The following is a 72,089-nucleotide window of genomic DNA, read 5'->3' on the forward strand; positions in this document are numbered from 1 at the left end:
TAAGCACTCTTTTAGCATTTTTTTTTCCATGGATGATTAACTGGATAATGTATAAACTTTAGTGGAGAATTAATATCTGACTTACATTAGCTCCAATGCTCTAAAACTAATGAATATGACCTATGCCGTAGATTTTTGAATTAAGTGATTTTGAAGTAAAGTTGAATCTACTTGCCTCGTGATCACTTTATTTGCTAGAGACTAGCAAAAAGCTAGCTGGGGGTGTGATAAAGTGTTAGGAATGCATAAGTAGTTTAAGTGAGTGATTTATTTCATCAATGAAGAGTTGGGCACTTAATTATGCATCAAATTTTAGTACTGGATGCCAAATTAATTGATGTCAATACTTTGTACATAAAACATACAGAAGTTCCATCTTTGCCCTTAAAATAATAAACACTTGCATTACATTTATATTTTGCTGGTCATTTTTGGAAGAGAAAAGAAAAGCCTCAACATAAAGGAATATTGTGTTGAGTTAAAGACTATGGGGGGCAGCTCTTGGACGTGAAGCAGGAGGGAGAAAATTAGTTAGGGGCAGAGGAGTATAAAGAAGCAAATGGTGTGATGGAGAGCATCATCATCATCATCATTGAGAAGGAAAAAGTTGTCTAGAGAGGACTAGAAGCAGCAGAGAAATTCCATTCTCTCCCATTTTTTACTTCAGTTTTTCTCATTTTTAATTTGGAGATTCTATGATGTTTACTCATAGTTTTGTTTTGAATATGTTAGGCTAAATTTCTGAGCCTATGTTTGAGGGAGTAACCCAAATTTGGATTGGAGTTGATTTCTCTTTTTCCTATTGATTTCTTTTTATAATCTTATTGTATTTTGAGGCATGCTATATTTGTGAAAGTTTGGAGTTCTGCTTTCTTATCTTGATTTGTTGTTGACGTAAGGCACAACTGATGCTTGATTGTGATATAAGGCTCCGTAGTTTTTCATCTTGCATTGACTAAGCTTGCTCTGCAATTTAGTTGGAGTTTTGGATAAACTATAAATTGAGTTTGAATTGTTTTATTTTCCTGTCATCATCTCTTTGAATGAGTAAATGATTTAGTAAAGAGGAATTTGAGAATTATTCAACAACCATGCATGGATGAAACTTGAAGTTTAGGTGTTTGATATATTGTCCCTTGGACTTTTTTTTCACATTTTGCACAGTATTTTTGTTGGAGTGTCTTCGAATCTAGCCATTTTTAATTTCTTTGTTCTTTTTTTTTTTCAAGTTTCACAGCTAGAAATGGAATATAGTGTAAAGCAACCAACTAACGTCGAGCTGTCTAACATCAATAACTCCATGATTACAGACTCCACGATTGACGTCTCCACAATCACTGATGCGGATTGACTCTATTCTAGGAATTGTTCTGTACATACCTCTTTTGTTCTAAGCATTGTATGTAAAGTTTCCTTGTGTATATCCTGACATAAATGTAATTAGTCTATATATAATAAAATCCAAATGCTATGACAAATTGTCAAAGCACGTCTACTTTCATTAACAGTGGCGCTAATTAGCGTGTGATTGGGGATCTCTCCAATCTTCTCTTGGCTGAACCATACAATGGAGGTGATAACGTAGCTGTGGGAAATGGTAATGATTTACATATTTTACATACTGGTAAATTCACACTACATGCACCCGGCTCAAACCTTCACCGTAAAAGTGTTCTACACTATCCACAGGCTTCTGTCAACCTCTTGTCCATTAATAAATTTTGTCTTGACAATGCTTGCTACTCTGTACTCACTAGTTCTCATTTTTATGTGAAGGACATCCTCACGGGCCAAACGCTGCTAACAAGACGGAGTGAAGGAGGACCATATCCCATCCAACTTGATCGTCATTCCATCAATAAATTTCGTACTCATGTTGCTCTCCTAGATGTTCGCACAACTTTAGATATTTGGCATGCAAGGCTCGGACATCCTTCCTTGCTAGCCACTCGAAGTATCATAAAAACTAATGTCTTTCCTACTTCAGGACCATCTAAATTAGATCATGTGTGTGAACCTTGCCTTATGGGAAAGGCAAAGCAATTACCATTTGATGAATCCTCTAGAGTCTCTTCTTCTCCTTTAGATCTTGTGCATTCAGATGTATGGGTGTCACCAATAACATCAAATGAAGGTCATCACTATTTTGTGCTTTTCATAGATGACTTTCGAGATTTACTTGGCTGTATCCTAATCTCTCGTGCCCCTACACGTCACAACAGAACGATATAGCCGAGAGAAAACATAGACATGTCATGGAAGTAGGACATTTTTTGTTAGCACAGTCGCATTTACCTACGAAATTCTGGATTGATGCCTTCATAACGGCTATACATCTCATAAACTGAACTACCACACCAACCTTGTCACAAAAATCTCCCTTTTCAAAATTGTTTGATCAAACACCTAATTACTCTTTCCTAAGAACTTTCAGTTGTGCATGTTACCCCTTGGTAAGGTCTTATACATCACACAAACTAGCCTTTCGTAGCAAGCAATGTGTGTTCCTAGGCTATTCCTCTAACCATCATGGTTTTCGTTGCTATGATCTTATCTCAAAGAAAACCTACATCTCTCGAAATGTGGTTTTCGTTGAGCATCTATTCCCAGCAGAAACTTGACACTCCAACACTCTTCCTGCAGCATCAAACAGCTCCATGATAGGTATGATCTCTGATCTCACACCCTTTTTTCCCCAAGTGCCTAATGAGTTACTCCCTAGACCAACTCTTGATAATGAGCCCCATATAAATATCAATATCAACCTGCCATCTGTGTCACCTGATATAGACTTGCCGCCCATGTCACCTGAAACAAGAGAGACTTCTCCTTCGGATATCCTTCCATCCAATGTTGCCAACACCGAACATATCCCACAAGAAAATCCTCATCAACGTCACTTGGTCACTCGATCCCAAACTGGCTCCACTCGACCCAAACAGTTTCCCAATTTCAAAATGTTTTATACCTCCAAACATCCTCTATGTGCATTTACCAGTACGCTTAATATTGTTACGCCTGTTACCTTTTCACAAGCTGCGCTGTTTCCGGAATGGCAGCAAGCTATGCAACAGGAATATGATGCACTTCTTGCAAATGCAATATGGGACTTGGTTCCACGACCATCTGACCACAATATTATTCAGACCAAGTGGGTGTACAGAGTCAAACAAAAACCAGATGTGAGTCTTGATCTATACAAAGCTGGCCTCGTAGCGAAAGGGTTCGAACAAATTGATGGAGTCGATTTTGCAGAAACTTTCAGTCCTACCATTAAACCAGAAACTATCCGAATTGTACTTGCTCTTTCGGTTCAATATAGTTGGTCAATCCTACAATATGAAGTCTCAAATGCGTTCTTGCATGGCAGTCTTGAAGAACACGTCTTTATCGAACAACCTATAGGCTTTGTGGATCCCCACTTTCCGCAACATGTTTGCAAGCTGAAAAAGGCTCTCTATGGCCTCAAGCAAGGGCCGCGAGCATGGTTTCTTCGACTCTCCACCAGTCTACTTGACTTTGGTTTCGTTGGCTCATCTGTTGATACTTCATTATTTACATATCATAATGAAGATATTCATGTTTTTGTACTTGTTTACGTTGATGATCTTATCATTACAGGATTTTGTTTATCATTCATTCAGACACTCACTTCTCATCTGCAGCAAGAATTTGCTCTTAAGTGTCTCGGCAACCTTGGTTACTTCTTGGGGATAGAAACTTCCCGTGATGATCATGGACTTCACCTACGGCATAGTAAACACATTATGGATGTGCTTCACCGTTTTCGTATGGTTGGAGATAAACCATATCCTGCCCTGTGTGTCTCTGGCCAAAAGCTTTTAGCTAGCCATGGGGAACCTGCTGAAGACGTGACTTCCTACATGCAAGTTGTGGGCGCCCTACAATACCACACGTTGACCCGACCAAAAATTGCATATTCGGTCAATCAACTTTGCCACAAATTGGGCTAGAGACTCCACAGATCGACAATCAACTACATGGTACAATATATTTTTTGGTCAGTGCCTTGTGTCTTGATGTGCTAAGAAACAAAGTGTAGTCTCTCAGTCTAGTACTAAGTTTGAATAACGGGCACTTGCAATGGTGGTGATTGAATTATACTGGATACGGATGTTACTAAAAGACCTTCACGTTCCATTGCTTTCTCCTTCCACTGTATGGTGTGATAACCAGAGTGCTCTTGCTCTTGCAACTAATCCCGTCTATCATGTTCGTACAAAGCATATAGAGGTTGATTTTCATTTTATCCGTGAAAAAGTTAGTAATGGCAATGTGAAACTCTACTATATTTCCACCTTGGATCAGATTGATGAGCTTTTCACCAAAAGATTGTCGTTTGCTCGATTCCAAATGTTGCGTGACAAGCTCATGGTGTGTGATCTCCCCATTCACTTGCGCGGCGCGGGGGAGGGGTGGGGGGTGTAAAGCAACCAACTAACGTCGAGTTGTCTAACGTCAATAACTCCATAATTACAGGCTCCACGATTGACATCTCCACAATAGCAGATGCGGATTGACTATTCTAAGAATTGTTCTGTACATACCTTATTTGTTCTAAGCCTTGTGTATAAAGTTTCCTTATATATATCTTGACATAAATGTAATGTATCTATATATAATAAAATTCAAATGCTATGACAAATTGTCAAAGCAGGTTTACTTTCATATAGTTTCACAAAAACCAACCCAGATTTTTTTATTCTCATCCATTTAGCCTTTCAAATGTAAATAGATATTTTCCATTCAATCCAACATTGCTGAAAATTCATCATCACATATACAACAGTTATAACATTTTTTTTACTTCAGTTTTCTGATTGCTCTCTTACAAATGAAATCTAATATTTACATGAACCACATTGTCCATGTCAAATCAATCTTCGAACTCATCCATGTACTACTTTGATAGCTTCTGCACTCGAAAGACAGATTCAGCAGCTCATCAACATACATCCTCTAGGTCTAGAAGCATACATCCTCCTCAACATAGATCCTTCTAGGTCTGGGAACTAACCTGAAAAATTCGATTGAGAATCCATCAAGGAATGAATTTTCTTCTTTCATTTACCACTCCTGTTGTTCACCACCAACGCTGAAAAATTAACAAGAATGATAATCTTAGGAACTAACCATAATCAGGATATGATTGTATAATCTTAGGAACTAAGTATATAACATAAAAATTGAAAAGAAAAATGCATGCTAATGCACAATGTAGCACTTCTCACATTTTTTTATGTTTTAAAGCACAATTTTGTCCACCATGAAGATGACGAGGAGTGTGGAATTTCTGTGGGTGCCATATCGAATTCCCGATCTAAGATGTTCTTCAACATCGGGTCTGCATCTTTTCGACACTGCTCTGTAAGTAGTTGGCATCCTCGAATACACAAATGACGTAATTCGGGTGAAAGACCGTCCTCTGGGAAGGCCTGGAGCTCAGGGCAGTTCTCAACGTAAAGATCATGGAGAGATGTCAGATTCTTAAGTGCGTCCTTTGGGCCAAATGACTTGAGCCTTGCACACGAGGCGATACTCAAATATCCAAGAGTATTGGGGAGCCCTTCAGCAGGCAATGTTTCAAGCTTGGGACAATTCCGAAGGGACAGTAGTTTGAGAGAGGTGAAACTCTGGAACAAGGTGTTTTCTTGATTGGACAGCCATTCAAGATCCTCGCAGTCACGGATGTAGAGTGCTTTAAGGTGTGGAAGACTGGGCCATTTGGTAAGAGAGTTCATGTTTGAGATGTTTGAAATGACCAATGATTCTAAACATATGGAGCTAGATATCATTCCCAACAATGTCTCGTCATGGCATCGATCCAATGCTAGATTCAAAACTTTCAGGCCTTGCAGGACAGTCAACGACCTGCACCCAATTATCTCCAATCTCCGTAAATAGAGATTCGTTGGCAGCTCTCGCAGCTCAGGGCAATTGACAATTTTAAAGAACCAGACCACGCTGCGCATTGAAGAAGCGCTGAACTCTGAAGAAGCAGGGATTGTCCACAAGTGTAGAACAGGATTGTCCACAAGTGTAATAATTTGCAGTTGGGCTAATGGAATAGCATCCAATGATTCACATTTTTTTATCTTCAAAACACTTAGGTTACGGAAGAAGCAGGGCAACTTCCTGAGCTTGGGACAGCCACTGATGTTAAGCTTTTCGAGGGATGGATAACTCTCCCCAGACCATTCCTCCAATTCCTGCATATTCTTGAGGCGGAGTTCTGCAAGTTTGGGTAGCTTGTCGAGAGAAAGGATTTTTGTTCTTGTGCAATAACTCAAGGAAATAGAAACCAAGTTCTTGAGTAGCCCATTTCTCATCCAAGTTGGAAATTCGTTGCCCCTATAGTGACAAATTACGAGCTCTTTGACATTTAAGTGAGGTTGCAGGTCTTCAAGAAGTGCGTCTCTGTCCCCCGCTTCATCTACATTTGAGCCATTGCTCCACACACATTCCAGCTTCTGAACCATTTTTTTTTCATTCAAGTTAGCCTCTCTTGGATTCACAGCATTCTCGAGCTTTGTGATGCGCAGCGTTCCTGTAAGATACACCATATTCTTCAGTTCCTCGATTCGGTGTCCAGGATTGCGGCCAACCTCAAAGGTGTGCAAATTGTGCAGACTGGTCAATTGCCCCATTTTTGGTGGAAATATGGAGATCTTGTTCCAGAACATTTCGTCCAGCTCCAGATGCCTCAAGTTAACTAGAGCTCCAAGCATGCTGGGCAATCTGAAAAGCCAAGGGCAACCTAAGAGTTTCAGTGTCTGCAAATTGATGAGTTTGCATATCGATTCTGGAAGCTCTCTGATATCAGTTTTTGAAAGGTCGAGGTAGCGCAACTCCTTCAAATTTTCAATTGATTTTGGCAATGCCAGAATTGTGCTTGAACTGAGGTCAAGAACTCGCAAATATCTCAGTGAACTCGATATTTTGTCAAGGACCTGATCAAAAGTTTTCGGGTGTTCAACTGGAAATAGAAGCGTACGTAGACTCTTCGATCTTTCAATTATCTCCAAAGCAGGCTGCTCGACATCTTTACATAAGATAGATACATGACGAGATTCTTTAGGCACATGGCTTGGTTTCTCATCCTTCACGTGGAAACATAGGGGCTTGGAGACTGATATTGCCAAGTCATGAATAAGATCATGCATCCTAAATTTTGTCTTGTCTTCACTTGAGCATTCAAAGAAGAACATGTTTAGCAAATTGTTAAAGTATCTGCTTCCTATTTCCTCTTTCTCGATTTCATTACGCTCAATGAAGTCTTCCGCCATCCATAATTTGATCAGGTCATTCTTATCAAATACATAGGCCTTCGGAAATAAGGAACAGTATTCGAAGCACCGCTTCAGATTGGAAGAAAGACGATCATAAGACACTTTGAGAACAGGCAGAATATTGTTGTCTTTATCTAGTTCCTTCGAGATCCTGATCCATTCTTGAACATCAACATTTCTACGTAAAAGACCTCCTATATGTCGGACAGCCAAAGGCAAACCTTTGCAGTTTTTTACAATTTCTTTTCCATATGCTTCTAGATCTTCACGTGCGTCGGCCGTTGAACTACCTACATGAAATACAAGTTTTTCAAACAACGACCAAGATTCATCTTCATTGAAACATGGTAGATTATAGGGGGCTTTTGCACCCATCAACCTGGAAACAGTTGAGAGTCGGCTAGTTACCAGAACCCTACTTCCCTTGCCCCCTCGACTTAAGACGTTTTCCAGCTTCTGCCATTCTGTATCCTCCACAATCCAGATATCATCTAGAACAAGTAAAAATGTCTTATCAGCCAAGATATCTGCAACTTGGAGTTGCAGTTGGGCCAAGGAGAAGCCGATATCGTGACCGTTACTCTGGGATAATACGATCTCTTTGAGAATTCCGGATACGTCTAAACTACCCGAGACAGAAACCCAAGTTTTAATTGTGAAATATTTAGATATCCTGTCGTCCACATAGACAAGTTGAGCAAGAGTAGTTTTACCCAGACCACCCATTGCCTCAATGGGAATGACAACAAAGTTTTCCCCTGCACTGGTTTCTCCAGTAGCAGGTACCAGCAATTTTACTATCTCCTCTTTTTCTTTCTCCCTACCAACAACTAAATTGTTTGGAAGAGGACCAGTTTGCTGCTGGGGATTTTCAGGCACAGCTAGCCTTCCAGCAGGATGGCACTCGTAATTCTCTTTGGAAATCTTATCTAGCCTTGCCACAATATCTTTTAGCTCACGCGATACACGGCAGTTAAATAACTTATTTGCAATACAAGGAGGAAGGAGTTTATATACCTGCTTCTTTCCCGACCGCAGGTTATATTCTGTCATCCAAGAGTCCAACAAACCTTGTGCATCAGTAACCGCTACTTTAACATTATCAAGCCAATTCCTCATCGAGTGGGAGGTCGAAGAACCCGGTGGATTTTCTTCCACATCTTTAAGCGAGGCTAGAATTTTTCTCAGTAAATTGTCCATAGTTTCTATCTCTTGTTTGACACCATAGACTTCGAGATACTTATCCGTGAGAAAAGAAGACAACTTCACTAGAACGATCGTGACCATAGGACTGACAAGGAGTGAAACAGGGTCGGCCATGTAGCTAATTTGCTCTAAGCTAGAAAATCCGGGACCCAAATTATAGAAGATCAGATAAAAATGGTTTCAGAAGGAAAGAAAACAGAATTGAATACGATTCAAGAAAGGTATGATAGACCTGATGGTTTTCTGATCAAAGAGGAAGGACTGGTAATGAAACAAGATCTAGTTTGCTCCTTTTAAGTTCACGTATATAGGCGAGATGCAAGAGATTATAGATGTCTTCTGCAGAGAAGTTTCTGATCTGCTGATTTTCTTTTCTTCGTTTTCTCTAATCTAATTATTATAATTTTTTTAAAATTTTATATAAAATAAAATAAATAATTTTATTTTATTAAATTTTAAAATAAAAATAATATTAAAATATATATATTATAATAATTTTTTATTTAATTTTTTAATTTTAATCTTAATTCTTTTAATCTTATCTACAAAAATATACAAGATTTTAAGAATAAATTTGAATAGACAGTTTAGATGAAATAAAATAAAATTTTTTAATAAAATTTTTTAAATTAAAAATAAAATAAAATAATTTATAAAAATATATATTTAAATAATAAGATATTTTTAAAATTTAAACGTTGAAATATTATATTTAGATAACAAAAAACTACTGATCAGTATAATTTCATATGAGATATTTTGATCTGAACTGACTATCAAAATTAAAGACGTAGCGGTAGTCCCACTGCTATTTGAATTTTGAGGGCTCCCAAGCTTAGAAAGGGTCAGATACTTTGTACGTGGTCAGCAACTGTTCTTAATTTCACATGGCTACAGATGATGCATTGCACGACCAATTACTATGTAGGACCGAGGCAGGACCATGTATTGTTTGGTATGTCTCTGTTTTAGGTTTATAAATTGGATAGCTATAGGATTACGATTCTCTTATTATTTATTTATTATTTATAGCATATTTAAAGTTTTTTTTATTATTTTTAAGTATTTTTTTAAACATTTTTAATCATTAAAAAAATTAAAAAATATATAATTTAATTAAATATTAAAAATTAAAAAAATCAAATATAAAAAAATAGTAAAAAATTAGTAAGTAAATAATAATCTATCATTATTCTTATAAATTTATTTCCACCTAATTACTTGATTGATTAGATATTTCACCGTTGCAAAGACTTACAAAATGCGGTCTTTCTTAGAGTTCGTTTAAGATCTTATGATACACAAAATTTTCATTTGAAATCATTTTATCACATTATATCTTATTTTTAATATAATTTAAATACAAAATTTTTAAATTAATTATTATAATTTTTTCAAACTAATCATTACAACTTTCAAACTTTTCAATAAAACAATTTCAACCTTTTCAAATTCTCAAATAAAAATAATATTATAAAATTATATTTTTATAATATTTCAACTTTATAATATTTCTTATTCAATTTTTTTTTCACTTCTTTTCCAAAAACCAATTAATACTCAACTCAAATTATCTCACTACTATTCACTATCTTATTAAGATTAAAATTTTTATTTCATCTCACTCCCCAAACCAATCCTTACCACCCTCATAATGATATAAGTGCGTGAGACCTAGTCAGAAATTTTGGATTTGAGATAACTTGTGAATAATAATGAAATAGTTTATAAATCGTAGTAAAATAGTTTGAGTTAAAATGTTTTATTGAGTTTTAAAAAATGAGATAAGAAAATTTGAATAAAGATATTATAAGTTAAAATATTGCTAAAAAATATATCTTTTAATGTATTTTTTTTTAATGAAATTTAAAAAAGTTGAATTACTTTTTAGAAATGTTAGTATGCCGCCTGAGTTTGTCCTTTCAATTTGACCGTTGGTGTATTTTATTCTATTTTTAATTTATTTTACTTAATAATTAAGAAAATGACTTTAAGTGTATTGGTGTATTTTTTTTTATATTTAAATATGTTTAAAAAAATATGAAAATAAAAAAAAGGAAAAAATAAAAAGACAAATTTGTGCAACCTGCATGCCTAGCAGTCATTTCTAGGCAGCAGCCTAGCACTGCTCATTGTTTTTATCTTTTATTTAAAAGTTTAAAAAAAATTATAATGATAAGGTAATAATTAAATAAAAAATTGAAGATTTGAAATTAAAAATTCTTTAAATTTAATAAATATTTAAAAAATAATTGATATAAAATGATTTGTGTTCCAAATAAAGTCTAAGTTTTGCAAATGGTGACTTATGTAATCAATCACATCAAGTAAACATGTGGAAATAAATTTACGTTTGGGTAGCGAAGGTATCTCAACACTTTTCAAGTATTCTCGTACCGATAAAAATACTCCACATGCCAAGCATAGTGAACCATCTTCGTACCAAGGTCTCTCCAAAGTCTCTTAACTATAATATATATCACTATTATATATAAATAAAATCATCATTAAAAAAAATCAATTATTGATGGGCCCCACACCTTTTTCAATTATCTATTAAAAAGTCAACAACTCAACATACTTCATACATCCAAACAACTCAAAATACTCTCAATGAGACCCACAAACTCACTTCAATCTCTACTTATAACTATTCACAAATATTCTCAACACTTCTCAGGTATTCTTACTACCCAAACGTAGACGAATGATGCTACTGGAGATGTCCAACCCAATACTCCCAACCGATAACTGCAATTAAAGATTTTTTTATTCAAATATTTTTTTTTGAAAAAAATATACATAAATTTAATAATATTCAGTTTCTTAATCATTAAAAAAATAAAAATAAAAATAATCTATCAAAAGTATTGGTCCTTCATCTATTCAAAATAAATTTACTATAAATTTATAAGAGTCATGCTAGGGTGCCGCTTAGCAGTGATCGCTGGTCGTACCTTTATGCCAAATTCTCATTTTCATCTTTTTTTCTTATTCATATTTTTAATATTTAAAAAAAAAAAAAAAATCAATACACTAATAGTCACTACTTTAATTAGTAATTAAAGAAAAAATGTAAAATAAAATAAAATAAAATAAATGCATGAGCAGTCAAAATGAGGGCCAAAATGGGCGGCATAATAGCATTATTCAATTTATAAACTTAAAGCGGAGACCTACCAAACAATATGGTCCTGCCTCGGTCCTACATAGTAATTGGTCGTGTAGTGCATCTTCTGTAATCATGTGAAATTAAGAATAACTGCTCCCGAATAATGCTAGATATAGTTATAAGGTGTGTAAATTTCATGCACTCCACTTGAAATGTAGAAAATAAAGAGAGTTGAACATACAGATTTACGTGGTTCGGCACTAAGCCTACGTCCATGGGGGTTTGGGGAGGGAAGATTCCATTGTAATAAGCTTGTTTACAATCTCTCATAGCCTCTCATTTCTCATTGTACAATGGAAGTTGTAGAGCTATTTGCTGGAGAAGAAGTTTTCTCTGGAGCCGATGGAAACAATTGAGAGTCGGCTAGTTACTAGAACCCTACTTCCCTTGCCCCCTCCACTTAAGAGGTTTTCCAGCTCTTGCCATTATGGATCACCATTAATCTAGATATCATCTAGAACTAATACAAATTTCTTACGAGCCAAGATATCTACAACTCGGGTTTGTAGTAGGTCCAAGGAGAAAGCCGACATCGCGATCGTTATTATGGGATAGTACAATCTATTTCAAAATTTGGTTCGAGTCAAAATTATTCCCGGCAAAAACCCAAATCTTAATTTTGAAATAACTAGATATCCTGTTGTCTGTGTAGACAAGTCGAGCAAGAGTAGTTTTACCCACACTAACAATTTTTTTTAAGAAGAGAACGGTACTCCAATTTTATTCATAACCCTCACTTATGGCAGAGGAATACCGTGGTTACAACCATAATATCGGGGGTTACATATAATCATAAAATCCAAACCCAGATATAAAAAAAATTATTATAATCACTCTAATTATTACACAAAGAGTGACATCAATGTTTTCCTCTGCACTGGTTTCTCCAATTTCAAATACCAACAATTTTACCATGTCCTTTGTTTCTTTCTCCCTACCAACAACTAAATTTGTTGAATACATGTTTCCTGACACTCTCGATCTCCTGCAACCAAAGGGTAAGAAGGCTTGGGGGTGGAGAAGGGGAACCTCCGATACCTAAGTTAGCAAAGGAAGGAGTAATCTCAAAACCAATTAATGTTCTACTTTGTTTACGTACCTGGTCCCATTAAATAGACATTTTGCCTTCTTCTCATCCTTCGGATTTAACCACCTTATCTGTCATTTGAAGCTTGAATTCCTGTCTCTCAGAGTTATCTATTTGTTTTGAGTGGATAGATACCCTTAACCGTGCTAGGATAGTTGGCGGGAACTCTCTTTATCAATTTAGCTTCAACCACATCGGGTTAGATAGATATCTCGACCTCATGTGTCTTGCTAGGCCGTGGAGGGCCAGGCCCAAGTAAACAACCTATAGGCCTTTGGGAGTATTGGAGCCCTTCCAGTTACCTCACGAAGTCTCATGGCATATTGTGCAATGAGACTTTAATATTAGGTGTTCTAAGGTTCTCGATGGATTTACCTTATTCTCTTTAGGTTATCGTGTCGTGCGGTTATCTCTTTGAGTCACAAGAACGGTGTTGGTTTTATAATTGCTGCTATTTATGAGGTTAAGCTTTGGGCCTCAAGATTTGAGCCCAACGTCTCGTGTACTTTCTTCAGCTACCCCGCGAGTCTTCTCCAAGCACGAAGAGCTTTTAAGGTGACATCGGTGAATTTTAGAATTATGCGTCATGATTCCCCATGATTTTTGTCAGAAACCGATACGCTTCCCTTTGTCTTTTGCTTGTAAGCAGCTACCCTTGTTTCAGCATTTTCCCTTTTTCATTCGAGAAGATCTAGATGCTCTTCCAACTTCCTTTCGTTCTCATGATCGTCGAAATGGAGCCTTCTGTGACGTAGTACCCCCCACTTTTACTGGTATCATGACTTCGGTTCTATATGCTAAGGCAAAAGGAGTTTCACCTGTCGATGTCTTGAATGTTTTCCTGTATGCCCAGAGTATCATGGGGAGCCCATCTGCCCATGTCCCTTTCCTTTCGCCAACCTTCTTCTTCAGTAGTCCAACTATAGTTTTAGTGGTTGCTTTGACTTGCCCGTTCACCTGCAAGTGTCCATGAGATGAATGCTTGACTTTAATCCCCAACTCTGCACACCACCTGCGATAATGCTCCGAATCGAATTGCTTGCCATTGTCAGAGAAAATGCTTTGTGGAATCCCGAATCTGCCCACGATCGCCTTCCAGATGAACTTCGTCACGTCTTGAGCTGTCACTGTCACCATTGCTCAGCTTCAATACTCCCAATACGTTAAAGGGCTCCAATACTCTCAAAGGCCCATAGGGTGTTTAACTTGGCCTGGCCCTTCGGGGCCTAGCAAGACACCTGGGGCCTAGCAAGACTCCTGAGGCCTAGATACCGATCTAACCCGATAGTGTTCAAGCTAAATTGATAAAGAGAGTTCCTGCCAACTATCCTGGCACAATTAAGGGTATCTATTCACTCAAAAGAGATATATAACTCTGAGAGACGGAAATTAATGTTTCAAACGATAGATAAGGTGGTTAAACTTGAAGGATCAGAAGAAGGCAAAATGTCTATTTAAATGGATCAGGTATGTAAACAAAGCAGAACATTAATTGGTTTTAAGATTCCTCCTTCCATTGCTAATTTAGATATCGGAGGTTCCCCTTCTCCACCCCTAAGCCTTCTTACCCTTTGATTGCAGGAGATCGAGAGTCAGGCAGTGAAACACGTTCTTAATAGTTGGCGTCGTCTGTGGGATCTTTATGTCTCACAATCAGCGTGCTTTTCACATGCCCACCAATACTCGGGCTCAGGCAACTAGAGATCAGGAGGAGACTTAACGAAACACGAAGGGAAGACTTGAAGAAATGGAAGAAATTGTGAAGAAACTTACCACGGTGGTAGACTCGCTGCGAAAGGAGAACGAGATCCTCAAGGCGTGGAATAGACTGTCGAGAGAGGATGCAACACCCAGTTAGGCTAACAGGGTGGAAGTGGAGGCAAATAGCGTGGACGCTGGTAAAGGCCACCAGGAGGATGAGGATAGGAAGAAGTGCACCATGACTTGCATAGCTTGATGGATAAATATGAAGAAATGGCAAAAAAGATAGGGACATCGTCGTCGGTTGACCAATTGTTAAACAACACCAACTTACCCTACACATCAGAGATCATGGTGGTACCACTTCCACCAATATTGAAAGTCCCATCAATAGACATGTACGACGGCTCCAAGGATCCGGTGGAACATTTAGAGACTTTCAAGGCCCATATGACTCTTGATGGGTTCTTGGGAGAGACTGCGTGCAGAGCTTTTCCTTTGACACTAAAGGGAGCAGCTAGAGGATGGTTCGGGGCACTGCGGTTAGGATCCATTGAGAATTTTGAAGAATTTGGCAGGCAGTTCATCACCCAATTTATGGCCAGTTAGTGGAGGAGGCGATCAACGGCATACTTGTTGACAGTGAAGCAGATGGAAGAGGAGAGCCTGAAGGCATACTTGGCGTGGTTCAATAAGGAAAGAATGACGGCTGATGGCCAGGATGAAAATATCATGTCGGCTACATTGCTCGGGGGAATATGGCCGAGGTGCCCTTTCATGACTGAATTGGTAAGGAAGACCCCATCCACTTTACAAGAGTTTATGGATCGGGCAGACGAATTTGTGAATGTTGAAGATACGCTGATTGCCCTCACCAACAAATCGAGGCGAAAAGAGGAGAATGTGTAGAGGGAGGGCCCTAAGAAGACTCAAGAAAGTAGCCAAAGACTAAGGAAGAGCCAATACTAGAAAAAGCGAGAAACATGGAGGTATAATAGTGGTCACGTGCACTATTCCAGTGTACTAGACCAGGGTGAAACAAAAGAGAGTAGGCGTGATGAAGACCGCAGGTGGCGGCAACAAAGGTATTATGCGTACCACAACGCTAATGGCCATCGAGCAGAGGATAGACGGTTAGAACGCATCGTGACCGAGAACACATATCCGCTGCAGAGCTGGAATGACAAGAAGTGAGAGCACAAGGATAGACAGAGTGAGAGCCCTAGGAGGAGATCGCCTAAAAGGGAGAGAAGGTCGCAAGAACCAAGTGGCTAGCGGCTTAGGCAAGAGGCCGATAGATAGAGGCCACCTCTGGGAGAAACTCATACCATAACTGGTGGATATGTGTGAGGTGGACCAACCTCGTCGGGGAGAAAGGCTTATGCAAGATGGGCGAGATACAAATAAGTTTACAATGTAGAGAGGCCTGTTAAGTAGGCACGGATGTAGAACTCGCCCCCAATCTTCTTTAGTGAGGATGATTCTAGGGGGTGGTGTACCCCCATGATGATGCGATAGTGTTGACAATGATGGTCGCGAATTATACGACAAGAAAGATATTGATAGATAACGCGAGCTCGACATACATCCTGTTCTGAGATGCTTTCATGAGTATGGGTTTAAATGCTAGCCAACTTCGCCTAGCACCAACCACACTGAAGCGATTCACGGGAGACACAGTCCAACCCATGGGGTCCATCACACTGCCGATGTCAGTGGGAACTGACCCTTGCATCGCCACCAACATGATTGAGTTCTTGGTGGCCAGAACTCAATCGTCATACAATGCCATCATAGGCCGGCCAACATTGAATTCTTTGAAAACAATCACATCAACTTTTCATTTGAAGGTGAAGTTTCCAACGCCGTCGAGAGTTAGCGAGCTACATGGAGAACAGGTACTCACCCAAGAGTGTTATGTGTAGGAGTTAAAAAGAGGAGAGCGAGACGTAAAATTAGTAAAGTCGCGAGAACATGGCAAGAGAGTCTGCCTACCACCTCCACCAACAGTTTTCATGACGGAAGTAGAAACGAGGGACAAGGAAGCATTGAGACAAGGAGAAGCCGATGAACCGTTGGAACTTGTGTCTTTCAATCCAGCCCAGCGGGGCAGCCCTGTAAGGATCGGGACAACGATGGCAAAGGAGGAAAGAGATCGCTTGATGCAGCTTCTTTTCTAGCACAAAGACGTTTTCACATGGAATCACCAAGATATGCCGGGAATCAATAAAGAAGTGATGGATCATCAGCTGAATGTTAATCCAGACATGAGGCCTGTGAAGTAAAAGAAGAGAAATTTCAGTGCAAAAAATTATAAGGCTATGGCAGAAGAAGTGGATCGTCTGAAAGCGGTGTTCATCGGGAAGACTTAGTATCCAGAATGGCTATCAAATGTTGTCCTAGCGAAGAAATCTAACGGCAAATGGTGAATGTGCGTCGATTTCACGGACCTAAACAAAGCATGACCAAAAGATAGTTTTCCACTCCCCAGGATAGATTTGATAGTCGACACCACGGCTAGTCACAAGATGTTGAGTTTCATGGATGCCTATTCTGGGTATAACCAAATCAAAATGAGCCTTGCAGATCAGGATAAAATGACCTTGATAACCGACCGGGGCCTATACTGTTATACGGTTATACCGTTTGGGTTGCCAATAAAATGTTTAAAGAACAGATAGGCCAGAACATGGAGGTGTATGTGGATGGCCTACTGGTAAAAAGTATGAAGTTCGAGCAGCATGTGGAAGATTTAAGGGAAGCTTTCAGCATTTTACGGCAGTACAGGATGAAGCTCAACTTGACTAAATGTGCATTCGGGGTCCAGTCGGGTAAGTTCCTGGGCTTTATAGTGTCTGAAAGGGGCATTGAGGTGAACCTCAAGAAGCTCAGGGAGATCATCATGATGAAGCCACCCATGACTCTCAACGAGTCCAAAAACTGGCGAGAATAATAGCAGCTCTCAATAGGTTTGTATCCCATTCAACCGACAGGTGCATGCCTTTTTTTCAAGTGCTCAAGAAGGTGCATGAGTGGGATGAGCGATGTGAAGAGGCATTTGCACAACTGAAGGAATACCTCACCCACCAAGTCAGACTAAGCAAGGGGAGCCCTGGTCATTTGATCTGGTTGCCACTCTAGAAGTGGTATCTGCAGCCTTAGTTAGGGATGAAGGGATGGATCAAAGGCCTGTATATTATGTAAGCAGAACTTTGAGAGGAGTAGAGAAGAGATACTTGAAGATCGAGCTAATTGCCCTCGCCCTAGTAAAGTTAGCACGGCGGTTGCGCCCATATTTCCAAGCCCACCCTATAAGGGCCATCACTTCCACGCCCTTGCAAAAGGTGCGGCAAAGACCCAACACTTCGGGGCGCTTGGTGAAATGGTTTGTGGAGTTAAGTGAGTATGACATCAATTATGTTCGAGAACCGTTGTCAAAGGGCTGATTTTGGCTGATTTCATTGCAGAATTAACAAACTTTCTCAAGGAGGCACCGAAGGCACCTGAGATGAAGCCATGGCTCGTGCATGTCGATGGCTCATCTTGCCGAGCAGGAGGGGGCGTGGCCGTCCACATGGCAACAGAAGTTGACGTGGAGTCTTTTCATGCCATCCGACTGAACTTCAAAGTGACAAATAATGAAGCGGAGTACAAAGCAGTGCTCATGGGGTTGGCCATAGCTGAAGCATGAGGAGGAGATGTGATAGTGATTAAGGCATACTCACAGGTGGTGGTTGGCCAAATCACGGGGGAGTATTCAACGAAGGGACCGAAACTAGTGAAATACCTTCATCATGTTCAAGTCCAGGCAATGATATACTCACTATCAAATTCTTGAGAGAAAATGAGCCAAAATCCGACCCATAATGAGAACATTAAGGACTTTGATGATGTCTCGCATCACTTGGAGCTTGAGGCTGAGCGCCTAGAGGCTGTTAAGCTTAAACATTCGACTTATATGGCTGAGTCTGGTTCGCGCAAAGCATCTCAGCCTAAGCGTAATAAGTCCAAGATATGGGTAACTGTTGGACAAGTGAAGAAAAGGTCAGGAACATCTCAACGTAGTAAGAGAGGCAAGCATGGGAAGAACAAATCAAAGTTAGAGTGCTTCAACTACGGAAAAAAGACCACTTTGCTCGTGATTGCACTAAACCAAAGAATGTACTCTCTGACTATTCTCGCATTATTTTTGTAAAAAGGCATGTGATGGTTGCTCATTTCTATCCTATGTGGATTATTGATTCAGGAGCTACCGAGCACATACCGTGAGATCGAGTTGGTTTTGTGGAATATCGTCGGATTAAAGTTGGGAGTCTTGATATCATGGTAGGGATGGAGCTAGCATGGAGGTCCTAGGACTTGGTACCTACAAGTTGGACTTGCGGGGCAAGCGCACTCTATTTCTCCACGATGTGCTATACGTTCCCGAGATCAAACGAAATTTACTTTCTGTAGTTACTTTAGTAAGACTTGATTATCGGATTGTGTTTGAATATAATGGGGTTTCCTTATATTTGGGCAATTTTTTTATGGTTTTGCTTTTCTATCAGATGATTTTATGATAATGAATTTGGATTATTAAAGTATGAATGAGTTTATTGTTTTTCTTTCTGCATCTGATAATTTGAATTCATATAAATGGCATGTTAGGCTTGGCCATATAGGGCAAGAACGAATAACTAGGTTAGCTAGAGAAGGCCTAATAGGCAACCTTGCTAAGGTCACATTGCCCATATTTGAACATTGTCTTATGGGAAAAGTTAAGAGAAAATCGTTTGGAAAAGCCACTGAGGCATCTTTTCAATTGCAATTAGTCCACTCAGACATTTGTGGTCCAATTAGTGTGAGGGCAAGACACGGAGGTGTCTACTTCATCACATTTATAGATGATTTTTCACGTTATGGTTATGTCTACTTAATCTCCCAAAAGTCTGAAGCATTGGAGTGCTTTAGGCGATATCTTAGAATAGTTGAGAATCAGCTTGACGAGAGATTAAAAACTCTGAGGACTGATCGCGGACGTGAATATCTCTCTGATCAATTTAAAAGGCTTTGTGATGACAAATGAATCAAAAGACAGTTGACGATGCCAAGTATGCCACAACAAAATGGTGTGGCAAAAAGGAAAAATCAAACTCTGCTTGAAATGGCTAGTTCAATGATGGTGCAAGAAAACCTACAAATTTCATTTTGGGGGGATGCACTTTTGACTGCTACCTACAAATGAAACTCTGCTTGTAATCTGATAGCTTGTCTTATTCTAGTTTCCATCCCTATAAAATCAGTCTTGAGTTTCATTTCATTTGTATCAACTCTTCTTTGCTTTCTGAAATCCATCTGCATTCTCACTCTCTATGCTTTTTCTTTAATGGCTCAGTAATCTTCTTCCAACAATCCCCTTGTTCATTATATGGGGTATTTTGCATCTCGGCCACCAATTATTTCTACATCCACCATAGGTGCCATAATTTAGCATGAGAATGATCTGACTAACAAGTTAGATGATGACGCCATTTATGAACCGATGAGTCTCGGTACTCGATACTCATCATCCATTGTTGCATTTTTCTGGCGATTGCAGTCTAGAACTCATGAGGTTGAAAAGTTTAACAAAAAGATTTATGAATTTCAACAACTCGTTCACAAGTCGAACAAAAACATAGGAGACTTAAAGCAAGAGAATAAGGATTTAAAATCCTTACTTTAGTAGAACTCTGAAGCTTGTAGTAATACTTAAGCTCCCCTTAAGAATGTGCGTTAGTTTTTCAAGCAATAGATAAACATAATTCTAAACATATATAAACAAGTTTAATAAATAAAGCATTGGAAAGAACATGTTAATGTTCTAGTCTAAAACTTTTCCCCCTTTTGGCATCATTAAAAAGGAACCACAGTAAGCAATGCCAATAGACTAAAAACACGGTGCGTTTGAAGAAACTGTGGAGAGTTGAATAATTGGAGCCGCTCGGGTCCTAACAAGTGCCTCAAAACTTGGAGCTGCTTGGATCTCGACACGTGCCACAAATCACGGAGCCACCTAGGTTCCTGATGCGTGCCACAAAACACGGAGCCGCCTGAGTCCCTGACGCAAGTTACAAGGCCTAGAGCCCCGCTCGGCTCTCACCTAGATGAACTCTAACACCTTTTGCATAGATTCGAATGCTTTGGGATTTTATAAAAAGACCATTTTCACCCTTCGTTTACCCACAAAACAAATTCTCACATTGCCTATTGACCTAGTTTCTTGTCTATCCAGAATGATAGTTTGACCGAGCAACATTCTTCCAATAATGTTCTAGATTTGAATCAGGGACCATTTGCGCCTCAACCACTAATTTTCTCTCTTGAGGCCGTCAACACCATGATAGGAGCAGAGATGCATTTTTCTAGTAGGACTGATGTTGAGGTTGTTGCAGGATCAAGAATGCTCAGTGCTCAATATGCTGCCGCTATTACAATCATGTCTCGGAAGTTATTGACACGGGTAAGTGAGATTGATCAGCTTAAAAATCCAATATCTGAGTTGTAACAAAGGCATACCAATAAAAGGAGAAAGAATAAAATATTAAAACAAGAAAACAAGGAAACAAGTAGTTGAAGAAATTTGTCGACAGGTATGCTCATGACTTGCAACCACGCATAGAGAAGCTGGAACAAGAGGGGGTACAAATACAAAGTAAACAACAGAGGTTCAACCCTTACGAGAAATATAGGGAATGTTGCAATTAATCTCACTGGCTTAGCTAAATAAAATATGCATGCAGCATATCTTGTAATCTGATAGCTTGTGTTGTTCTAGTTTCCATCCCTATAAAATCAGTCTTGAGTTTTATTTCAATTGTATCAACTCTTCTTTTCTTTCTGAAATCCATCTGCATTCTCACTCTCTATGCTTTTTCTTTAATGGCTCAGCAATCTTCTTCCAACAATCCCCTTGTTCATTATATGGGGTATTATGCATCTCGGCCACCAATTATTTCTACATTCACCATAGGTGCCATGATTCAGCATGAGAATGATCTGACTAACAAGTTAGATGATGACACCATTTATGAACCGGTGAGTCTCGATACTCGATACTCATCATCCATTGTTGCATTTTTCTGGCGATTGCAGTCTAGAACTCGTGAGGTTGAAAAGTTTAACAAGAAGATTTATGAATTTCAACAACTCGTTCACAAGTCTAACAAAAACATAGGAGACTTAAAGCAAGAGAATAAGGATTTAAAATCCTTACTTGTCTCTTCATTTCGTCTACCTAATCCTTTAGATAATGATAACATGTTAATATATGAAGAACAATAGCGCTTGAAAAATGAGGCTAAAAGTTTCAAGTTTTTGTAAGTTGTTCGAGATAGTAAAATAAAAATGTTTAACAGATATTGATAGCATACATCATTCATATTTCTCTTCTAAGCATAGTCGATCATCTGGCAGAGATTTTGTGAAAATGTCAGCCAACTGGTCATGTGTGCTTGTAAATTCTAGTACAATATCGTCCTTCTGCACATAATCTTGAAGAAAATGATATCTAATATGCATCTGAGTAGCTAATTAGATCGAAAGAAGTGTGCTTAGTAGGGGTGCTACCTGCATGGTGTGGGGCGGGGGCACTCCCTCCCGCCCCGCACCATGCGGGTGGAGGGGTTTCATACCCCACCCCCCGCCCTCGGGAGGCAGGGGCGGGGCCCCCCGCTCTACTATCGGGGAGTGGGGTAGAAACAGCACCTCGCCCCGCCCCCCGCTCAACCCGTTGTCCAAAAATGTTTGTCTAAAAATATTCTTTAGACTCAAATTATAATATAATTTAAGGTATAAATTGAAATTTATACATTAAAAAAAATACAAACTCATTAGAGTTATATTTTTTTAGTCTCACATTGCTTAAATATCACTATTGTATTGCCTTGTAGGAGGTCAAAGCAATCCATTAACTTGAAGTTGAATTCAAGTTTTTAACAAATTGTATATTTTTATATAAATTACTTATATAAATATTAAAAATTAAAAATTAAAAATTTTTACATTAAAAATAGGAGGAGTGCGGAGCAGGGGGTGGGGCCCCGCTGGGGTCAATCCGCCCTTCGCCCCCGCATGGGGTATTCCATGCGGGGGTGGGGCGAGCGGGGGGAGGGTAGCGGGTGGCGGGACCCTGCTGCCCACCCGTAGTGCTTAGGATACCAAAACCTAGGTCAATTGTACCAGCAAGACATCTAAGAATGCGCTTAACTGCAATCAAATGAAGTTCTTTTGGAGATGATTGAAAAAAGTGCACGTAAGCATACACTGAACTTAATATCTAGTCTACTTGCTGTCAAATATAATAGACCTACCAATCATACCTCGATATACTTTCGCGTCAACTGGCTTACCGCCTTCATCCTTGTCAAGTTTGGTGGACGGGCTCATTGGTGTTAGAATTTCCTTCGTACTAGATTTGCAATCCAAGTAAGAAGTTAAGTTCTCTTATCATGCTCATTTCAAATTTTTCCTACATACTCTTAACAAAAACTTAACACATATTTTCATTAGTAGCACCAAATATTATATCATCCACATAAATATGAATCAAAAGAATATCATCCTTTTCATGTTTAATGAAAATGGTTGTATCGATTTTTGGGTCAAGGAACAATAATCCAAACATCATTTCTTTCAAATTGATTTAGCTCTATTTTCATAGCTAGAATCCAAGATTCATCAAGAAGTGTTTTATCAATATTTTTGGATTCAACCTGAAATAGAAAAGCAGTATGATTGCAAATATTTCTAAACTTTTAATGATCAAATATGTCATGCACATGTGAAAAATGCAATTTGATGTTTTATGAGAAAATATTATTTTTGAGCCTTAATCCAATATAAATTTTATGAAGAGATTTACAAAACTACTCTAAGAGCTTTATTTGTAAGCTTGTTCCATTTTTTGCTCATGATTGATTTGTTGATGTGTTTGGCTCTATTGTGTAGACAACTTGATCTTGAGACTCTTTTATGCTTGAATTCATTTGTTATCATCAAATTTATATGTAGATATATAATTATATGAAACTTGAAACCTTGGGTTAGACATTTGCCAAGGAAGACTTCCTCTCAAGAAGTACACAAGGACAGATCCAAGGGATTCTAAATCATCCCTCCATCTTTGTTCTATACCTAGGTGAGTTTTTATATTTGCATATCTATCTACGAGTCCACCTTCCTGCATACTTTTCTTTTGCACATACTATCCACTTCCCCAGTTCTGCTAAATTAGATTTCATATATTCTCCATTTGAAAACGTGCCACATTCATGTCGTGGGATGGGAGATGGTATTGAAAAGTGAGAGATTGATGAAAGGATCTACCTGGATAATTAGCTTACAGACAGAAAATGAAGATTCATGATTACAATGTAATCGACTCATAAGAGAATCCAAAGATTTGATGATATTATCCCACTGGCTGCTAGGTAGTTGCAGAGGACCACCTCTAGGTGATCTAAATGATTTTCTAACATGTACTCTTGCTTTGGGTGGAAATAATTATTTTCCCAAATTGTCACAAATCAGACAAGAAAGCTTCTCCACACAAGTAGTCAACTGTTGTTTGAATAGTATAGCAGGATATCTTGCTTTCAAATGTGACATGCCATCCTCAAATCCACCATTAAATTCAAGAGGAGATTTCAGACCATGCCCCACCCTACAAATTAACCAAGAAGACCCAACAGAATGCTGAGTAACAGTGTTCAAAAAACCCTTAGATTTTAAATTACACTACAGGAGGCATAAAAGTGTTGAGGCATTGGACGGCCCATATGGAAATGTAACATTCTCATCCCTGACCTTCAGGGCTTCATTAATTCCCTCTATTATGAAGTCAAACATTTGAGTCAACTCAAACTCAAGGGCATGCCAATGAAGAAGGCATTTATAATTGATGCATGTTGCCAGTGGTTTACCACCTTTAAAACCCAAGTCTTCATTAATACACCTTGAAAGGATTTCTTGATTCTCCTGACCCATATTGAGCACACTTCTCTTATAAATCAACAACAAGAACGATGGTGCAAACAAGTTAATCCTAGTAAAGCACATCACTGGATAAAAGGTCCAGAAACAACCCACACTCTTATCCGGCATTCATGATTCTCCTAACCCATATTGAGCACACTTCTCTTATAAATCAACAACAAGAATGATGGTGCAAACAAGTTAATCCTAGTAAAGCACATCACTGGATAAAAGGTCCAGAAACAACCCACACTCTTATCTGGCATTACATCAAACAGCTTACGTGTTGCACTCAACTTTTTAACAACTTTTGCACCAACCATCTCGTTCTGCTCATCAAACCCACTCACCATACTGATTCCACTCAACGACTCCAAAAGGCCCAATTCCACAAGCACCATCCCTTAAAGATTGTTGTTGTCAAGACCTAAGTAATATAAATTCCTCATATGCACACCCATATTTAGATTAAACTTTTAAAGAAAATCGGAAGAGGAGAGGCGTAAACCAACTCCATACCTATCAACCACATGTATAGGTATTTTTTTATCATGTGAATCACAAGCCGAGGCAAGAAATAGATCACCAACTCCTACTTCTTTGGACTTAAAGCCATGAGCTGTACCACGAAACCACACCCAAGGGATAATATGAGAAACTACTTGAGAAGCTTTGCATCCCCGAAGAATGAGCATCATGTAGTCTGGGTGTTTCTCTCTGATCTTGGAAATCAAAAGGGTATCCGTTCCAGATCCAATTCCTCTTCCTAAAGAGCGGCACACCTGAAATCCATGCAAACAATCATCGTTCTTAGCCTCTTTACAGACCACCATGAGCACAAAATCAATGAGCTCTACACACTCCATTTCCCAAAACTTGGCTTTGATCTAGTTCCCAATAACATCACCCCTAGGGTCAAACTCCCAAATTTAAGAATCTAAGCAAGAAACTTAAGGCTAGAGCAGTAGTGGTGCTCTATTCCAGCTCTGGGAGATTTTCAAAACTGCACGACATCTCATTTTTCTCTCTAGCCATTCTCTATTTATGAATAGCGTGTAGTTGTTAGGGACGATTGACATATATGAAGGAAAGAGGAAATAATTTTTAAGAGGAAAGAAAGAAAACGAGAGTCAAAGAGGGAGTTCTAAGAATTGAGAAATCGATTTCCAATTTCTAAAAGGATTTCTAGGAATACAAGAAAGAGTCATCTTGTCGAGATAACACTTAACTTGTTCTTCATTTTCTTGCAACACATAAAGCTCTTACTCCAGATGGTTAAATTTTTCTTCAAAATCCTTCTTGCCATTGATAGCACATAAATTTCTTGTAATCTCTCCATTGACTCCCTGATTTTGTCGAGGGAAACAATGGTTTCTTCCATGATAGCACAGAGATTGGTGTCTCTCTGATACCACTTTGTAACACACCACAAAGGGTTTAAAGGATAATCTCACTTCGAGGGTGAGTACCTTCGAAAGAAGAAGAAGATAGAAATGAAAAAGAAACCACTCATTACATATAGTTGTCTTCCTTAACAAATTCACCCACATAATTGGCTTAGCTAACTGTAACAAGCCTAATTAACTTGGACTCAACTCAAGCCCATGGGCCACCTTTACCTTTTACTCAACTTCTTTTGACCTGTGTTTTGGCTTTAGACCATTGTATGGGGCCTTTGGGATTTTCAAAACTGCACGACATCTCATTTTTCTCTCTAGCCCTTCTCTATTTATGGTTAGCGTGTAGTTGTTGCTAGGGACGACCGACAGATATGAAGGAAAGAGGAAATAATTTTTAAGAGGAAAGGAAGAAAACGAGAGTCAAAGAGGGAGTTCTGAGAATTGAGAAATCGATTTCCAATTTCTAATAGGATTTCTAGGAATACAAGAAAGAGTCATCTTGTCGAGATAACACTTAACTTGTTCTTCATTTTCTTGCAACACACAAAGCTCTTACTCCAGATGGTTAAATTTTTCTTCAAAATCCTTCTTGCCATTGATAGCACATAAATTTCTTGTAATCTCTCTATTGACTCCCTGATTTTGTCGAGGGAAACAATGGTTTCTTCCATGATAGCACAGAGATTGGTATCTCTCTGATACCACTTTGTAACACACCCCAAAAGGTTTAAAGGATAATCTCACTTCGAGGGTGAGTACCTTCGAAAAGAAGAAGAAGATAGAAATGAAAAGGAAACCACTCATTACATATAGTTGTCTTCCTTAACAAATTCACCCACGTAATTGGCTTAGCTAACTGTAACAAGCCTAATTAACTTGGACTCATCTCAAGTCCATGGGCCACCTTTACCTTTTACTCAACTTCTTTTGACTTGTGTTTTGCTTTAGACCATTGTATGGGGCCTTTGGGTTGTAACAGGTAGTGGCTTAGGCCTGTAGCATTAACTAGTTTGCAGATTTTAGTTTTATTATCTTGTTGTTACTTTTTAGCCTAGGCTCAATTTGTGGGTTACACTAAGGATTTTTTGCAGTCTAGTTAGTTGGGCTAGGCCTTGGGGCCAGTGGAGCATTGGGAAAATTAAGCTGTAGTTGAGGTTGGTTTAGGCCTTGGGCCAGAAACGGAAGATGGGAAAATGCGTGTAGTTGTGAATGTGAATTGTGAAACTAGATGATTGAGATTGATGTGGTTGTATGTGTCTGTTGAGTGATCTGCCATGTCATCTAATATTCTACTTATCATGCATTTGTGCATTTTATGTTATTGTTATCCAAGCTGTTCATATAACTGTGTTGTGTTATGTCATGTTGTGTAAACTTGAATTTGGGTCTGATGTGCTGATTATAAAAATTGGGTGTGTGCATATTACGACCCCAAGCCAAGATGGGGCACTATCTCGGTGGAGCTCCTCTGGTCACTCAGGAGCGTAAGAAATTGATGTGACTTCTCCTGGACTGTCGTTGGGCCACAGTGGGGTCAGTCAAGACAATAACGCTCTTGGCATGACCCGTGGCCCCTCGCTGGTGGGGGCTAGAGGATGCTTGGTCACGGTACGTACTGGGCGCAGAGCTGGGCATCGTTCATTATGAAGTCACATGTACGGTCGTTACCAATGGTGTGTGTGCGGATGGTCCCTAGGGGAGACCATGGTGCATGCATAACTAAAATGATTGAATGGACTTTATGTGGATCACGACCCCAAGCCAAGATAGGACATTATCTTAGTAGAGCTCCTCTAGTCACCCAGGAGTGTAATAAACTGATGTGACGTCCCCTGGACTGTCGCCAGGCGACAGTGGGATCAGTCGAAACTGTAATGCTCTTGGCACAACCTGTGGCCCCTAGCTGTTGGGGGATAGAGGATGCCTGATCACGGTATGCATCGGGTGTGGAGCTATGTATCACTCGTTACAAAGTGACATGTACAGTCATTACCTATGGTGTGACAAAGAGAGCTTGGATGTGCGGATGGTCCTGAGGGGGGACCATGGTATACACGTTAATAAATGGTTTGTGTTGTGGGCCAAAATGGGGTTTTTGGCATGTGTGGGTAAATGTGTCCTATTTGGGAAAATGGTAGATTTGTTCTTGCATGTTCTACTTTGTGGCTATGGATGTGTTGGTTGCATTAATATGTTTTAATCTCTTAAATATTGTTTGGTTGCTTACTTGCTGAGATTTCATAACCTCACTGTGGTGCTTTTACCTACGGTTCCGTCTTATGGAACCGTAGTCTTTGATGTAGAGGGAGAGTTTGAGCCAGAAGGATCGGCTCCGCCGGATGAACGATTGTTGGAGCTTCTTTCTCCCATTTTTGTCGTAGGATTTATTATCGCTTTATTTATGTTTTCAGTTGGATGACTGTATTAACCTCTTGGAGGATATAAATTTTGGGTTGTAAGGTTTAAAACTTTCTGGTACTTAGTTTTGACTGTTTTTTATTTTTCTACTGCGATTATTTATGTTGCATACATATTGCATGTTGCACACACTAGCACATGGCAATGGGGTGCATGATCCATGTGGTCATCATCTCGGTGTCACGACTTCCACCAAATCACACGTGGGGGTGGAGGGCACCACAGATGGTATCAGAGCAGTTCGGCTCTGGGTAAATCAACAAGTCACTTAGGTATTGTACCAAAGTTTTTTTTGGCTTCAATCTTAGAATTATAGGCTTGAATATGAGGAGTTAGACTTGGATTTTAGCAACGTTGGCTTGAATTTCAGCTTGATAGGTATGAATATTAAGTGTAGTAGGCTTGAACTCTTAGCAATTTCATTTGTTTTTATAATATCGAGGCTTGAAGGGAACGACACAGTCTAGGCAATCTCTTTGGAGTAGGAACTGAAGTCACAACTGAGGAGGGTAGTAGCTTTAAATCTCTTTGGATAATTAAGGCTTAGATTTCGTGGAGTTATGGAATGAGGTTATTGAATAGGAGGTTGTCAGTTCAAACTTCAAGGAATGAATTAGGATTTAATTCCATTTAAATTTTGAGATTTTGCAGACTATAGAAATGATTTGATATCATTTAAGGTTTTAGATTTTGAAAGCTTCGTGAGGCGATTGTTCTTATTATTGGATCTAAGGTCGTCGATCTTGGTGACTTCGGAGAATGATCCGTAGATGATTTAAAGTTTTAGAATGGTAAACTTGAAGGGCTGATTTATAATAAGATTTGAGTTTTTAGTTCCGTAGACTTGCTATGCTAGCTTGATATATTCTGGTGTTAACTAGTCTGTAACCCTTTAAATAGGGTTGATCATAGTTAAGTTATTGATATGGAGATTTTCAAGAAGCGTATTTCTCTATGAGGTTTGAAGGTATTGATTTGGTTTGAAAAATGATTGCAGACCCTAATGGTGAGACGGTGGAAGGTGACTTTGACATCTCCAGACCCGATTTTGAAATTGGCATTTCCAAAATTAGGGATAGAGTTAGAGAAGGGTGAGAGAGGAAAATGAGATGTGGTACTATTTTGGGGATTTCTCAAAGCTGGAATACAGCATCACTACTACTCCAGCCTCAAATTTCACACTCAAATTCTCAGATTTGGGAGTTTGACCCGGGTGGTATGAATTTTCAGTGTCTCTATTCCTCACCCTCCTCTCTCCCATGAGCGCCAGCAGCAACCTAGACCTCATCTTTCAACATGCAGTCAAAGTGCTCCACGAGGAGCTCCACAAGCTCAAGATCCTCATCGGTGGCCCTGAGCTCTACCCGGACCTCGTCAGTCTCAACGCCATTCCCTGCCACTCGTCTTTTCCTCACCCTCCTCATTCACACAGATAGCACTCTCGGCTCACCCTCTCCAACTCCGAATTCTTTCAAAATGACCAAAAACCTTGGGGAATTTCTGTTGCCGGTTTTGGCCATTTCAAATCTGCGAGGCTATGTCGATCTTTCAACCAATCTCATATTCCCACCGATCTGCAACCTTGGAGCTCTTCACGCCCACTGATGAATCTTTTGGAAGCTTAGGAATCTTTTCGACTACAAATGGTTTATTCCACGCTCTAAAAGCTAACCGCATATTGGAGTGTAACATTGTTGAGGAAATCTTCCAGGGCAACACTTCAAGACTTAAAGTTGTTGTGAATGATGGAAATTCATTGCTTGACTTCTACTATACTCAATAGGAAGCTTGGCTTTGAGTCAGAGTTGCAAGGTGAAGGACCAGGAGTGGCGCAAACAGCAAGAGGAGAAAGCCAAGAATGGTGAGGATTTTCCTCATTCTCCAACACATGCAAAGGAAACTCATGCCCAAAAGCTCTCTTACAATAAGGTTCTAGCTCAATACTCTCACTCAATACCTACTCCCAAATACGTTTATTTTGTGGAAATGGTTGAATTTTTGAACGTGTAATTTGAGGGAGGGAGGTGTTGTTGAAATTTTGGGGCATTTAGGAGATAGTCACCATATCTCCCTCGGCTGGTTTGTGAAAATGTCAATGAAGAACATATATATTGAAGTTTTGGGAAATTTAGGAGATAAGAACTTTGCTCCTCAATTGCTTAATCTTTTGCCAACTAAAGGGATTTTTGAGCCCTTTGATAAAGGAAGAGAACATATCCATGGTTACACATTCGACCTGGTTATCAGTGACGTGAATATACCAGACATGGAGGGTTGTAAGCTCCTGGAATTTGTGAGGCTGGAAACGAACCTCCCAATCCCTAGGTTGTCAGGCCATACTGATACTAAGCATGTGATGAAAAGGGTTACCTATGATGCATGTGACTATTTGTTGAAACCATGTGTTTTGAAGAGGGAAATTTGACTCCGAGGTGCAAAACAAGTCCCTAGATGAAGACAAAGCTTGCCATGGGCAGATAACATCTCTATCTAAAAATCCTTAAATTGAGAATGGTTCTTGGAGCTCCATGATTGCAGGATATGCAACTTACAACTTCTGTCAGCGGCCTTTAAGATGTTCATACAATGAAGCAAGTAAATGAAAAGCCAAACTTAGTCACTTTGATAAGCTTTGAGAGAGAGTTAATAGAAAATATGAAAAGGACGGAGATTTTGAGGATGGCCAATAACAGAGAGACATGTAGCTTACGTTGGAGTGCTTCATTCTTCATCCTAACGATAGAAGATGTTGTGAGAGCTGTTGGGGTTGCCGCTACTAGTCATTTCCAATGTCCATCTGCGATATTTTCATCTAAAGAGGATAACAGCGATAGCCCAATTATAAAAATGCAGTGTGAAGTTGCTAGAGTGCTAAAAGGATTCTTGCAAACTCCTAAAGTCAAAAGTGCAAGTTACAATCCAGAAATTCTGACTAGCCAAAAGCGTCAATGGGCAAGTTTAGTCACAATACTTGGGTCATAAGTCTTTAATGGAACCAAGTAATGGCCTTTTGCAGGGAATGATTTCTATGGGGAAGCTACTGTTGGTGATGTACCTCACTGCTGCATTTGTGTTTTCTTGGGCAACAAGGCTCAACAGCTTAATCCTTGGAGCTTGTAGCTATGAAATGGATGGATGTGTAAACAATGTTGTTGAGGTGCTCTCAACCTTGAGGACAAGGTTCTTTAAAGGGGACGGCAATGTAACAAGCCTAATTAACTTGGACTCAGCCCAAGCCCATGGGCCACCTTTACCTTTGACTCTACTTCTTTTTGCCCATGTTTTGGCTTTAGACCATTGTATGGGGTCTTCGGGTTGTAACAGGTAGTCGGCTTAGGCCCGTAGCATTAACTAGTTTGCAGATTTTAGTTTTATTATCTTGTTGTCTTTTTTAGCCCAGATCCAATTTCTGGGTTATATGTACTGAGCAACTTGCCTCTGAAGAATCATCCAAACAGTATCAAAAAGTTCAATTTTCCTTCTATCTTCTTCTTCTACCCAGAGGTCCTCACCTTCAAAGTGAAATTATTCTTTCTAACTGTTTGTGGTGTGTTACACTAACCAAAGCAGATAAATCACAATTTCTAAGGTAAACTAAGACTACGGCCTAAGCCCATTAACTGTTACAACCAAAGGTCCAATAAAATAGTCTAAGGCCACACAAGGGTAAAAGAAGTACAAGTAAAAAGGGATAAATGTGGTCCATGGTTTGGATGGGGCACAAGTTAATTGGCTTGTTACACCTTACCAATGTCGACGTGTGGAACCGGCACGGTGGTGTCGGCAACAAAGCTCACGAATAGTGGCAATGTACTGGGTTATCAACCAAAATCAATTCTCGAGTGTGGGGGAATAAACACACATAGAGAGAGAGAGAGAGAGAGAGAGAGAGAGAGAGACATCGAGGCTTACCGGTGTGATGAGGGGTGATCTTCGACGGTTCCTTGACCAATGGTGGTGCAAGACGTCAACAGGTGGAAATGCTCTGCAAGAGAGAGGAATCGTGATGGGAAAGGTGGGTCATGGAGATATAGAGCACAAAGTGAGTGAGAGGAGTGGGGGAAGGACTTACCGGTATCGATTCTCAGTGGCAGCGTGCTAGAGGTACAAGTCTTGGTGCAACGACAATTATTGTGTTACGAACCAAATAATTAATAGAAAGTTTTTACTAGCAATTCAAGGAGCAAGCAGACCTCCAACTTCTCACACAGAATATTTGGGCTAAAGATATCTTTCATTGAATTCACACTTTACAATAAATAGATAAACAAAAGCAACAGTTTTCCTAAACGCAAGAAATCGTACAAACCCACTACCAACACTTTAACAAAATAACCCACAACTAAACCCACTAAACACTAGGGGTGTCAAATCGTGTTAACGGGTCGTGTTCGGGTCGTATCAGAGTATGTACATTACAGTTAATGGGTCAACACAAACACAACCCGTTAAGGATTTCGTGTCAAAATTACAAACACGAACACGACACGATTTGATAACCGGTTGACACAACACGACCCGTTATGACACATTAAGAAATGAATTGACACGACATGACCTGTTCCAACCCGTTTACGTTAATGGGTTGAACAAACACGATACGACATTACATGACACGACCCGACCCGTTTGACCTGATTATAAATTATAAATATAAATAATATCTACAAAAAAAATTAACTATAAGTCTAAAATTACAATCCAAACAAAATATCCACACACATTGTAATAATATATTAAAATTACATCCAAAATATAATAAACAAAACACACATAGTAAATATATTAAATGTTACAATCCCAAATATAATAAAAATTGAAAAAACAAATCTAGAACTTGAAGAATGAGGTGGAGCGTCCTCCAAGTCCTTGCCCTTGTTGTTCTCCAACTACATTACATCTTCTGTTAACTCATCCAATTTAACTTCTTCATGTGTTTCTATTAAAAAAGAGACATCAATAAAGTTTATATTGTTGAAAAATTATAGACATTTATTCAATAAAATGAAAATAATATTACCTTGCTCCTTGCCATATAACCAATCTCTAGTGCAAACTAATGTTTCAACAATACTTGCTTTTCGTGCACTCCCAAACTGATCAATGATATGCCCACCAACACTAAAAGTAGATTCAGATGCAACTGTAGAAACTAGAACATTCAAAATGTCACGAGCCATACGAGCAAGATCAGGATAACGAAATTCATTTCCTTTCCAAAAGGAAAGAATATCAATCTTTGCATTTCTTTTGGCCCTAAGGTTTTTTTTTTTAAGTCATAAGGGTATAAGGGTAATTTTAATGGGTCATAACACGAATCCGTTTTAACTCAAACCCGTTAACACTCAACCCTAACCCGCTTTTATCGTGTCGTGCTCTTATTGGATTAACGGGTCGTGTCATATATTGCCACCCCTACTAAACACATTAGTCCAAGACCCAGTCAACATAAGCTAATAACCCAACTGCAACAATTAAAATAAAAAGTACAAAACTACCCTTAACAAATAAGAAAATGCCCCCATCTGACGTAATCCAGGTGATGACACTCCCTCTTCGAGACCTAAGCTCATGACAGATTGATGGAGATGAGCGGTGCCAACTGAACAACCACAAGGGGCGAGAGATAGGGGTGAAAATCGAAGGTATTGGTGCGGTTTTGATCCAAAACCGAAACCGCACCGATCCCTTAAAATGAAGAAAATCTCAACTGAAACCGGCCGGTGAAGGGGGAGAAAACAGTCGATATCGGTCTCGGCATAACTACAGTCGGTTCGTCGGCGTCTTCAGTTGTGACGGAAGTGACCCTGCCACTGCGTGCGAACTACGAAGCCTCGATGTGCGATGTGTGTGTGTGTGTGAGAGAGAGAGAGAGAGAGAGAGAGAGAGAGAGAGATGCTGTGAGGTGCCTGAAGTGAGAGAGAGAGAGAGAGAGAGAAGACGCCGCGAGGTGCGTGAAGTGAGAGAGCGATGACACCGCAGTGCGCCGTGAGAGAGAGAGAGAGTGATGCGCAGAGAGAGGGAGCACGATGCGCAGAGAGAGAAAGCACGATGCGCAGAGAGAAAGGAGGGGGCGGCGTGAAATGAAGAAGAAGGAGAAACGGGGAAGAAATGGCGCCGTTTGCTTTATATTTTTTTTAAAACACTGAGTCCTAAAACGACGCCGATTCACTTAATGTATAATTAAAGAAAAAAAAAATTATTAGTTCGATCGGTTAAGCGGTCTGGCCCATGATCAAATCGGGACTGAACTGCTCGCCCGCCAGAGGGACGACGGGCAGGTTGTCACAGTTGCATATCTCGATCATGAAGCCATCAGGGTCGTGAAAAAATCAACGTGAATCCTGCCTTCCAGATAGAAACCCATGTTTAGTGGCTCATGGCCAAGGCCCTAGCCATGTGGGGACAAGGCTAGAGAACCCCAAAATAGCTTTAGGGGCATGCCATGGGGCCTGCCTTGACATGCCCAGGGTGCCCAAAGGGGCTGGTGACCAAACCAGCCCATTCAGCCATGCCAACTTGCCCACGCACAGACCAGCCCAGGGCCCTGCCAGCCAGATCCCATCAGCCATCCTAGCCCATTCATGGGCTCATGCATGCCTGGGTCAACTTGACCCATGTCAACTATGTAATTTTTTTATTTTTTATTTTTATTTAATTATTTATTTTCCAAGGGACCTATTGGGGGTTTCCAACTTGTAACTCTTATAAATAGGACCCTTAGGCTTTGCTTTCATATCTTTTGAACCTTTGGCAAATTCCCTAAGTGGATAGACTAGTTCTTGAGATCACCCATCGGTGCTAGGCACTTGGGCTTTTTGGGTGCAATTCGTGAATCCCAAAGAGAGGATCACACCTTGCAATTCGTGAATATGTGTGATTCAATCTATCTATCTTGTTCATTTATCTTTAGGGTGCAATTCGTGAATCCCTAAAGAATAATTAATCTTATGAGTATTTTCCATTCCATCTCTTATCTTCCATTTTCTATCTTTGATTTTATTATTTTATGTGCATTGTTCTTGAGTTGTTCTTGAGTGTTCTTCATTTGTTCTTGGTGTTCATCTTAATTTTGGCTCTTCCAATCCATCCAAACCATCAAATTCGACCAACCTAGTGTTTGCCCTACTTTCCATAAGTTAGTCCACTTTCCATAAATTACATTGCCTCCATCATTTCCATAAAACCCTAGCACACATCTTCCACTTATCATATTCGGCTACCCCATCACTTCCCCAAACCCTAGGCGCCAACTCCATCATCTTACCCATTGACTAGCCGCCCATCATCTTTTCCCAACACCAAACCCTAAACACAAGTGGTGCCAACCCTAGTGTCTCATCTTACCATTTTTGTCACCTTCCATAAATAACCTCATCATCCACATAAGCCCTAGCCACCCACCTCAAGGCTCCATAAGGAAACCCATTCCTTTTAGAAGTCTTGCCTCCATCATCCATTGACCTAGCCATCCATCAAGTCCATCTTGAGTCAACTTCCTTAATTTTAGGAAACTTGATTCACTCCAATCATATCCCAAAATTATCTCCATCCTCTTACCATATTCCAATTCAAAATTCAAATTTGAATTTGAATTCAAATTGAATTCAGATCCCAATTCAAATTCAAACTTCCCTCTTCACTCAAAGATTCCTTCCATCTTACAAACTTTCCATAACCATTCCAAAGCCAACCAAACCCTAGCCTCACTCTTCCAACTCATTCTCAAACCCTAGCATCATCCTAAACTCCAACTCTAAGTCAATCTCGGAATCCATCCTAGCCACCTCACAAAACCCTAGCTAGACTTCACCTTTCTTACCCTATCCACCATCCAAGTGACCCAAACATCAAGGGTAACCCTTAAGCCATTCCCATTGCATCAAACACTCATAATCCTAAGCCAATCTGCCAAGACCACACCAACCCTAATTCCACCATAGCCCATGAACCCTAACCTCATCTCATTCATTCAACCCTAGCCTCCATCATCTTGGCACTTCACTCAAGAACAAGTCTAGTCACCCACATTGATTTGCCTTAGCCTAAACACTTAGCCTACCCAAATACACCATCATCCCATCACTCAAACACCATCCTTTTGTGGAAAGGTCAAGCAAGTGGCACGAACACTCAGTCACCATCATCACCAAGACTAGCCCTAGACCCGTAGTGTTAGGGACAAGACTGGGGTCCCTAACATTAATTGGTGCTTTCATTGAGAGTGTCATCTTGCTTGGATTTCATTGAAGAATATCATTGAGAGCTCTTTGTGAAACCTATCTTGCTTGGAGATTCAAGAGAGCCCTAACCTTAATTGGTGCGCCATCAAGTTATTTCATTGAAAGGGCTACCTTGCTTGGAATTTTATTTTTAGAAGTTCTCACTTCTCTTAAGAGGAAACAACGCGATAACCCAAATTTTGTGAATTGGTTGGGGGAGACCCTCGTTGGATCCCATTATTTTTGTGAATTGTGAAATTGAAGTTTGGGGGTTGAGGAGGAGAAAGGAGTTGTTTCCCTTGTAGGGGTCGACCACACAAGTTGGTGGAAGACCCAAGGTTGGACCTTTTTGTGCAAAGAAGGGGTCGACCACCCTTGAAGGTGGGGGACCCAAGGTTGGACTTGTGAACCAAATTGTTAGCCATAAGCCGTGAGAGGCCATAGAAAGACAAGGCTTAAAGCTTGACCATCTTTTTGACGAGATCAAGACTACCTTGGCCGAACTTACAATGTCCTTGAATGCTACCAACCGTGTGGTTGAGGAGAGTAGAAGGGACATAGAGACCCATAAAAGGGAGACCAATGCAAGCCTTGAGAGACTTGAGAGGAGAATGGTGGAAACTAATGGTCAAAGGCCCCCACATAGTCCTAATAGGCAAGGGCATGAAGTCTTTGTGGATGGGGCTGAGACAAGTGACACGGGGTCCATACGTGAGCTACCACAAAATGAGTTGAGAAGGGGGGGTAGAGTTGAAAACAATAGAGTGATTGTTGAGAGGTGGATCCCAAATATTGACCATCCCACTAGAACCCCAAGTGCGAGAGAAGAGTATCAAAATGTAAGGCTTGAGAGACCACAAAGAGAAGAAGCCTTTGAACCCGAGTTTGAGCATGAGCATGAATATGAGAGGCCTTATGGTCGTGGATGCCATTATGAGAGAAGAAGAGACCATCATGAGAGAGGGTATGATGTTGACCACCATGAAAATAGAAGGGGAAACCGGGCTTATGACCGGGGACCTAAGAGGCCAAAGGTGGACTTTCCCAAGTTTAATGGGGGAGATCCATATGAATGGCTTGATAAAGTTGACCACTACTTCCATGCTTATAAGGTGCCTAGACATGAGAGGGTGTCGACGGCATGTTTTTATTTGGAGGAAAAAGCAAGTGGTGGAGGTGGATCTGGGACCAATATGAGAAGGATAGGAGAAGATTGGGTTGGACGGCCTTTGAAAAAGAATTCCTAATGCAATTTGCGCCATCCCCAACCATTAACCATCATGGCCAACTTGCCAAGTTGAGGCAAGAAGGCAAGGTGCATGCTTACATTGAGGAGTTTAGGCAACTCCAAACACTTGTTAGAGGTTGGTCCGAGGAGACCCTTGTGGGCACATTTGTGGATGGGTTGAAACCTTGGATAGCCAAGGAAATTAAGTTGAAACAACCCTCTAAGATTCAAGAAGTTATGAGGATGGCGGAGATCCTAGAAGAGAGCACTAATATGGAGAAACGTCAATCTAAGGAAGTGGGGAGTAAGGTTATTACACCCTTGCAAACCAATGTTTTTTAGAAAGGCAATGAGGAAATGGGGAGTGCTACTAAGTCTAAGCAAATTGAAGTGAAGAAACTTTCAAGGGAAGAGGTACAAGAAGAATAAAAAAGGGTCTTTGTTTTAAGTGTGGAGAAAAATGGGGCATAGGACATAAATGTAGATCGGGATAAGTGTACATGTTGGTTGATGAGAGGAGTGTGGAAGAGGAAGATGAGTATCTTGTGGAAACATGTAGTGATGAGTCCGATCAAGAAGAGGCCAAAGTGAAAAAAAATAGTAAAGAGGCCGAGTTGTCCCTTAATACAATGATGGGGACCCCAAAGAATACTTCCATGAGAGTAATGGCTTGGATAGGAACAATTGAAGTCCATTTGTTGGTGGATAGTGGCTCTACCCACAACTTTATCAACTCCAACATTGTTACTAAGGTTGGGTTGAAAACAATTGCTATAGAGCCATTTGATGTGGAGATGGCAAGTGGGGATAAAATGAAATGTGAAGGGCTAGTGAAGGAAGTTAAAATGAATGTGCAAGGAGTGAGAGTAATGGTGGACCTACATGTACTTCCTTTGGTAGGTCTTGATGTTGTATTGGGCAATCCATGGCTCAAAGGCCTTGGAAGGGTAGTGCTTGACTACAACAAAAAGACCATAGAATTTAAGCAAGGGTCTAAGAAGAATGTATGAGCAACTTTATCTTCCAAGGAGGCCAAGTCGGGTGAGGTCTCAATGTTAGAAAAATTGGACAAAGGAGGGGCACATTGTTTTGCCATGAAGATGACTAAGGAAGAAAAAGAAGAAAGGGCATGGAAATTTTCAAATTTAATCCTTGAGGACAAAGATTTTCTTGAAGGAATGGGAAATGATAGAAACCCATGTTTAGTGGCCCATGGCCAAGGCCCTAGCCGTGTGGGGACAAGGCTAGAGAACCCCAAAATAGCTTTAGGGGCATGCCATGGGGCCTGCCTTGACATGCCCAGGGTGCCCAAGGGGGCTGGTGACCAAACCAGCCCATTCAGCCATGCCAGCCTGCCCATGCCCAGACCAGCCCAGGGCCCTGCCAGCCACATCGCATCAGCCATCCTAGCCCATCCATGGGCTCATACATGCCATGGGTCAACTTGACCCATGTCAACTATGTTATTTTTTATTATTTATTTTTATTTAATTATTGATTTTTCAAGGGACCTATTGGGGGTTTCCAACTTGTAACTCTTATAAATAGGACCCTTAGGCTTTGCTTTCATATCTTTTGAACCTTTGGCAAATTCCCTAAGTGGATAGACTAGTTCTTGAGATCACCCATCGATACTAGGCACTTGGACTTTTTGGGTGCAATTCGTGAATCCCAAAAGAATAATTAATCTTATGAGTATTTTCCATTCCATATATTGTCTTCCATTTTCTATCTTTGATTTTATTATTTTATGTGCATTGTTCTTGAGTTGTTCTTGAGTGTTCTTCATTTGTTCTTGGTGTTCATCTCAATTTTGGCTCTTCCAATCCATCCAAGCCATCAAATTCGACCAACCTAGTGTTTGCCCTACTTTCCATAAGTTAGTCCACTTTCCATAAATTACATTGCCTCCATCATTTCCATAAAACCCTAGCACACATCTTCCACTTACCATATTCGGCTACCCCATCACTTCCCCAAACCCTAGGCGCCAACTCCATCATCTTACCCATTGACTAGCCGCCCATCATCTTTTCCCAACACCAAACCCTAAACACAAGTGGTGCCAACCTTAGTGTCTCATCTTACCATCTTTGTCACCTTCCATAAATAACCCCATCATCCACATAAGCCCTAGCCACCCACCTCAAGGCTCCATAAGGAAACCCATTCCTTTTAGAAGTCTTGCCTCCATCATCCATTGACCTAGCCATCCATCAAGAGTCCATCTTGAGTCAACTTCCTTAATTTTAGGAAACTTGATTCACTCCAATCATATCCCAAAATTATCTCCATCCTCTTACCATATTCCAATTCAAAATTCAAATTTGAATTTGAAATCCCAATTCAAATTCAAACTTCTCTCTTCACTCAAAGATTCCTTCCATCTTACAAACTTTCCATAACCATTCCCAAGCCAACCAAACATTAGCCTCACTCTTCCAACTCATTCACAAACCCTAGCATCATCCTAAACTCCAACTCTAAGTCAATCTCAAAATCCATCCTAGCCACCTCACAAAACCCTAGCTAGACTTCACCTTTCTTACCCTATCCACCATCCAAGTGACCCAAACATCAAGGGTAACCCTTAAGCCATTCCCATTGCATCAAACACTCATAATCCTAAGCCAATCTTCCAAGACCACACCAACCCTAATTCCACCATAGCCCATGAACCCTAAACTCCTCTCATTCATTCAACCCTAGCCTCCATCATCTTGGCACTTCACTCAAAAACAAGTCTAAGCACCCACATTGATTTGCCTTAGCCTAAACACTTAGCTTACCCAAATACACCATCATCTCATCACTCAAATACCATCCTTTTTTGGAAAGGTCAAGCAAGTGGCACGAACACTCGGTCACCATCATCACCAAGACTAGCCCTAGACCCTTAGTGTTAGGGACAAGACCGGGGTCCCTAACACTTCCTCCACCATTGCCCGCACGTAAGTAATCCCCATCTCCTTCAGCTTCTTCTCCACCGCACTCATGCTCTCACACTTAGGGGTGGTTAACGGTCCGGTCGGACCAAACGGACTGACCGTTTCGGACCGGACCGAGACTTGGACCGGTCTGGTCCGGTCCATATTTTAGAGGACCGAAATCATTCGGTCCGGTCCACGGTCCACAGTTTTTTCGGACCGGACCGGACCGAATGAAAAATTAAAAAATATATATTTTTTATATATATTTTATATATAATAATTGTACAATTAACAATATAAATTTTTAAATATATTATTAATACTTGTTAATATTCTATAAATTAACAATATTTTATATATATCTTCATTTAACCTATCACTATTAACAATATAAAATTTTAAATATACTATTAACACTTGTTAATATTCTATGAATTAATAAATATATAATATCAATTAGTTAATTATATAGTAATTATATAAATTAATAATATAATTTTCATCTAATTTATTATCATTGACCATATAAAATATTTTTTATTGAGTTTGTTACATAATCCACATTAATAAGTCACTTAATTTAATTTAGTATTTTAAATAATTTTTTTTATTAATTATTAAAAAAAAAAAAAAAAAAGCGGGCGGACCGACTGGACCGGTCCTTTGGGTGTTTGGTCCGGAAAAATAATGGACCGAAAATTTTCGGTCCATCGCCAGACCGGACCGGACCGGACCGTTTGCAGCCCTACTCACACTGCCCATCAGCCACATGAATTTCACCGTTTAATCAACGTTGCTAGAGACCATATAAATTAACGTTGTTACAGTTTTGTTACAAGCAACGTCATGAACCTGATCATGCTCGAATTTTCGCATCACTGAATATATTTGGGACATGGGGTGCACGTACAGGAGTAGCTAGACAAGTAAGAGACATAAAATATTGAATATCACCCATTTCTTGAGTACTCAATATCTATTGATCAGAAGTAGTGTTGAGCATTGAAATTTTATCTGTTTCCCCTCAAAATTAGCTTCTTGAAATATAGGAAACTTCCCAAAATTGTTCTAAAAAAATTCGAGAATCTGCACTCCATTCATCTCAACACAATTTTTAATTGAAATTCTTTTTTGTATCTGTCTCAGTCACTTGTTTGTTTAGTACGATGAATGATTCAGCAATTTCATCTACCACTTCATTTTAAAGAACTTGTTCAGATGAAATTCTACAACGTTCTGACCGGCAAACAAGAAGAAACAAGGAAAGAAAGGCCATATATTTCGACCGAAAATTACCTGGAAAGAAATATGATTATCCTTTGGGTTGATTTCAGTCTTCGTTGGCATGTTATCTGGATCCTCTGTTTGCAACAAATGTACTCCGATCCCGTAGCCGAATAGCCTATACATATATCGACAACATTCGGAAACCAGAACCCATCAAAGATGATTATAAAAAATAAAACAAAAACAAAACTTTTCAACAAGAATCGAGAAGATCAAATGAAAATTCACTTAAAATATAATAATAATAATAGAAGAGAAGAATTTAAAAGAATTATGTTCATGTGACATTAATTACCATGCCCCCATCAAAATTAAAAGAGCCTGGCCTCCTGATAGGGAAAAATCCAAGAACATTCTGATAGAAATCGATGGACTCCTCAACTGATCTACACACAAGTGAGATGTGGTTCAAAGATTTGAGATGCACAGAGGGTTTGCCATGCTTTCTTTCATTTTCGCAAGAAAAACTCCAAATCCAAGAACAAACACTGACCAAATAGATATTAATACTAAGTTTTTTCTCCTCGAAATTAAACGAACAAGGAGGATAGACAGAGATTATAGCAAAAGAACCAAACAGGGGAAGCGAAATTGAATTAAGCAACAGAGTTTGGAAATTGTGGGACTCCTTGAGTCACGCAGTCGAAAAGAAAGGACGGGTAGTGGTAAGTGGCTCAATATATAGCCTATAGGCGTCGTGGAACTCTTTCATGTAAGCCACGTTTCCTCTGCATGCAAATAGATCTCGATTAGTTTTACACGAAGGCTAGCTCCTGGTTGCTGACTCGGATATCAACCTTACCTACTCCGTGGGTGGGTCCCGGGACACGTTAGCAGTGAGCCTATACGTTTTGTTTTATTTATAATCTTCTCGATAGCTTAGAAAATAAATTTATTGATTAGAATAGAATTTTCTCCAGCCTATATAGAAAAGTGACGTGTCTTTTTAGAATGTAAAGCATGCAAATTAGGTTCTTAATTTTCACAATATAATGATGGAAGCATTCTCGCAAAGGGTACCAAAATTTCTTTAATGATGGAAACATTAAAGATGTAAATGTGTATTATATATTATTCTGCAAATCAAATCATGTATCGATCACGCAATTTGTCCATACCGGCCGTAATTTGGAAGTGAACATGATAGCATGCATGGAGTGTCGTCGTGCATGCCTAGGTAAGTATTTTAAAAGAGTAATTTTAGATATAATTTAAAAATATATAACTATTATATATTTATTTAAAAATAAAAATAAGATTTAAAAAAAATAATTTTTTCACACGAGTTGTAGATTTAATCATTTTTTTTTAAAAGAGAATATACGAGAAATGCAACTTTGCAAATATTATTTCTTATTTTGCATTTGTTTAAAATTTCCTATTTATTTTGTGAGAATGTATGGCGCGCATGCTTTGAATTAATGTGAAATTACACGCATGTGAATGGATGCATGCAAGTCTAAAGTATTATGATAAATGAAATTGATTTCCATTGACAGGAAAGACGAACGAGCTAAAGTCGCTGATCAAAACGGCCTACTACGTATTTTGAAAAAACCTACATATATCCCTCATTCTTGAAAGTACGTACCCAATTTCTCCACTCCCAAAATAAGGAAAATATCACCTTAATTAATAAGCAATGATCAGCGTACCACCATGCATTTATAAAAACTTAGGCTTTATTTATTTTTATTGAAGAGATGGGATGAGATAAAAATTAAAAATTAAATAAAATATTATTAGAATATATTTTTTTATTATTATTTTTATTTTAAAATTTAAAAAAGTTAAATTATTTATTTTATTTTGTATGAAAATTTGATAAAATTATAATGATTAGATGAGATGAGAAGTTTTATGAAATTGAATGAGGCCTAATCACACCCTAATCTTACTTGATCTCTAGGACTTAGCCTTTTAACATGAAATTTAATTACTAGCTAGGTTTTAATTAATCAACTAATTAATTTCTAACGTCAAAATTAATACGGACACGATAATCTTATCAGTGACAATGATCGGTGTAAAACTGCAAGTGCACAATATCATAATTTTATAGTAAAGTGATAAGAAGAGTGTCGTCTTCAAAAATTGATATCTCACTTTGACAAGGTATCGAAATTATACTAACCTTGACTTTGTTTGGAAAGGTCACTAAAATTTTTGTCATTACAAAAAGTAAAATTAATTCAAAGAAAATATTCAAAGGAAATGAAAGTTATTGTTTAATTATTGAATCAATGTGAAAAAGAACTTCTAGAAAATCGATTTCACATAATCTCTCACTATACTTTTCTCATCTGATTAATTGAAATTAATTCTTTTTGTTTGTTAACAACTTCTCTAAAATCATCTAAAGGCCTCTTTCAATAGTTAGATAGATTTATTCTTGATCATCATTTTGTACAAGAGTATGCAAATTAATGGACATGAATGCATTAGGACCAATTATTTTAATATTATATAGGTTCATATATTGGGTCTTTTGATTTATATATTTACCTACACTAAAATATTTAAGATCTATCTTATAATTTCTTCTTTTCAAAATAAATTATAAGATTAAAATCATATAATTAATAACCAGTCAATTACAAGTAATAAGTTCAAAATAAATCAGATAAATATAGAAGAAAATTATCTCAAATTAATATAAAAAAAATAAATATAGTTTGAAACTAAGTTACGTCATTTTTCTAAAATAAAAATTAAAAAATAAATTAGTTCTTACAAAAAATTAAATTCAACGTCAATAAATTCACCATAATTTCTGAAAGGATAAAGAAAATAGTTCCCAGCGGCCTCGAATTTTTACTGTGCGCGTTGGTCTCTCTGTCGTCTGCAGGTGGTCACGTCTATTCGTTCTCTTTTTATTTTTTTAGCTTCTCCCTCTTTTCTTTTTTCTTGCCTCTCTTATGTGGTTTTTTTTTTCCCCTCGTCACCTCTCTTCACGTGGTTGGTAGGTAAGTCTCGACAAAAGTCCGAACTTCCCTTTTTTTCGTCATTTTCTTTTTTTCTTTCTTTTTGAACTTCTTGTCGTTCTGTCTTTTGTTACTTTTGTCCTCTTTTGGTTTCAGTTTCTTGATATTCTTCTTCTATTTAATGTATGTTTAGAACATTTAAAAAATATAACTTATAACTTTACAACTTATAATTTAAATAATAAATTTTATAGTTTAAAAACTGTTTACTTTTTAATAAACATGTATTTAAAATACTTTTAAAGTTAGTCACATTAATATTTTAAAAATCTATAATTTTCTGCAGAAACTTTTCTATAAAAACTTCAATTTGATACTTTTTAAAAAAGTAGACTTTTAATATTTTTAGGTGATTAAAGTATTTTTTATAAATTTATCAAACATATCATTTCTTTCTTAAAAAAGTATTTAAATAGTTAAAATACTTTTTAAGCTTTCAAACTCAATCCCAAACAGGCTCTTAGGCTATGTTTGAATACTAAATATCCTCAACACTTTCTAAGTATTCTCGTACCTTTGAAAATAGTTTACATGCCAAACAATTTAAAATATTCTTAATGTGAGCCACAAACCCACTTCAATCTCTACTCATAACTATTCACAAACATTCTATAATACTTATCACTATTATATATAAATAAATAAATAAATCACTATAATATTTATCACTATTAAATATAAAAAAAATCATTATAATATATATATATATATATAAAATCACTATAATATACAAATAAAAAATATTTATCACTATTATATATAAATAAAAAATAAAATCGCTATAATATATAAATAAAAAATAAAATCGCTATAATATATAAATAAAAAATAAAATCACTATAATATATAAATAAAAAATAAAATCACTATAATATATAAATAAAAATAAAATCACTATAATATATAAATAAAAAATATTTATAACTATTATATATAAATAAAAAATAAAATCGCTATAATATATAAATAAAAAATAAAATCACTATAATATATAAATAAAAAATAAAATCACTATAATATATAAATAAAAAATAAAATCACTATAATATTTATCACTATTAAATATAAATAAAAAATAAAATAACTATAATATATAAATAAAAAATAACATTACTATAATATTTATTACTAAAAATAAAATCACTATAATAGTTATGGGACCCACACATTTTTCAACTACCTACTCAACATATTTCACACATCCAAACAACTCAAAATACTCTCAATGGGACCCACAAACTCACTCCAATCTCTACTCATAACTATTCACAAATATTCTCAACACTTCTCAACACTTCTTACTACCCAAACGTACTTTTAGTCTCTTAGATTAGAAACTCATATCCATTCATCTCATTTTATCGTTACAATCTTTTTAAATTTTCACACAAAATATAATAAACAATTCAATTTTTTCAAATCTCAAAATAATAATAATATTAAAAAATAATATTCTAATAATATTTTATTCAACTCATTTAAAACTATCTCAACTCATCTCTAAATTTAAACGCGACCTAGTCTTCATTTGCTTCTCATGAAAATATGCTCTCTCTCAAATTCAAACTTGTACAGTTATCCAATTAAAAAATATGTCATTTGACTAGTTCTAATTTCTTTTGCTCTACAAAAATTCGACTTGATCTTTATCCCCTAAATAACACTTATGACTAACCCAAGTCATATTTGGATAAATCTTCATTTAAATGACAGAGAGTCCCTAGATGATAGACTGCCAAAATTTAGGTCTTCAATTTCTTCAAATCTAAAATAGAATTTAAATGACAATAGTAAAGCCTAAAATCAACAAAAATAAATAAAAATAGACTAAAGTTTAAAGTTAAGAAGTAATAAAATATACTAAATTATGCAAATCATCAAACAACATGATCAAGTACCGCAAAAATTAGGATGAAATTAATTAATTATATATAGCATTTGATCTAGAGTAATTAACAGGATATCATGACCGGGGAGGCACCACAAATTTACTAGTGATCATCATAATTAAGGAACATGAATCCTGAGGATTAATCAAGTTTACATGAGCCAAATTATGGGAATAATTATCAACTGGTAGAAATTAAAGAGAATATTGCAGATGGCAAAAACTGAGAATTAAGTAGGCTACTTGCAATTACTTATCTCATTAATTTTTTCATATATATGACATGAATTAATGTTTTCTTTTTAATTTATCATTTGACATCTCGATGTAATATATAATATATCTTAATTACATATGTGATACATGATTTTTGTGAGTTTCTTATCCAACACATGATACTTTTCTCTATTCTCCAACACGTTATCAATTATAGATTGGATCGGAATAATTACCTACTCTGTGATGGCCGATAGTGTCATAGCCCAAAATGAACTTGATAACCAGCTTAATTGCATGCATATTTGAGGCATGCACGCATCCATCTAGCTTGAATGGCTCCGAATAGATCTAGTGTCAACTTCGGGACCAACTTAGGTTAGACACTTCAATTTGACAAAGATAATGTCATTAAAGCTGGCTTCATGTCATGCATGGTGCATCCTGACTAATTCATGCATGCATGCGCATGGAAAAACTCCAACTAGCTAGCTAGCTAGTTTTAGACACTTCAATTTTTTTATTTTTATTTTTTAGAAAAGCTTCCTTCATTGATAACAAGAAGTATTACAAGATGTGATGAAACAATGGAGTTTCCTCCATGTTAACAATGTAATAAGATACATATAAAGTAGCCTTAGCTAGATTATGGGCAACATAATTGCCTTCCCTGTGTACATGACTGACTCTACATGCTTCCAACTTTGTCATTGTAGCTTGAACATCACCAATGATCATCCCAAAGTAGCTCCCATTATGCTTCTTGAGGTTGAGTTCAATGACCACCTTTCTGGAGTCTCCTTCAAAAATGATCCTCCTCATGCCTAATTAAACTCCAAATTTTGCTGCAATCCCTACTGCTAAAGCCTCAGCAAGATTCAGATCAGGCAAAAATCTTTGATTTTTCCTCAAGGTTGCCAAAAAATTACTCATTTCATCTCTAACTGCTAGCACAATACCTATTTTACAAATATTTTTATCAACAGTCATATCCCAATTAACCTTACAAAAACCTTGAGGTGGACAAACCCAAGGATCTGTCATTCTGGTATTTACACTAACTTGCTGCTCATTACTAGGATTACTGTACATAAATCCAGCTTCGTTTGATTGACTTTGTGAATCACAACCTGTGGATCTAACAAAATATTCTTAAAGACTAACTGATTACTTCTCCACCATAGGGTCCAAAAAGATAAAGACAGTTCCAACATTTATTGTTTATCGAGTTTGTTGAACATGTCTTCTATTAACTCTTTAAAATTGCTATAAGACCACTTACTTTTTTGAATTGTCCTGAAAAGTTGGCTCAAGACATCATTTGCTGAGGCACACTCCCACAAAATATGCTCAATTGTTTTAGGCTCACTAAGACACATTGGACACGTAGGATTATCCAAAACTTTTATCTTGTACAGATTGTTTTTTGTAGGCAATATATTTTGACAAGCTCTCCAAAGAAAGTTCTTAGCTGCTGGAGGTAAGTTCATCTTCCATAATTTTTTTCACTGCTGGTCCCTCTGATTATTGATGAAAGAACTTTGACCTTTTTCCTTATCTTGTAATTCCCCTTGTAAATGATAGGCACTTCTCACAGTAAAGCATCCATTTGCATTGTTTCTCCATATCAATTTGTCTTGTTGATTACTCTGACTTATTGGTAACTGCTTGATTAGCTCAACTTGTTTGTTGCAAAAAAATCCCATTAATTAAAGGAAGATTCCATTCCTTACCATCTAATATCATTAGAGCTTCCACCTTAGCATCTTCTCCCAATGCTTTGTTGTCACTTTGATGGATGAAAGTTGTAGGTTGTGGCAACCAAGGATCAGACCATATTCTCACTGACTTCCCATTTCCTATTCTCTAATGAAGACCATGTTTTAGAAGCTCTCTTACTGATAGAATACTTCTCCAAATGTAGGATGAGTTACTTCTCACTTTTGCATTAAGAAAATCAAACTTGGAAAAAAGTTCAACACAGTAGAAGATAAAGAATTAGGATATAACAGAATTCTCCAACCTTGCTTAGCTAGCATAGCAAGATTAAAATTTTCAAAATCTCTAAATCCAAGACCTCCTACTAATTTGGATTTCCCAATTTGAGACCAACTCATCCAATTCATCCCTTTTTCTTGACTTACTTGACCCCATCAATATCCTTTCATCAAACTGTTAAGCTGCCTCAATTAATATTTAGGAAGTTTCAAAACTCCCATTAAGTAAGTGGGAATTGCTTGAATGACAGATTTAAGCATAATCTCTCTCCCTGCTTGTGATACGAATTTGTTCTTCTAATTGCTCATTTTAGTACTAACTCTATCTAGAATGGCTTTGAACTTTTTGCATCTTGATCTACCAACCAAAGCTAGAAGGCCTAGATACTTATCCTGTGAGTTGATTCCTCTAATCCCTGCCATATTGGTTAATAAGTTAATGGAAGAAAGGCTGGTATTTTTACTGAAAAAGAGAGAGGAATTTTCTTTGTTCATTCTCTAGCCAGATGCTTCCTCATATTGATTAACAATATCCAACATCTTCCTCCATTCTATCTCTATTGCCTGGCAAAAACGCATGCAATCATCTTCAAAAAATAGATGACTGATACGCAATTTACCTCTTGCAATAGGAATCCCAGTAATTTGTCAAGCCAACTCTGCCTTATTGATCAACTGAGTAAGAGCTTCTAAACATAAAATTAATAGATAGGGTGATAGAGGATCACCCTGTCTAATTCCACGAGATGGCTGAAAGTTAGGTTGTGGAATGCCATTGATTAACAATGAATAAGAGACAGTGGAAACACATCATAAAATGAGAGCAATCCATCTGCTATTGAAGCCCACCTTCCTCATTACCGTTTCAATAAATGACCACTCCAATATGTCGTAAGCTTTACTCATGTCCATCTTAAGAGCCATAAATCCTTTTGAACCCTTTATTTTGGACTGCATTGTGTGAATAGCTTCATAAGCAACAATAACACTGTCTGCAATCATCATCTCAGGAATAAAAATAGTCTGAGTTGTTGATATGATGCTGGGCAGGATGTCCTTCAATCTGTTTGCTATTGCTTTGGCCATAACCTTATACACCACATTACACAAACTTATCAGTCTGAATTCTGTTACAGCTTTGGGATTTTTGACCTTCGGGATTAACACTATAAAAGTCTCATTAATAGAGCTGTCCCAATTGTTGGTGTTAAGGGCTGTAGTAACTGCCTCACAAAGATCTTTACCTATGACACCCCAATGTTGTTGGAAGAAACCAGCTGAAAACCCATCTGGACCTGGGGAACTCATGGGATTCATTTCATGAATGGCTTTTTGAACCTCTAAAAAATCAAAATCTTTTTGAAGCATGTGGTTCATCTCATCTGTGATCACTCTTGGCATTGTCTCTACACACTGCTGTTGACCCTCTGGATTTGAAGTAGAAAAAAGATTAGTGAAAAAATCTTGAAAAATATGATTAATGACTTGAGTAGAAGTTTGAAGTTGCCCTTCTCCATCATAGATGTTGTTGATAGTGTTATTCTTGCGCCTTTGAGAAGCACACTTGTGAAAATAACTTGTGTTTCTATCACCCTCTTTAAGCCATCTTTGTTTGGACCTTTGTTTCCACTTCACTTCTTCTTGTTCCAGTCTCCAATTAATGAGCCTTTTAATCTGTTGAATTTCTGTATTAGCATCACTTGAGTTTCTAGCTTGAAGATTTGAGATCTTATCTTGTTGCACCTTAATAGAATCAGAGACTTCTTTCTCCTTGTTCTTACTCCATTTCAATAATTGTGTTTTGCACCTAAGCATCTTGAATTTCAAACCTTCTGAGGAATTAGCAAGTTTGTTCTGAGCATGCCCAACAGTTGAAATTAAATCCTTACACTCATTTTTAGAACCCCAACTATATTCATATCTGAACAACCTTTCTTTTCTACTGGCAGGTTGTGTTTGAGTGTTCAATATTTTCAAACGAGGATAATGATCTGATGAACTAGATGCAATTGTTGAGACCTCTATTGAAGGAAACATGGTAATGCAAGATGTATTAGCACATACTCTATCTAGCCTCTCCTTGGTGAAATCTGAACCTTCCCTATTGTTAGACCAGGTATGTTTGATTCCATGATATCCCAAGTCACATAAATCACAGTCCTGCAAAGCTTTCCTGAATCCTTGCATTTGAGTAAAGGATCTTTGAGCTCCTCCCCATTTCTCATGTTGATACAAAATTTCGTTGAAATCACCCATGCACAACCAAGGGCTATTGTCTTTAGGTTGTAAAAGCCTAAGCAATTGCCAACTACCTTGCCTTTTTGCAGTTACTGAATGTCCATGAAACCCTGTGACAGTCCATAACTTCCCAAGACTTGAATTATTAACTTGAACAGAGATATGAAAACTGGTATAAGTGAGAACCTCTATATCCATAGCCGAATTCCACATCATGGCTAATCCTCCACTTGACCCTTTAGCATTAACTGTAAAACTTTAATCAAAACCAATATTGTTTCTGATTTGTTCAATCCTCTCTCGAACTCTTTGTGTCAATGAGGAAGAGGATATTTGGGCTCTTTTGCTTCACTAAGAAATGACGCTCACGAATTGTTCGAGGGTTCCCAAGCCCTCGACAGTTCCAAGTTAAACATTTCATTGGGATTGGTGGGGCTGCTCAATAGCCACCACCAAAGGTTCCTAATTTAGGCTCATTCCAGGATTGAGCTCCTCTTTCTATTTCTTGGTGATCATATGAACCTTCTCACTATCCTCTGAATCTTTAATCATTTTCCTTCCTCTTGTAGTAACTTTGTTAACATTGCCAGTTTCCATTTCTTCTAATGTTGAACCAGTAAATGCTCTTGCTCTTCTCTTTCAACCCAAAAGTTTAGAACATACATGCTCAAACTACACTGGATTAATGTCAGAGAGGTTAGAACTGATTAGGCTATCTTTAGGTAACAAAGCTTTATTGCTGCATTTTTCTTGATCTACATCCTATAACATTAGAGCTTTAAACCTCTTTCCTTGATGATTTCTAGTCTGCTTAAGAGGTAGCTCAAATTGACTATGTTGATCAGGAGAAGAAATTTGATTTCCTTCATCTATTGCATTCTTGTTAAAACATCCAGGATGTACATCCACAGAAAGTACATCCCCAATGGTTGAGCCAATTTTCTCTCCCCCATCCACTGTCATGGCTGCAAGAGGCAAACCATGAAGTTGAATCCATAACGGTTCTTGATTAAAAATCATTTCATTAGGAGGAGTACTTTTATCAAATAGTTGTATGCATATAAGGTGTTTATCTAAAGTCCATGGTCTACCATTGAGCACTCTCACCATATCTACATCTTTTTGAAATCCAACCAAAAAAAGATGATGACCCACCTCAGTAAACTAGACAGAACCCTCGGGGTTCCAAACTTTAGTCACAGTTCCTTTAAAAGCTTCTTTGTTTAGTATCTTCCATAGAAAAGTTTACCTCTTCTTTCTCAAATTCTGTTAGTCTAAAACCTTCCCAAAGCTTAGTCAGTTCATCATCCATGGCTAACTGGTACTGTCACTTGTTCACAATAGAAAATTTTTGAAAAATCCTACTCCACCGCCTAACCCTTCAAAGAAGGAAAGGATACTCGCCTTACCCAACGAGGAAAGGACCTTCTTTTCTTATTTAGACACTTCAATTTGACAAAGATAATGTCATAAAAGCTGGCTTCATGTCATGTACTGGTGCATCCTGACTTCATGTCTTGCATGCATGCGCATGGAAAAACTCCAACTAGCCAGTTTTATATTAATGCTAGATGACAGACCTGAAAGTGACTAGCGTGCGGGGGACAGTGTTTGAATGATGACATAATCGTGTTCCAGCTAGCAAACAATATTATCAAATGAAGCAAGTGATCATGATCAAGATATGAAAATGATGCACTAGCTAACTACTTAGGCCATGTTTGGTTAACATGATTTTTTTCAAAATTGATTTTTTCAACTTCAATCCAAACATATTTCAATCTAAAAACAATATTCTGTTTTGATTATCAGCTTTTCATCTAATTATATACTTAGGTTTTAGTAAAAAGTAAAAAACAAATACAAAAATACAAAAGAAAAAAAACACTTTAACAAAAACTACCATAAAAAATTATATTCAAACAACCAGCTTTTAACTAGATCTACCTATTGAAATAAAATAAATTTTCCTCTCTAGGTTTCCTTTCTAGGATATCTACGTAGGGGATTTTCCACGGCCGCCTGTGCCATGTCTTGATTTAGGTTTCTTGTTTGAAAATGGAGGTGGTCCTGGAACCGACGAAGTTAGCCGATGTCTTTCGGAGCGGAGGAAAGTGTTTGATAATGAAGTTATTCACTGAGAGTCATTACAATAAAGAGATCTTCAAGAGTACGATGTGAAAAGCTTGGCATTTGGGGTCAGGGGTGAGGTTCAGAGATCTGGATTCCACTCTCATTTTAGCCAATTTTGAGAATATTAAGAATAAGGAGAGGGTTCTTCGGGAAGGCCCTTGGTCCTTTGATAAACATTTAGTCCTACTGTCTGAAGTTGATGGCCGGAGTCAAGTTCACTAGATTCAGATGAAGATGGCGTCATTTTGGGTACGTATTCACGGCTTACCTCTTATGGCTCGTAATGAGTATGTGGGTCGTTTATTGGGTGAGAAAATTGGGTTTGTTGAGGTAGTGGATGTGGAGGCAGGGGAAATGGAATGGGGGCAATTTTTACGAGTTCGGGTAGCTTTGTCTATCAACAAACCTCTTCTTCGAGGCTCAAAATTGATGATTGGGGATGGTGAGCATGTGTGGGTTTGGTTCTCCTATGAGAGATTACCGAATTTTTGTTATTGGTGTGGTTGTTTGGCACATGGTGAGAGGGATTGTGTCAATGTCAAACAGGGACCGGAGGTGCATACAGGGAAGGATTATCCCTATGGTCCGTGGTTGCGTGCGGGTAGTGGGTTTGGAGTTCGCGCATCTGCTGGGACAAACAGAGGATCCAATCCAGTGAAACATACTCCAACAAATCCTTTGGGATCAAAAGATGCCAAGGGAACGATTGTACAGGAAAAGGGGGCAGAGGTAGTGGAGGAAGGAATGCTTTCCCCGCCATTTTTTCATGCTGAACCGATGGTAGCTACGGCTGGAGTGGAGGTGGACCTGCAGGCACAAGGTAGTTACGGGATGGCTGAGGTGGGCGAGAAAACTGGCACTGAGAAGGATTCTCTGGAAGTTTTGGGTCACAAGTCGGGTACAATTGCCAGTGACACGCTTGGGCTGGTGGGCCAGAAGCTGTGGGGCTCACTTTTACAGGGGTTAACAAAAAAGAAAAGCCTGCTACTAAACCGGATGGGATTCGGAGCAAGAAGTGGAAATGCACTTCTCTACTGCATGAAACGACACCTAGTTTTCCTGGGGGTGATTCTGTGAAGGGGGCATCCAGAAAACGAAAGGGGTTTTTAGAGGACGATTTTTCTGGCGCAAGATCAGTGAAGCGTTTTCAAGCTAACCCCATTTTTGATGAAGCAGTGAAGTGTGTTGATGATGAGGCTGCAAAGAAAGTACAAAAACCAGAGATATCGGCGGTGGCTGTGGATCAGCACCGCCGGGAGCCATGAAAATTTGTAGTTGGAATGCACGTGGGCTTAGGAACCCACGTGGCATTCGTACATTCGGTGACCTTATACAAAGGGAAGCGCCCGAGGTTTTGTTCTTACAGGAGACTAGACTGACCACCCGTGAAATTGAATCTTGTAAGTACAAGTTTGGTTTTAAAAATTGTTTGGCTATTAGTTCTCAGGGTAGAAAAGTGGGTATTGCATTATTATGGGATGCTGAAGTTGATCTTTTAGTTATTAATTATTCTCTGAATCATGTTGATGCTGTGATAAAGGATCCTAATTTGAGGAGGGGATACTGGTTTTTAACTGCTGTGTACGGCTTTCCTGAGACTCACTTAAGGTATCAAACTTGGAGTTTGCTTAGAATGTTGTGTCGAGCAATGATGACCCTTGGATGGTGATGGGGGATTTTAATGAATTAATGTATTCTCATGAAAAATTTGGTGGTAGACCTAGGCCTGACAGTCAGCTTTATGCTTTTAGAGTGGTTGTCAAAGAATGTAATTTGAGGGATTTGGGATTCTCAGGTCCAAAGTTTACGTGGTCAAATAGGAGACATGGGGATCAATGTATTAGTGAAAGGATTGATAGGTTCTTGGTCAACTCTACTTGGTGGGATAGTTTTCCGAATGCCAGAGTAACACATGGGGTGGCAGCCTACTCGGATCACTTGCCTATCTGGGTGAATTTGGAGGGGGCCACTTGTCCTCACTTTATTAAAAAATCCTTTAAATTTGAGGCCATGTGGGTTGGTGAGAAAGCTTGTGAAGATATTATAAAAAGTGTTTGGGGAAGGAGTGCTGGCTCAACTAATATGGAAGCTGTTTCTGGTTTAATTAATGAATGTGGAGCTAAATTACAGGGGGGGAATAAACAATGTTTTGGAAATGTCCAAACCCAGCTCGGTAAAGCACAACGAACATTACATAGTTTACAGGAGAGGGGCCCAGATTTGGTTTCCACAGCAGCTATGAACTTTGCAAGAGATGAAGTACAGCTTTGGTTGGAGAGAAAAGAGGTTATGTGGAGACAACGTTCTAAGGCTTTGTGGCTCAAAGAAGGTGATAGTAATACTAAATATTTTCATATGAAGGCATCTCAACGAAAGAGGAAGAACCAGATTTTGAAGATCCAAGATGAGAGTGGCTGTTGGCAAGAGGATTCTCAGCGGGATAGGGTTATTCTAGACTACGTTCAGACACTTTTTACAAGCTCTGTCCCGATTATTGATGGAAATTCTTTGTATTTCTTGGCACCTTTGGCTGGACGAGTTTCAGGCGAGATGAACCAGAATTTGATAAAGGAGTTCACAGCAGAGGAGGTTAAGGAAGCGTTGAATCAGATGAATCCTACAAAGGCCCCAGGGCCCGATGGCATGTCCCCAATATTTTTCCAAAAATATTGGCAAGTGGTTGGTGATACCATGACTGCAGTAGTGCTGGAAGCCCTCAATTCAGGTTCTTTTCCTCCCATATTAAATCATACACATATCACTTTGATTCCAAAGAAGAAGTGTGCTACTAAAATGAGTGACTATCGGCCCATTAGCTTATGTAATGTGGCCTATAAACTTATTGCTAAGGTTGCTTCGAATCAACTTAAATATGTATTGCCAAACATAATTAGTGAGAGTCAAAGTGCTTTTGTTCCTGGGCGCCTTATTTCTGATAATGTGCTGATTGCTTATGAGTTGATAAATTACCTAAAGCATAAAAAGAAAGGAAAAAAGGGGTTTATGTCTTTGAAGTTAGATATGAGCAAGGCATATGACCGCGTCGAATGGGGTTTTCTAAAGTCGGTTATGGAAGTGATGGGGTTTCATACGAGGTTCATTGAGCTGATAATGTGCTGTATTGGGTCTGTTTCTTTTTCAGTTTTGATAAATGGTGTGCCAAGAGGTCCCATTCTTCCCACTAGAGGGTTAAGGCAGGGCGACCCATTATCTCCATACATTTTTCTACTCTGCACTGAAGGTCTGATTTCTTTATTAAGAATTGCATGGCTGCGAAAAGAGATTTCTGTGTTGAAAATCTGTCAAGGGGCGCCAACTATAAATCATCTGCTTTTTGCCGATGATAGTGTTGTTTTTTATCGAGCAGAGGTGGAAGAAAATAGAAGGATACAAGCGTTATTGGAGAGATATGAAGCTATTTCGGGGCAAAGGATTAATAAAGAAAAAACAACTATTGTGTTTAGTGGTAATGTGAGTGTGGAGAACCAAAATGAGATCAAGAACCTTTGGAGTAATGGTGAAATACAACAATATGAAAAGTATTTGGATCTTCCACCTGTTATAGGGAAGTCCAAAAAGAGTGCTTTTCAATCTATCAAACAACGGGTATGGCAAAAGCTTCAAGCATGGAAGAAGAAGTTGTTGTCACAAGGTGGAAAGGAGATTTTGTTGAAAGCAGTAGCTCTATCTATACCAACCTATACCATGTGTTGCTTCCTTTTATCGGCTAGTTTTTGTGCTGAATTAGAAGGTATGATGTCTAAATTCTGGTGGGGCCAAAAAGGAAATGAGAGGAAAGTGCATTGGTTGAGTTGGAACAAGTTGTGTCAGGCAAAGAAATTTGGAGGTTTGGGATTCAAAGATTTAAGAACTTTTAACCTCGCTCTTCTCGCAAAACAAGGGTGGAGGTTGTCCCAAAATGAAGATTCTCTTTTGCACAAATTATTTAAGGCTAAGTATTTTCCTCATACCTGTTTTATGAAAACTGGTTTAAGCAAAAGCCCCTCTTATACTTGGAGGGGGATTTGGGAGGCTCGTAAATGGTTAGAGGTGGGATGTAGGTGGCGAATAGGGAATGGGAGGGCTGTTCATATATGGCAAGATCAGTGGATTCCGGGGCATCTTTCTTTGGTGGCAGAAGGGGTCAGGGGACGTGAGGGATTAAACTCGGGTTTGGTGGACTCTTTATTTGTTGACAATGTTAAAATGTGGGATATTCAAAAGCTTAGATCTCTCTTCAATCCAAGTATAGTTTCAGATATTCTAAAAATCCCTCTATGTTCTGATAATGTTGAAGATAGGAGGGTTTGGGCTCATGAACGTAATGGGGAATTTAGTGTGCGAAGTTGCTACAGATTTATCTACTCTCAAGCTAGTTTTCAGTATGCTGAATCTTCCAACATGCAGGCTCAGCAGAAATTTTGGAAGCATTTGTGGAAGATGAAAGTGCCAAATAAGCTTAAAATTTTTGCATGGCGTGCATGCAAAGATAGTCTACCAACTGCAGTGAATTTAGTAAAGAAAAAGGTTTTACCGAATGCAACTTGCAGGCTGTGTTTATCAGAAGAAGAAAATATTGCTCATGCCGTTGTTCACTGTAGGGCTGTGCAAGATTTATGGAGGTTTTATCTCCCTGAGTTAATAATGGATAAGCTACTATCTTTGGTGGAGATGGCCATGCAACTTTGTGAAAGAAATATGGCTGAAAAGATGTCTACTTTCTTTGCTTTGGCGTGGGGTTTCTGGTACTGCAGGAATAAGTTTGTGAATGACCAGGTACTGTTAGGGCCTGCCAGTGTTGCTGAGAATGTTAATGTTCTGCTAAGAAGCCATGCTCAAGTTAGTATAAAGACACGAAGTGAGACTCTGAAGCATTATAAATGGCATCCCCCTTCGGGTGGTAGTCTGAAACTAAGGGCAGGTTTGGGGGGTGGGATGAGAATTTTGTGTTTTATTTTGAAGTTTAAAATATTATGTTTTAATATTATTATTGTTTTGGGATTTGAAAAAGGTGTATTGGGATTTGAAAAAGTTGAATTGTTTATTATATTTTGTATGGAGATTTGAAAAATGTGTAATGATGAGATGAGATGAGAATTTTGTGTTTTGTCTTGTGCCCTAAACCTGCCCTAAATGTAGATGCTGCGGTCTTTCCTGAGTGGGATAAGGCAGGTGTGGGGGCAGTGTTGCGATATGAGAATGGCAGAGTTATGATGGCTTTTAGCCGTGCAGAAATTCCCTTGGAAGGTTCCGAAGGTCTTGAGCTTCTAGTCATCTTCAGAGGCATGCAACAATGTGTTACTATGGGTGTCTCCCATCTGGCTGTGGAAAGTGACAGCTTGTTAAGTATTGAGGCACTAAATGATGATAGCATGACTAACTCTATGTTGGGTGTGCTTTATTATGAGATAAAGAAACTGGCTAGTTGTTTTGCTGTTTGTATGTTTTCTCATGTATATTGGGAAGGCAACAGGGTAGCTCATAAGTTGGCTAGAAATGCTTTTAAGGTTGATAGTATGGAGGTTTGGTGGAATTGTATTCCAGACTGTATTTCTCAAACTATATGGTTTGATGATTGTCTGTAATCGTTTGTTTTCCAGTTGATGAATGAAATTATCATTTTCTATATATATATAAAAAAAAAAAACTAGATCTACCTAGCTATATATCCACTTTTACAAACTATAATACAAAACATATTTTAAAAAATAATTATTCAAATTTCCCATCTACTTTAACATGAAGACCTAATCAAAAGTATATCTCAAAACAATCCTCAAACATTCTCAAAATTTTTCTTATCCAATCAGCTTACTAATCTCTGAAAACTCAGATATATGATGTTTGCAAGGGGGAAAAAAAAACATGATCATTCATCCTTAATAAACATAGTAACCCGTGGTACGTATATAGTGGTTGAGAATGATGCATGCGTACGTATTGGGAGCTGGATGATAAGGTTTAAAAATGGGTATGTATCATAGCTAAGTATACTTGTGTATTAACTAGTAATTTTATAGAATCATGCATATATATATGATATGCGTGTGCATGAGTGTATATATACATGAGACACACACATACAACAGCTCAAACATGCTGGTAACGATGTCAAAATCACAAGAATGGGATCTTCATGGAGGAAAAAGAAAATAAACAGACTACGTCAAAAGCACCTGTCACTACTTGCGTGGAGAAAAGGACGATCGGGGCCTGAACAAGATCAAGATGAAGTTCATGTTAGACTTAAGTACAATTCTCTAATGCGGAATAACATTTTAGAAATGAGAATTAAAAGGTTTAACATTAAGAAAAATTACCTCCAACTATTGATGCAATTCACTGTATAAGCTGTGTTTCTCACTATGTTTGGCTCTTCCAAACTCTTCTCTACTCTATTTAGATAGTGTAATACCGAAGAGAATTGAGTGAGTGAGTTTGGGGACCAAACACATGTATTTATAGCCGAAATCTCCATCAAATTTCGGTATTTACGTGTCTCACATGATCCTATTTTCATGGGATCAGTTAAAACGCAATGGAAGAGTGTTGGACCACTTAAAGGACTCTTAAGTGATAGACTCCCAGTCACGAACGTCTCCGTCAGTGAGAATCTGTCAATATCGTTTAAGCATGAAAATCAGTCAATATTCTCCCACTTTGTCCACACTCCTAATTTAAGATTTCATCTTAAACCCATCAATAATCTTCATTTAAGTAATAAATACATGAATCATGACAATAGATTCTCTAATGACGAGTATTACCTTCCATGTATTACTATGTATTCATTCTTTATAATTTATGTGGGAACAATTTCTTAATGAATAAATCATATGTTTATTCTTGGTCCAATACAGATGAATTTTCTCAAAAATAAATTAAGGTGCACATTAATATGAGAAAAGAACATCAAAATGATTAAGAATTTCATTAAAAAATAACATTGTTCATACAATGAAAAACTACATAATGGAACCAAGTCCCATATTCACTATATGATCCTTGAATTTCAATGGTGGCATGCCCTTAGTCAAAGGATTAGCGATCATTAGTTCAGTGCTTACGTGCTCAATGACCACTTTATTTTCTTTAACACGTTCCCTTATGACTAAATATTTAATGTCGATGTGTTTACTCCGACTTCCACTTTTATTGTTCTTAGCCATAAAAATAGCAGCTGAATTGTTGCAATACATTCTCAATGGCCTAGAGATTGAATCCATAATTCTAAGCCCAGAAATGAAACTCTTAAGCCATACACCATGTGAAGTAGCCTCAAAACAAGAGACAAACTTGACTTCCATAGTGGAAGTGGCAGTCAAAGTCTGCTTGGCACTCCTCCATGATATAGCTCCACCGGCTATCAAAAATATGTATCCTGATATTGATTTGCGTGAATCAATACAGCCAGCAAAGTCAGAACCTGAGTAGCCAATTACTTCTAGATTGTTCGTTCGTCTATACATAAGCATGTATTCTTTGGTCCCTTGAAGGTACCTCATTACTTTCTTTACAGCTCTCCAGTGGTCTAAACCTGAATCACTCTGATATCGTCCCAACATTCCCACAGCAAATGCAATGTCAGGTCTTGTACAGACCTGAGCATACATAAGGCTTCCGACAGTAGAAGCATATGGAATGTTCTTCATTTGTTCCCTTTCAAGGTCGTTCTTTGGGTATTGATTCAAATTGAACCTATCACCCTTCACAATGGGAGCTACACTTGGTGAACAATCATTCATCCAATATCTCTCAAAAAATTTATTAATATAGGTTTCCTGAGACAGACCCAAGATACCTCGAAATCTATCTTTATGGATCTTAATGCCAATGACATAAGATGCCTCACCCATATCCTTTATATCAAAATTTTTAGAGAGGAATTTTTTTACCTCATGCAACAAACGCTTATCATTGGTTACTAGCAAAATGTCATCCACATATAAAACAAGAAAACAGATTTTACTCCCATTGACCTTCTGGTATATACATTGATCCATAACGTTTTCTACAAAACTGAATGAAGAAATTATATTATGGAATTTCAAATACCATTGTCGGGATGCTTGTTTTAAACCGTATATGGATTTCTTGAGCTTGCAAACTAATTGCTCACCATCACTAGAGGGGAATCCTTCAGGCTGTTTCGTGTAAACCTCCTCCTCTAGATCTCCATTGAGAAATGCTGTTTTCACATCCATTTGTTGCAATTCTAAGTTAAAATGGGCTACTAATGCCAAAATAATACGCAAGGAATCTTTCTTAGATACGAGAGAGAAAGTCTCCGTGTAATCGATTCCTTCTTTCTGAGTGAATCCCTTAGCAACGAGTCTTGCCTTGTATCTCTCAATGTTGCCTAATGAGTCTCTTTTAGTTTTAAAGACCCATTTACATCCAATGACTTTTACACCATTAGGCAACTCAACAAGATCCCAGACTTTGTTACTCTTCATAGAATTCATCTCTTCCTTCATGACAATGTACCATAATTCTGATTCTTTGCAACTCATGGCTTGTGAAAAGAACTCGGGATCATTTTCGGCTCCAATGTTATAGTCAGATTCTTGCAGATACACAACATAGTCACTAGGAATTGCTGATCTCCTTGCTCTAACAGATCTTCTTAATGTTGCACCATCATCTTCCTGAGAAGTAGTATGTGGTTCAACTTGTTGTTCAACAGTTGTTGGCAACTCTTGAACTACCTGATCTACTAGAGTGTCGTCAGCAACTTGTGAAACATCATGATTGGTTGTTCAACACCATTTGGTACTTGAAGGGTGTTGTAAATAATAACCAATCTATCACTTGAGATTCTGAATGATCATTCTCAGAAACTATGTTCCTGGTTTGATCTCCCACTGATCAAGTCATTTTCAAGAAACTTTGCATTTCTTGATTCCACAATCATAGTACTATGAGATGGACAATAAAATCTATAACTTTTAGACCTTTCAGCATATCCAATGAAATACCCACTAATGGTCCTTGGGTCTAGTTTCTTCTCTTGTGGATTATAAATTCTCACCTCAGACGGGCATCCCCAAACGCGCATATGTCGCAAACTCGGTTTCCAACCTTTCCATAATTCAAATGGAGTTTTAGAAACAGCCTTGGTTGGAACTCGGTTTAATATATACACTGCCGTCTTAAGTGTTTCAGCCCACAATGATTTAGGAAGATTGGAGTTGCTAAGCATACTCCGCACCATGTCCAATAATGTTCGGTTTCTTCTTTCTGCTAAACCATTCTGGTCCGGTGAACCAGGCATGGTGTATTGGGCAACAATCACATGCTCTTGAATAAACTTTACAAATGACACAAGTGCTTGTCCATTCTCTGTGTATCTACCATAATATTCTCCACCTCTATCTGATCTCACGATCTTAATTTGTTTACCGCATTGTTTCGTTCTTGTTATGAAGCATGTAGAGATACATATATCGTGAATAATCATCTATAAAAGAGATGAAGTATTTCTGACCATATGAGTCCATGTTTGGACTACATATATCAGTATGTATGATCTCTAATATGTCTGAACTCCTATTGGCACCTTTCTTTGACTTGTTGGTCTGCTTTCCTTTTATGCAATCCACACAAGTCTCAAAATCAGTAAAATTTAGAGTATTAAGTACTCCTTCATTTACTAATCTTTTAATTCTATCTATGGAGATATGACCTAATCTCCGATGCCATAATTTAGAGGAATCCTCACTAATAACACATCTTTTAGTGCCAGTGTGAACATGCATTCAATCATAAGTGGTATTGTTTTGTAAATTAATACAATAAAGACCATCAGACAAAGTACCATTCCCAACACAATCAGATTTATAAAATAAACTTAATGATGAATTTGAAAAATTAAAGGAATATTCAAAAGGTACTAGTCTTGAAACTGAAATCAAGTTTCTAGAAAAACTTGGAACATAAAAGGTATTTTCCAACTTTAAAACAAAACCACTAGATAAAATTAAATAGCAAGTTCCAACAGCTTCCACATGGAGCCTATCTTGTTTCCTGATAAGATGCTTCGCTCACTTCCCACTGGCTTCCTTAGGTTTTGCAAACCCTGCAAGGAATTTGAAATGTGGATTGTTGATCCAGAATCAATCCACCATGTGTTAATATTGACATTAACCATATTAGATTCATAACAAACAAGTAAGGTTGAATTACCTTTGTCTGCAAGCCATTTCTGGAATTTGGCGCATTCTTTCTTCATGTGTCCCTTCTTTTTACAGAAGAAACACTTGGAATCTTTCTTAATACCACCTTGGGGAGGTATTTTGCCTTTTCCTTTCAGTTTGGTTTGATATTTGCCCTTTCCATGCGTTGCTAGCATTGCACTTTCACCCTGTTCCATCATCAGTCTCCCTTCCTCTTGAACACACATGGTCATGAGTTCATTAATTGACCATTTATCCTTATGTATGTTCAGGATGTAGTGCACCAGGAAGGACTCCGACATTTCAACCTCGAGTTTCTTCAATTGAGCCACATTGTCCTTCATTTGCATGATGTGCTCACGCACACCTTTCACACTGGTGAGCCTTAAGGATGAGAACTTCATAATTAGAGTGCTTGCTAGTGCCTTGTCTGAAGTGACAAATTGTTCATCAATGGCTTTTAGCAAGTCTTGGACCTTTTCATGCTAATCGATAGAACCACGAATATCAGCTGATATTCTAGTCTTAATGAACATCATGCTAAGGCGATTAGATCGCTCCCATCGCTCATAAAGTGCGATGCCTGCTGCATTGCTGGTATAAGTTATAACTGGTGGTTCATCTTTCCTAATAGCATAATCTATGTCCATCCACCCTAAATGAAGAAGAATTCTCTCCTTCCAGACCTTATAGTTATCTCCCTTAAGTTTAGGGATATCATAACGAATATCAGAGAAATTTATAGGTTGTGTAACTGCATATAGATTACATGTTTACGGTAAAATTGAGGCCTAAATAAATATTCATGTTTTACCAATGTAAATCATGCTTAAGAATCGAATCTAATGACATAAAATTGCCTGTGGGCTAAAATTTTAATTCAAGTAGATCCAATTAATCTATATGATAGAATTTTATCAATTTAATTACTTAATTCATAATTCTAAGGGTATATTATGATTTGATGTGTATTCTATCTTTAAACTTTTATGATAAAACTATCAAATTATTTACTTAATTCATAATTCCTGTAGGTAATTTATGATAACTTGATATTTTATCTTAATTAATAATATAAATATAATAAAAATTCCTGTGGGATAAAATTTATTATATTTAAGTATAATTAATTACAATTAATGTCTAATATTCTTTATGTGATCCTAATCAATCATAATAATTTTACTTAATTAAAGATGCTGTGGCTATTCTCTAATTAACATAAAATTATATGGATCACTAGACATTTAAATTGCATAAGACTAACTTAATATTATGAATTACATAATTTTAACTAATACTCACATGTTATAACTATGCACAAAATATTCATAATATAAGCATAAATATTGCACAATCAAGACTATAATATTATGCATAACATTTAATTTCATGCTCTAAATTATATACCCATCAAAAATTACATGTATAAAGCAAAATTAATCAATTCATGCAAACTAAATATGAGCATAATAAACAAATTTACACTACAATTATCCACATTGCATATAATTAAAATAAATAAAAAATTATAAGCACAAAGGGCATATGCCCAAAAACCCACTTTTCAAGCCATTTAAAATGGGGAAAAAAAATTTTCCTTTTTTTTTTTTATTTTTTTTATTACACTGCACCATATAAACGACATGTCGTTTTTCTAGAAGGAAAAAACGATGTATCGTTTTGCTCATTGTTTAAAACATAGAAAGCCCTTAAACGACATGTCGTTTTATTAAAATAAAACGACATGTCGTTTATCTTCATACTTGGATAAACGACTTCCAAATAAAATGACATGTCCTTTCCATCAAATTGGAAAACGACATGTCGTTTTGTCATTACACTAGATAAAGGCTCCGAAACAAAACGACATGTCGTTTTCATTAAATTGAAAACGACGTGTCGTTTAGCATTACCGTATGAAACAATCTCCTGCTTAAATGATATGTCGTTTTCAATAAGGCTAAAAACGATATGTCGTTTGCGTCGTCTTCAACCTCCAGACAGCAAGTGATTTTCGTATTTCACAGCCATTTTCACGTCAAAAATCATGTTTTTAATCACAGAAAGTTTAGAAAAAATATTTCTTTATGATTTCTAAACTTCTTTCAAATAAAAAAGGTCCAAAAAACAAAACCCAAAAAAGTTTTTCAAAGTTCAGCCAAAAAACAGAGGAACTGTGTTTTTTATTTTAAACACCAAGGCAGAGGTTTTTATGGCTCTGATACCAACTGTTAGACTTAAATAAAATTCTCTAATGCGAAATAACACTTTAGAAATGAGAATTGAAATGTTTAACGCCAAGAAAAATTACCTCCAGCCATTGATGCAATTCACTGTATAAATTGCATTTCTCACTGTATTTGGCTCTTCCAAACTCTTCTCTACTCTATTTAGATGGTGTAATACTGAAGGGAATTGAGTGAGTGAGTTTGGAGACCAAACACATGTATTTATAGCCGAAATCTCTATCAAATTTCGGTGTTTACGTGTTCCACGTGATCCTATTTTCATGGGATCAGTTTAAACGCAATGGAAGAGTGTTGGACCACTTAAAGGACTCTTAAGTGATAGACTCCCACTCACGAACGTTTCCGTCAGTGAGAATCGGTCAATATCGTTTAAGCATGAGAATGGGTCAATAGTTCAACCACTTGGATTTCTTAATTTTAAATAAAGGGTTCTAGTTTAATATATATAATAATGAAGCTTGTGGTTTTTTTTTTTTTTTTTTGAAATAGAAGCTTGTCGTTTTAGTTATAAGGTATGGCCACTATGGATTTAAGTAACGCTTGGGGTGAAATCATGCATGCATGTACGTCTCTATTTGTCATCGTTGAGTTCTTACAAACAAAAGTTATACAATATAATTTATAATCTAGCTAGGAGTTCTTAAAAGTTGTACAACCTTTTAGGCTTCGTTTGGATGCTGAAATCAGCTCAGATGAGTTCTTTTTTAGACTTCGTCTGCCATCCAAACGTACATAAAAACCGAGTTTCAAACCGCAACTTATTTCTACACTGTAGATGAAATAAGTTTCTCCCTACTTTGCAGAGATTCCTGACTCGGTCTGCCATTTGAATTTTTTTTTTTTTTTTTTTTCCGTTACAACTCCTCTATCTCTCCCTCTCTCTTTCCCGTCCATCTTCCCGAATATTCCCAAAACTACCGTTCCATTCAAAATCCAACGGATTCAAAATCCAACTCATTCAACAATCTCAACTCATTACTATTCATAAAAAACTCAACTCATTTCAACTCCTCTCAACATCCAAATGCAACCTTTATCTGGGAAAAGTTTCCGACCTTCATCACTTTAATCGGGAAGAATGTACGTGCATGCATGATCCTAATTACCTAGCTAGTTGAAGAAGACCAGAGATTTATATATCCAGGCGTTATACTCATGATCATCATATATATATATAGTACCTGCCCTTAATTTCCCTTAATTTTAGACAACAATTTTATTTGTTGATTAATTAATCTTACACACACACACATGAAGAGTAACAAAATCAAGGGAATGAAAGATTATATTTACAAATTAGTTTGGGGGACAACTAATTTCTACGTACGTACACCATTGACATGATGATGTGAGTCGCAATAAAACTTAACTTTCTTTCAAATCAAATATTGATATAGTAGATGTCAAAGAGCCGAAGAGTATTATTCTTAAACAATTCTCGATCTAATTTAGTAGAAGAAATATTTAAAAAAAATAAAAAATAAAAATGCTTCGTAGCTAGGTACGTATAAAAGAAACATATTAGCAACATCTAATTAAATAATGATGGAAATTTGGCATTCGTGAAATGAAATGATAAAGGCCTTTTAGGAAGAAGGCTATCTCACATTATAAATAGAACAATAGTTCTGTAGACAACCGCCTGTGGGTAACTCCGCGGCATCGGCTGACATGGTATATGCCACGTCATCCGATATTTATTTAAAAAAAAAACTAATCAAAAGGAGAAAAACGGAGAGAAGAAGTCGAAAGGATTCCTTCTTTGGATAGCGAAACCAAAAAGCTCATCGTGTAAAGGATTTGTCTGTGGTCGCCGTTGTGGATAGGACCGAACCCATCATGTGTGCATATGTATTTTCCTATTTATATAAGACCTTTAATTGTCACATGGAACCAATATTGACTGATCTTTAGATCACCAAAGGTCGTACGTGTGTACATAGCATAATTACAAGATCTGCAGGGAAATGGCAACAAAAAGCATTAAGGTTCTTGTTGTGGGAGGTACTGGATATTTTGGGAGGAGGATCACGCCGGCAAGTTTAGCCCGAGGCTACAAAACTTTTGTTCTTCAGTGGCCAGAGTTGGGTCTTGATGCTGACAACGGAGTAAGAATTGAAGAACAACTAAACAATTTTATTGAGTTTTATGAAGAACACAAAAATAGAGTTTCTAGTACTCTGTAAATCTCTCTCAATTTTTTTTTCTTTCACTATCTAAGATCTCTCTCTATATTTTTCGATACATACACTCCTAGTCTATTTATAGGCAAAGCTTAAAAGTAAAAAATACAGTTGTAGTTTTCAAATCAAATTTGAATTCTTCTTTTGACCTTTGACGTCTATGGACTATGGCGGTTCCCAGCTTGCTTCATGGCTAAGTATAAAGCTGGAACATTGTGGATAATTCTGGAATCAAGGATTAATTTCCAACAGGGTGTTCATGGAGACCACGAAGACTAATTATGGAGAAGATGAAGAATGGGCTGTGGCGGGCTGCGGCTTTGTGGGGCGATGACTTCATGGAGAAGACGATGGGGCTTCAGATAAAGGAATTGTTGTTTTGGTGGGAGATCAAACTGAGGGAGGTAGAGTATAAATGTGAAAAAAAAAAAGATTATCAAAAGAAGTGTCCGGTTACGCCTGGGTTCTCCAGCCCGGTTGTAATTAGAGTTTTTTATCTTTTAAATATTATTTTTATTTTAAAATTTAAAAATTTTGAATTTTTTATTGTATATATTTTATGTGAGACTTTAAAAAAATTATAATAAAGATATGAGATGAAATAGTTTGATTTTGTATAATAAAAAATAAATATTTTATTTGAAAAATCCTGTCCAACTATCCGTAAGTCATCTGGCCTCGCACTGTAGATAGGCCTGTAGCTCGAGATGAAGCCATGAAGGATACAACTCACAAGAGTATGCTTCCCGTTTGTGTGAAAGGAGTGGCCACGGTTGATTTTTATTTATTTATTTTTGCTTTAAATTGGCCCCGGTGATATTGATCATTCTAAATCAATTCAAGTTTCTATTTGAAAATTTTCCATAATATTTGGTTGGTTATTAAGATATTTATATAGAACTTTAGATATATTTAATAAAAAGTTTTTGTTATTAACGTTAAATGATCATTTAAAATATGATTTTTGAAACAATAATTTAATTAATATATGATTATTAATTAATATATGATCTGTAGATATATAAAATATGACAAAAATAAATTAGAAAATAAATATTAAAAATATCAAATTAATAATATTTTATTATTATATAGAGAGTAGATAATTAATCTAATGTAGGAATATATTTTGAATGAAATAAGTAAAAGGCAAAACATGTAAAATTAGCTAAATTCTAACTTTACCTTTGTCTACTCCAATGCCAATACTATAAAAAATTATCAAACATAATAACAAATGAGTTGTTCCTTTTAAACATGAAACTTAGTGATCAAAGCAAGACTTTTACAAACCAAATGATCATTACATCCTAAGGTAAATGTTACTTAGTCTCCTCAATGCTATTGCTCAAAATTACCGCTTGAATATTTTAATTTTTTTTTATTTTACTTAGTGATTAAAGAAGTGATTATTAGTGAAATTATATATATTTTTTAATTTTTTCTTAACAGTTAAGGATTTTAAAAAAAATTTACAAAAAAAAAATACTATACATTTGCACTAGCGATACGCCCAACGATAAGTGCTGAGCAGCCCGCTAGCACCACCCTACATCCTAATGCTATTCTCTCTCTTTTTTGCTATTATTTTTTTCTATTCATTCAATATATTTGATTTATTTAAATGCATTTGTATACCTCAAGTTCACTTTTGTTATCACACTTAGAGAACTCTCTCGTTTTTAAATCATGGTAGAATTATTATTAGTGTCAGACAAGGCTAATTCAAATTATCTCAAGCGGAGCGAAATTTTACAAATCTAGATTTTGCTCGTTTTACGGCCCATATCAAATTGTTGTGATTGAACCTTTGTGTTACTTAAGAGGTTATTAGAGTTTTTCAAATAATTGAACACTTCAAGATTAAGAATCTAATATGGTTGCTCTAAAAATTTGTAGAGAGAGAAGAGAGGTTTTTGTTTGTACAATCATTCACTTCAAAAATAACATTCGTAAAATTCCTTTTTAAGAGTTTCCTTATGGGGTGGTTAACTAACTTCCCTAAAAGTTAATTACAGAGATTAGTTGATTAACTGATTGTAACTTCTCTACTCATGTGGATATTACACGGGTCTTAGGGTTACCTATTTATTGACAATTAGAAACATAAAGCACCATATAGGGGATGAGGATCCTTAGCAATTTCCTTAAACTAGTTTTTACTAGACCAGCAACCTTATATGTTACAGTCGGGTTTAAGCCCGATCCGACCTAATATTGGTATTGAAGGCACCAATCCGACCCGGTCCGACCCGAAGAAAATCAAATCGGGTCGAACCCGTATGACCCAACCTTTAAAAACATCGATTATTCTTGCTTCCAGAAACAACTTATTCACAAAAATTATAGAATCATAAACCATGGGAGAGGAAGAGATAGAAGTGGTCTTGGACTCTTGGCAACGGCGTAGAGTCCAGACATGGCATCTATTCTTTGTCCAACTCCAAGTGCTCTTCAACATAATCCTAGGAGTTTCTGCTTCTCTCCTTTGAAGCTGACTTCTCCAACAAATCTCAGTATCTTCACGAACCATTTCAAATATAACCGGCTAAGGTGTAATGTATTCATTGAAAACATCCAAGAGGATTTCTTGGAGAATGCTTTTCACCTGGATCAGTTTCCCGTTTTACGATATGGGTTTTCAGCCCACCACTTATCGACTTGTTCTGCTATGAAATGTTTCCTACTATAGAAAAGTAAATAGACTTCAGCAAACAGCGAATTCAATCACAAGTTCAAAAGAAGAAAGTAAAAAAATACTACATGGGTGTGCTATGCTAAAAGCATTATATTTATTGAGTTATGTATAGGATTTTCTAGTGATATCATACAAAAATCTGCACAGAAAAGAGATGCATGGGGATGAATATATGCATATAGAGTCAAGGCCTTTAACCATTGCTACAACCTAGAGGTCTACACAAGAAATAAGTATGCATGGGAGTGTTTGGGGAACTCAATCAAGAGATCCATTTGAGAGTTATAGAACAAAAAAATAACATTTTGTCATCATCAATATTTTTCCCCTCAAACTACAAAGCCTAGTATTCTCTTGGGTGCCATTGATACATACCTTCTGGCTCCTCTACAGCTGGGTTTGGACAGTTTGAGTGGAAAGAGGAACTTGAACACTTTGGATTTTATGATAGGTCAAAAACTTGGAGAAGGAAACACCTCAGTTTCCAACCAATCATCAGACGACATACCAAGAAAAAGCATATAAATATTATCAGAGAAGAGGGATAGTGCGTAGGCAAGAAAGAAAGAGACGTAAGAAGGGAATATTTGCAGAGTATCACAAACTAAAGGGAATATTTGGGCGGCTAGGATTTGAGCCTGAGAAGAAAAGTTTCTTTTTATACGGACGGGTTGACACCGAAGACAAAAACCCAAATTTAGTCGGGTTGGAGATCCGATCTTATTGTAATCTGAGAACGTCAGGTCGGGTCGGATCATTTTAATCAAACCCTTCGGTTTATTGGCCATTTTGCACAGCCCTAGTTTTTACAATGCTACAAAAGGAAAATAATCTATAAAAAAAAATGGACCAAAAAGGTCTAAATTAACCGCTATTTTCAGAGCCCCAAAGGCCTTGCCAGTGGTTGTGCCAAGAAACAAGAAATAGACTACTTGAAAGTGCAATTATATCCAATGTAGTCTTGTGTTGAATCTCTAAGGAGGGGCAAAAGCATTCAATGCAGTTTTGTGTTGCTGAGATTGGTGTAGTAGTGTGGTTATTGGTTAGGGATGGATTGTTGTGGTTCTTTACTCCCTACGATAAGGGAGTATAAAAACTCTTGATTTAAGGGAAGCATCAAAGCTTTGAGCATCAAGCTTTCAGCAGCTCGAAAATACAGGGTTACATTGGTGTTTGGAGCCAACACACTTATAAATATGTGATGGAAACGGTCAATCAAATTAGATGGATTAAGAAAAGTTATATTATCAAGTTGGTGTGTTGAGTACATCTAGTAAAGTGGATAATTTGATTTGAAAAATAAATTTTAAAATTTGAATCTTACAAATCAAATCTTATCGTTTAAAGGATATGGAAATTATATTCTAT

General features: G+C 37.6%; 1 protein-coding gene across 10 annotated transcripts; it reads right to left on the reverse strand.

Annotated features, from left to right (window-relative positions):
• Window positions 1–4,694: 4,694 nt before the first annotated feature.
• LOC108994083 (putative disease resistance protein At3g14460) lies at window positions 4,695–42,590 on the reverse strand. Of its 10 annotated transcripts, XR_004797974.1 has the most exons (6): window positions 42,253–42,590; window positions 41,967–42,072; window positions 32,203–32,275; window positions 31,001–31,102; window positions 22,819–22,907; window positions 4,732–5,116 (listed from the first exon to the last, which is right to left on the reverse strand). XR_004797974.1 is itself a non-coding variant. In XM_018969069.2 (2 exons), exon 1 carries the CDS (start codon window positions 8,628–8,630, stop codon window positions 5,259–5,261), a length of 3,372 nt encoding a protein of 1,123 aa, XP_018824614.1. In that variant the 5' UTR covers window positions 8,631–8,871; the 3' UTR covers window positions 4,695–5,116; window positions 5,253–5,258. The 10 variants fall into 10 exon arrangements, 1 of the variants encoding a protein (XP_018824614.1); XR_004797973.1 differs by lacking the exon at window positions 31,001–31,102; XR_004797976.1 differs by lacking the exons at window positions 4,732–5,116; window positions 31,001–31,102 and adding an exon at window positions 11,168–11,267.
• Window positions 42,591–72,089: the final 29,499 nt, after the last annotated feature.

This window comes from Juglans regia, chromosome 13, assembly GCF_001411555.2.
Source record: "Juglans regia cultivar Chandler chromosome 13, Walnut 2.0, whole genome shotgun sequence".
NCBI lineage: Eukaryota > Viridiplantae > Streptophyta > Magnoliopsida > Fagales > Juglandaceae > Juglans > Juglans regia.

What these genes read in the sequence shown, in the direction of transcription:
- LOC108994083 (XM_018969069.2), bottom strand. Translation starts at nt 8,630, where the DNA reads ATGGCCGACCCTGTTTCACTCCTTGTCAGTCCTATGGTCACGATCGTT.